General features: G+C 42.3%; 1 protein-coding gene across 3 annotated transcripts; it reads left to right on the forward strand.

The window, feature by feature from the left end:
* Positions 1-26,481: 26,481 nt before the first annotated feature.
* Positions 26,482-43,355, forward strand: MCHR2 (melanin concentrating hormone receptor 2). Of its 3 annotated transcripts, none has more exons than XM_077303478.1 (6): positions 26,482-26,827; positions 30,067-30,269; positions 38,117-38,326; positions 39,006-39,200; positions 39,833-39,952; positions 42,383-43,355. In XM_077303478.1, exons 2-6 carry the CDS (start codon positions 30,088-30,090, stop codon positions 42,696-42,698), a joined length of 1,023 nt encoding a protein of 340 aa, XP_077159593.1. In that variant the 5' UTR covers positions 26,482-26,827; positions 30,067-30,087; the 3' UTR covers positions 42,699-43,355. The 3 variants fall into 3 exon arrangements, with proteins under 3 accessions (XP_077159593.1, XP_077159586.1, XP_077159596.1); XM_077303471.1 differs by lacking the exon at positions 26,482-26,827 and adding an exon at positions 37,584-37,823 and having other exon boundaries at positions 30,155-30,269; XM_077303481.1 differs by lacking the exons at positions 26,482-26,827; positions 39,006-39,200 and adding an exon at positions 37,584-37,823 and having other exon boundaries at positions 30,155-30,269.
* Positions 43,356-72,089: the final 28,734 nt, after the last annotated feature.

Genomic DNA, 72,089 nt, shown 5'->3' on the forward strand with positions numbered 1-72,089 from the left:
CACCACAGGCATGATTTTTTTTATGTAGCTGCCTTTTCATGGAGGAGCTTAGAGGACTTGCTTCTTGGTTGTGGAAAAAAAATAGACACTTTGTACAGAGGCGTGTGAGACCTATGGTGCACAGACTTCAACGCAACTAGTATGAGAGAGGCAGCAGACATAAGAAAAATCCCCAAGATGATTGTTTTTGGAGAAATATGCTTTAATCAGGGTTACAGTTTGTGCCATGTTTAATTTTCAGTGTGCCAATGCTTCTCTTGAATTTTTTTGACCAGTTGCCTTCCAGTACATCAGTGTTTATGGCTACCATTGGTGCTTTAAATTTTTTTGCACTATAATTTTTGTAGTGCTTTTGGTTCTTCATCAGCACTTCAGCATCCCAAGTACTCTTTAGAATTGTATGATATGTAAATATGTGTAAATGTGTTGTGTTTCCCATATTTCATACCATTGAAATTACAGACATAATCTAGACAGAAAAGAACAATAGTGATACATTTACTGTGAAAATACCTTTTGCTTGGACCATAATAACTAGTTAGTACTAACAGAACTATCACAGTCACTATGACTTGCAGCACCTTCTGAAAATAATGTCATGTAATATACATTATAGTGAACCAATTTATTGTCCAGTCAGATTTGTCAGTATCAAACATCCCCCCAACAGTTGAAATTGCTTTTCAAGACTAATACAAATGAAAACAAAAAAATCGTAATGAGCTCCAACCTATTTTGAGAGCAAATTGTTGCCCAATTATGATATTGTAGTTGCTATACCATTTTAATAACTCAAACAATTAAATCTGCATATATTTGCATATAACAATAGTACTGTTGTAGGGAGGAAAGCTTGTTTTCTTTGGGTGGCTACTAACTTGATGCTGTAGATCTATCCTAACGTCCCATTCCCTCAACAAAAGCATTGACAAATAGATGGGATTTTACTTTGGTGAGCTTTTCAGCAGCATACTTTCTGTGAACTTTTTTTGTCTTGTTTCCCTGATGAAAAATAGTCTGTTCTAAATGATATCCAGAGAAAGAGATTGATAGAAGGCATCATCTAGATTTAGGGCTAAACATGTTCATATTTCAGATGGTTGGATAGAAATCTAGGGCATGATGGCTGTATTTACCTTGTCCTTGTCTTCCAGAAAATGTTGGTCACCATAAAAGTACTATAATTCATAACGTTTGTAAGACCTACAAGAGGAGGGCATATAATGAAATCATATAAATCTCTGCTCCCAAAATAGCATTGGTGCTAGTCTTCCTGAATGTCAATGCTATTAGTAAACCATAAAATTGTTGTAACTTGAAATAAATATTCCAGTAAGTAGCAGAAATATGAACTAAACGTGTCTCCATATAAATCTAATAGATCCACATTATTTAAAATCACAGTAATGAAATACTCTGATTTATCTGAATTCTTTGTCTTTTCACTATGTATCTGAGGAGCATGAATTTTGTGTGCAGTTCTGTTTACCAAATCTCAAAAAGGACAATGCAGAGCTGGAAAAAGTACAAAAGAGGACAACCAAGTTGATTAGGGGTTGGAGCATCATTCCTATGAGGAGTGTCTGGAACTTTCAATTTAGAAAATATTTATACCATTATACACAAGATAAAGATGACAGAAATGTTTTTTCTCCCTCTCCCAGAATACTATAAATTTAAAGCATCAGATAAATTTGTGAAGAAGAAGAATTGGTTCTTTTATACCACTTTTCTCTACCTGGAGGAATCTCAAAGCAGCTTACAATTGCCTTCCCTTCTTCTTCTTACAACAGGCACCCTGTGAGGTAGGTGGGGCTAAGAGAGCCCTGATATTACTGCTTTGTGAGAACAGAGGTCACGCAGTTGGCTGCATATGAAAACAAGGTCACCCAGCTGTATGTGGAGGAGCAGGGAATCAAACCCAGTTTGCCGGATTAGAATTTGCAGTTCTTAACCACAGCCCCTTGCTGGCTCTAAGCAGTAGATTTAGCAAATGCTTCTTTATACAAGTGAGTAAAATGTGGAGGTCACTGCTGGAGGATGTAGTGATGACCACAGTTATAGATGGTTTTAAAAGGTTTAGGCAAATTCATGGAGGATAGGTCTTGTAATGGCTAAAGGGAACCTCTACACTTAGTAGCAGTAAACCTATGAATATCAAATGCCAGGAGTGCTAGTTGTCAGGAAGCAACATCAGGGAAGGCCTCAGCCTCCATACCCTGCCATTGGACTTCCTGTGGATCTGATTGGCCATTGTGCGAAACAAGAAGCTGGACTAGATGGACCACTCGTCTGATCCAGCAGGGCTCTTCTTATGTTTATATGTAGTCATTTGCAGGCAGTGTTGCAGTTTATCTAACCTACCTATGACTTGAACTGACCAAGTGTCCCACTTATACAACAGATAAATGAGGCTGATCAGTAGCTGTCTATCAATTTATCCGTCAAGTAGTCTAGCTAGCTAGCTAGCTATTTGTAATAACTAGCACACTGTAGTATAGTTCATTTTAAGGCATTTATTTCTAATCATCATTTTATGTCTTCAAAAAGTATCCCATTTACTATATACCTGGATGCATTTCCCTAATCAAATATCTAACGTTTTTTCCTCATTTTAAAATGCAAACTAGGATACTACATGAGTTATTATTTCAGAATCTGTGGCTTCAAATGATCATTTTCACAGAGGCAGAAACTCTTATGGACTCATTTACTTTCAGCAAAGTTTAACTCTCTTTCATTATGCCTGCTTGTTTTTTGCATGCTTCATAAATGAGCAGCAGAGCACGGAATAATCCATTTCCTCCGGGCAGTGATGTAGGCAGCATTAAATAGGGCAAACTCCCCCTTTTCATCACCACAGCAAGGCACCATAGGTAGCTCTGGTGAATAGGTTCATCTGGAATTGAAGATGCCAAGGTAAGAAAATGAGCAGCCTATATCTCTCCTCCACCCTCCAAAATCATGCCCAGTTAACAGATGCCACTATAGGGAATGGTAGAATTTGAAGACAGTAGAATGGTATATAATACATTAGACTGAAGATGGGAGGGTCATATTTTTTACCATTCACCATGTCAAATTCCCTACAAGAAAACATATTAGATATGGTCATCATGTGGTGAGAAGCAGTCTTTTAAAAGCCTGGGATAAATATAGGGCTAGGATTAGCCCTAATATCTCTTCTTTGAAATCTTCGACAGAAGCTTTTTTTTCATGAATGGCTGCAAAAGAAGATAGACTTCATTAAATAATAAAACTGGTGGAAGTTATAACAAGGAGGTAAGAACTTAGATGGGTTCACCCACACACAAATTCTAGCATGGATGAAAGAGGATTTAAAAACAGGCAGTGGGAAACTTAGAGATCCCATAGAGTTTGAATCACAAGTAATGTGGAATAACTCCACCTGCTAGGAAGAGTATATAAATAATGATATAAGCAAAATGTCTGGTCAAGCTGATGGGAGGTGTTCGACATGTAAGGAGACTATTGGTTCCCTTTACCATATGTGGTAGCTATGTGGGAGGGTCAAAGGTTTCTGGATAAAAATACATGAGAAACTCAAGAGAATACTTGATATTAAGTTCCCATTGGGTCCCAGATGTATGTTGTTAAATGTTTTTCCTGAGAAGCTGCCTGTTTCTGCCAGAAATTTTCTCTTTTAGGTGATAACAACAGCCAGACCACTGATCACTACAAGATGGAATCAACAAGACTTACTCAAAATTGACTCCTGATTTGAAAAGTTAAGAGAGTATGCTGTGATGGCTAAAGTTACCAATTTGGTGACTAGAAGACCACCCAAAGAATTCTATGAGTGATTTCCTGAATTATGCTGAAATGTAGTTTATCATAGAATCATAGAGGCCATCTAATCCAACCACACAGGCCATCTAGTCCAACCCCCTGCTCAATGCAGGATCAGCCCAGAGCCTCAGTGGTATACTGTTATTTCATTTGTTCCTATCTTGAATGTCATTCTAGCTTTGTCAATCTGTTTCTTACCCCAAGCAATAAATGCATTGAATCAACTGAGCTCTAATTCATGTAGGAAATTTTTTTAATCTTTAAGATGCCACCAAAGACCTATTTTGTTTTGCTGCTGCAGACTATTCCAATCATTCATCTGGAATTATTTGCATGGATCTTCCTTGGCAGCGTTCAGTAGTCATCAGACACAGTCTCATGTACAGTTCTGAAAATACTATGTGAGTAAAAACAATTGTTATATGTCCACACTGACCACAATCTTATCCATTTCAAACATGGGTGCCAACCTTAATCCTCCAAAGACAGTGTGATCCCTAATTGGCACTAACAACACTGATCCATATATCCAGCCCAGATACAGGCCGGTTCTAAGCTGTGTCCTCCTCTCATGACTGAAGGCAAAGCATCAGTTACTCCAACTGCTATCTGTGCTGCTCACCTTGCATGGAGGCTTGTGAAACCTCCTTTAAGGCCTTCAACAGCAGTAATAAATATTTCCTGTGGCCTTCTACAAATACCTTTATCATAGCTAAGAAGTATGCAGTGATTTCATGGTACATTGGATGGGGGGGGGGAATACAAGCATTTGATAAAGGTACACTTGAAAGCTCTCTATAAATTACAAATTCTAAAATGCAAGCTTTTCAAGGGAGCCAAGGTTACTTTGTTTTCAATCATTTTGTGTGAAGTGGCTTGAAAATTTCTAGGGCTACCTAGTGGCTGCTGTAACCATGGAAACTAGAGCACAGGACTAATGTTCTCTAGAGAAAGGGGTTTTCCTTCTAATAATTCTTGTCACTATTCCTTTTGCTTTTGTTTTCTTGTTTTCATTTCACAGCTCAAATGGAAGACCTGCCAACTCGCCACCCCTTTTAACCCCAAGCTGCATTCTCACTATCTTCATCAGTCATGCCTTGCAATTTTCCAAACTTGGTGTTTTACTGCATTTATTTGGCAGTTCTCATTATCAGAGGAGAGGGGTTAGATGCTCCCATGCAACCTTCTCTACTCACTTACTACATTTATTACAGGTCACTTCTGTACCTGTCATGTAGCTACCATTCTTGATATGTACATTGAAAACATATAACCCTAATCCTCTGGGATATTGGTTTAATATTTTCTGCCATATTTTCGAGCTGACTCTCAGTTCTTAAGGTAGGGGGTAGCAGGAAATCTTCTGCTTCCATTAATCTCTCCTGAAGAGGTAATATTTACCTCTTTTCCTCCCCTACAATTTTGAAGCTCTTTATGTTCAGTTGTTTTTTTCTCTTAAAATTTCACTTAAAAATGCATTTGCATTGTTTAAAGCAAACCTTTTTTTTTTTAAGTCAAGTAATATTTAAAATGTACAACATGCCTGGGGAAGTGTTATTTCTGCCTTTTTGTTTTTGTTCCCTAGAGAAGGCCTTGATCTTTCCAATCCCTTTTCACTACTTGTGTAGTTCAATAAAGCAACAATGACATCCAGTGGTCATCATGCAGAGCAGCAGGTTCTCCTTCCAGTTTAGTTTGTTGTATTGGGAGGACAACTGATATATATCTGATATACTGAGAGCAGAGAAGGATTTCAAAGTAAAATGCAGAAATGCAGAAATGTTGTACCAATATACCATTTTAAATTGTCCCTGTAGTTCAGGAATATTTTATCATCCTGTTCCTGGCCAACAGACTAGCTGATAAAATTGATCAAATTCTCTGACTTCCACGCCACTCTGATCATACTAGTATGATCTAAAAATGGAGAGAGGGATAACATAATGATAAAGGTTGCATACATAAGGGGTTTCAATCATTCTCAGTTAAAATCTTATACTGAAGATGTCTAACACTTCGGAGAACAACAGATCTTTAACCAGTCCACAGGACCGGTATAAATAAAACATTAAGGGCCCTTCTCATTACCCACCTGCCCACCAACACACCAGGTAGGTGGCGGGACTCGGCCAGGAGGCAGGGGGGAAGCTTTGGGGCCGGGACACGGCGGCCCTGCCTCCTTCCCAGGCCCAAAGCTGGGGCCCCAGCTGGGAGTGGCCGGAAAAGAGCCTTCGGGCCCAGGAAAGAGGCAAGGCCGGCACGTTGGAGACGCGCCAGCTCTGCCTCTCTCCCGGCCTCGAGGCTGGGGTCTTGGGTGGGGGGGCAGGAAAAAGCCTTCAGCCCCAGGAAAGAGGCAGGGCCAGCACCTTGGGAATCTCTCCTTGCCTGTCTCCCAAGAACAGCTCCAGCTGCGGGGGGGGGGGGGCTTTGCAAAGCCCATTTATTATAAATGGGCTTTGCGGTGGGGTGGGGGTGGCCCTGGTGGGAGGGCTGCCTGGGGGCCACGGGGAAGGAGAGGGCATGCTGGCACCCATTGTATTTAGCAATACAATGGGCTTTAAATCTAGTCACTAAATAATGCTGGTTCTAACAGTGTTAGACACCTTTGCATGCTCATATATAACAATGACAAGCTATAGCTTCTGCTCATAGTGACTGATTGATAGTGAAATTTGTGAATAGATTCCATGGACATTTTTGATAGTAAAAAGGAGTTGTGGTTTGATTTAGATTGAGATTTCAGACTGATGCAGCCTCAACTGGATATTTTCTTTGCCCTTTTTTTTGGGCGGGGGAATTGTGTTTCCCCCTCTAATCAAGAAAGACAGTGGCTCCAGAGATTTGGAGAGAGGTTATAGCTGCTATTTACCAATAAGATGTTTGGGTAATCCAATTAAGACATGAAGCAGCCGTATACTGAATCCATCTACTGTGATTGGCAGCAATTCTCCAGGGTCTCAAGTAGCATTCTTTCACATAACCAGCTATCTGATCCTTCTGCACGCAAGCAATGCTGTACTCCTGAATAACAGCCCTTACCCATTCACAGATCTCTCAGCATTTTGTCTAGTTTGGCCCTTTAGTGACCTGTTATCCAAGAGTAGTGACCAAGTTTGCAGTTAAAATCATTCAAGATGATGGAAACTGAGACACACTTCAAAGAATTACAGGAAGATCTCTATAAAATGAGTGTGTGGAAAACAACATGGCAAATAATTGTAGGTAAGTGTAAGAAGATACACATTGCAACCAAAACCCCTAAAAATCCTAAAGTTAAATATAAATTGATGGGATCTGAACTGGCTGCCACTGATACAGAAAGATATCTGCGAGTTGTCGTGGAAAACTTGATGAAAATGTCATTATGGAAAAGAAAAACTCCATGCTGTGGATGATGAGGAAAGGAACTGGAAATAAAGTGGCCAGTATTGTAACCCCTTCTTTAGATATATGGTGCATCCTGATTTGGAGAATTAAGTAAAGATCTGATCACCATATTTCCAAAAGGAAATAGAGCTGGAAAAAGTAACAAAGATGGCAATCAAGAGAGTTAACAGGTTATACGAGGGGATTTTACATCTTAGAAAAAAAGACAACTAAAGTGGGATACAACAGAAGTTTATAAAATTATGTATATGGTATAGAAACCAAGTAGACAGAAGGTTTTCTACTTCTCCCATAATATTAGAACATGGGAGTATGCAATCAACTTGAGGAGCAACACACTATAGGCAGACCAAAAATACTTCTTTAATCATCAGGTGAATTGTGGCATTCACTGGAAATGACAACATGAGCATAGTGGCTTTACACGGGATTATACAGGTACATGGAATATAGGTCCATCAACAGCTACTAGCTATGGTGACTAAAGGGGAGCTTCACAGAAGAAAACCTCTGCGTATCAATGTTAGGAGGAAGCAACAGGGAAAAGGCCTCAAGCTTCATGCCCTGTTTGACCTCCAGAAGAACTAACTCGTTGGCCACTAGAAGGACTTCTGATCTGTTCAGAAGGAGTCTGCTTATGACATGCCACAATGAGCAAAGAAACAAAAGCATCCAATTACAATCAAAGCAGCTTTGATGGAATGCATGTCCCATGAATCCTAAAACTGTTGGAGAAAACTAATTAAAATTATTAATAAAAATACTCATTACTTCTAATGTCTGCAAATATTTATTCCATATTGAAAGGAATTGTGTACCTTGTCAGATTTGGTTGCTATGTATGCAACATTTTATTACCTTGATCTTTATTTTCTAAAATTAGAAATTGCTGATCTTAACAAAATTCAGCCACTGGAAATCTCAGCAGCATATAAGTCACACTTCGGTTTCAGTGCACCTAAAGTCAATCAAAGGGGGTCTCCATTCATCTTGGGACCACATGAGAGGGAGAAGTCTGTACATTCAGCTATGAGCCTGTCCCTCCTCCTCTTCAATAAATGTTGTTGCATTTAACACAAAGACCTCACATTAAGTTGAAAGAAAATATCCATTGTATAAATGAATGCATATATAAAACAGATGCATGTCTCCTAGCCTCATAATTGAATTGTATAAAGCAGCCCTTGGGACCCAAAAAAATGTAGTTTTGGATTTCCCAAAATATAATACCTGGCTCAATAGGGGAAAATTCAAGGAGCACAATGAATAACACAAAGAACAGTGCAGAGTAGCATATAGGGTAGACTAGCAGATAGGGGGGATGTGGAAGAAAATAGAAGAACGCAGAAGGCATTACCAATAAAGCGATGCAATGCTATTCCTCTGAAGAGACCTTTGATTGATTGAGCAGAACACATTGTAAGTGGATAGCAGAGAAAATCAAGACAGCTGACATCTCAGAAGGGTGCCATGTTATGCCATGTTCTTTCAAATTTATATAACCTTACCATTGTTTGGAGGGCCTTCCGGACCCAGTAAGAACTGTGGTGATGTGGGGAGGCTGCACTTTCCCAGCGGCCAGGAAGGCTCTCGCGGCCTCGTAGAGGCTGGGGAGGGACTTCCCGGCCCAGTAAGAAGTATGGTGGGGTGGGGAGGCTGCGCTCCCCCAGGGACCCGGAAGGTCCTTTGCAGCCTCACAAAGGCTGCAGAGGGCCTTCCCGGTGCAGTAAGAAGTGCAGGGGGCCAGGAGGGGGGAGGCTGCATTCCCCCCGGGGCTCAAACAGATGAGACGGGTCATGGTTGCCTTTCTGTTAAGGACAAACTGTAAGGTAGTGTAGCCTCAGTTTGCCTCAGAGTCATGCAGAAAGGAGAGAGGGGGTTAAGCCCTTCAACGTTAGTTTCACTAATATTATAAACCTAAAATCTGCCAAAAATAAATATTCATAATAGATTTTTGTTTAGTAGATTTTAAAAGATTATAACACCAAACCAAGACTATTAACTATTATATTACAGTGAATCTTTGTAGTATGTTATGCTGATATTCACATCTGAATGTTAACAGCCGCCTAAGAATTCTGTGAATGTGTAAAATCATAGATTTACTTCATGAACACACCACTTTCCTCCCCCATAAAGACGAAATAGGCTTGCAACATTTCCCCCTCATCCATTTTATACCTTTGGACAACTCTATATCTCTTTCAGGAATGTAGAAAATAAATCTACACTAGGTGGCACTGCAACTGTAGTCTACATGCAAACTCCAAAAGAGCTACTTAAGATTTTTAGAGCCCCTGGTTGCTGTGTTAATGAAACATGTATTTTAGAATCGTCATAGACAGAAAATAGAAGAAATCCCTAATTATCTTCCTTCTTAGCATGATATACCTTTTAATTGGACTGATTACATTTCATTAAAAAGCCTACCTTTTGATATAAGGAGCCCTTAGCTACTGCTGAGACAGTTACTATGCACGTAACTATACTAAAAAGTGGGGGTTGAACGCTGTTTCCATTCCAATAACAGTGGAGTCTCACTCTAGCACAAGAAGCCCTTCTGCAGCACAAGAAACGTTCAGTTGGTATCATATGCATTATCCACCAGACCAAAGCTCTTCGTTTTACCATTGTTCAAAACCCCAATGTTAAGAAAAAAGAGCATTTGGATCCAACCAAATAATTTATTTTCCTGGTGAAGAACATTGTTTATTAATTGTAACCTGGGAATAGGCCTTTTTTAACTTGTGGAATTTTTTTTTAGATCAGGAAAGGTTTTATCTGGATTCCCCTGGAGAGGAGGGGGTACCTGGCAAGGTGGGGGGGGGGAAATCTCACAGCACCACTAGTGGTCTAGGGAATGCCAGCCTCCTGGGGAGACCTGGAGATCCACCAAACATCATCACAGGCTCTCCCATCCTGCCTTCCCCCCAACAAATATAGAAAAGTCAAGAGGAAGACTAGCTGTTGGCTTTTGTAACCCGCTTTTCATTACCCGAAGTAGTCTCAAAGCAGCTTACAATCAACTTCCCTTCCTCTCCTCATTCTAGACACCCTGAGAGAGCTCTGTCAGAGCCAAACAGGCCACAAAAGCAGCAAACAGCAGCAGCAAACCAGAGCAGAGTGGTGGGCCATCCACTCAGGGAACCGCAGTACCCCCAACAGGCCACAACAGCAGCAAACTAGAACTGATGAGTGGGCCACCCACCCCAACACTCACCACAAAAAAACAAATCTGAATTAATTATTTTAAGAACTATAAAGACCAAGAGCACCCCAAGGAAAAAAAAACGAAGAAACAGTGCTGCCTCCCAGGCCACAATAGCATTCAGCCAGAGAAAAAAGAAGAAATTAACACAAAGAGAGAAAAAAGTGATCCCCAAGCACCCCAAGGCACCCCGGACAGAGGTGAAGTCAAGTAAACTGCAAGTAAAAATGAAAAGAGGAATAAAAGTGAGAAGGCAAGAGGGAAAAAAAATATCAGCAGAGTCCCTCTGTCAAACTGTTAGATGTCTTCTCCAGCGATCAAGATCTTCCAATGTTCAGTGCAGCAGCAGCAAGCCAATCAGCCACGCAGCCAAGCCCTGCAGATTATCTGGAAGTCAGATTCAAATAATCTACTCGGCCAGAGCATCACAGGTCAGGAGGCAGCAGCCAGCAACAGATGCAAGTAAGAAAATCCCCTAGCCTTATATACTGTCTTGGCCAAGCACAGAAGATTTTCAAAAAGGGAAAACCTTCTATGATTGGCCAAGAAATGTTTTTCCCCAAAAAAAACATGCCTCCCTATAGGCTAATCCCCCCCCCCAGCCACCTCCTTCCTTTGCAGAAAGCTAGATAAGCAAGCTGCAGGATCTCAGCAAGCATTGCAAATTATTTGCAAAGGCAAAATGCTTTGCAATGATTGGCTGGCCTCCTACAGGGAGCCCAGCCATTGATCTCTTGCCTTCCCTCCCCCCTCTCCTTTGTTCCAGGGCCTGGAGAAGATCAGACTAACGGCAGGAAGGAAAAGAGCCAATTAAGAGGATGTCTGTGTTTCCCTTTAAATTTTAAAAGGATGCTCCAAAGCACTTCAGAGCTCTCCAAAATGGTCTGAAGGACACTTTGGACTGTTACTGTCCACTTCAGATCTGTTTAACTTTGGGAATTAGAGCTTCAGAATGCTTCGTAGCGATCTGTCTCCGAAGCAGCCTGCTTCAGAGGTTATTCTTTTGATGCACTCTGAAGTCCACATGCCTAGTCTGTGTATTCCATGATCCGCATTTTTGAAGACCTATCTGCAAGAGAAGGACTACTTATTTCAATAGAACATCTGCTCAAGTCATATGTTCATGGCCACAGTTTTAATCTTATTGAATCATTGTACACTTCACTGTTATACTTGTTTCCTTATTTTTTAACTGACCACCCCTGACCACCCCCTCCTTCTTTCACTTCCCTCTGAGGCTTGGAGGCTACAGATCCCTTCTGCATGATTGTGACCCCTACTGGTGAGTTCCCTAAGAGCTGCCGGCAGTCTTTCCAGGTCCTGGGGGGAGGGGGAGGCCATCCGCAGAGTTCTTCCATTCTATCTCCCTAATCTAGCACCTATTGTATTCCTGAATGCAATGGGCTTGACCCCTAGTACCTTGCTTTAGGATGCTTTGGGCTGATTCTGCGTTGAGCAGGGGGTTGGACTAGATGGCCTATATGGCCCCTTCCAACTCTATGATTCTATGATAAACGCTTAACACATTTTAAAAATATATAAAGAATTAATTAAAACCCACCCATTCAGGAAACCCTTTCAGGATCTTAAAGAAACTCCAGGTTTTCACAAAACCCTAATTGAGAAAGCCTGATTAGATGTATTGATCTTAATTGTGTAGTCTAAGTGAGAAATATGGATTAAAAATAAAACAAAAAATTCTATTGACTTCTGTATTTCTTAATTTACTTACCCCATACATAGTCTGCCTTTCCCTCTGACACAATACATTAATTAATAAGTTTAAAATTAGAGATCTCCTACAGGTTTTCTCCTAGTGGTTTTGAAGCAGCTAGAGGGGAGTGAATTGAACTGTGGTCCACCAGTGTGCTAATACCCACAACTGAAATTGCCTCCAGAAGGTATCATGGGCAGCAGGAGGACTAAGAAAAATATTGTACTGTCTTTAATAACAGCTCCCAAGGGGATAGGTGATCTCTTAGAAAAAAATGTATAAAGGAAAAGGATGTGGTGGAAATCCAGTTTAGGCTGCCCAGAACTGCTTTGAAGCTTTTTTAAAAAGCATGTCAGGAAACCAGATGTTGAATCTTCCATGTCATTTCCCCTGATACTTAAGCAATACTTGACTATCACAAGTTTATCCCTTCCTCAAAGGAACTTAGCATGGCTATATTTCTATCCCTTCCTCTGTGTGATTTCTACAATAGCCCCACAAAGTAGATTAGACTAAGAGAGCACCACATTGATTGGGTATTTGAATCCAAGTCTCCGAAGCCCAATTCTGACTGTAAGTCAGTGGTTCCCAACCTCTTTATGCCTGCAGGTACCTTTGGAAAGGTGTACCAGGGTGCTGGGCACAACCACCAAATAGCTGCTGCATGAGACAGAATCAACTGCCAGCCACAAATATCAGGGAATGAGGTCACACACAGCTCTAACTAACTCTTCAGCATTTCAGGCAGAAGCTCTGTTTAACAGGAAACACATTAAAATGAACATAATGTTTCAAAATATTTTCTTGCACTCATGCAGCTTACCTTCAGTCAGACAATGAAATTCATAGGTTGTTGTGGCAGCTGCAGCTGTCCAGGACCAGGCTCAAAGCTATCCCCAGAACCTCTCCTCAGCTCATACCAGGTGCCTCTGAACCAGGAAGTTCCACAGCCACTCCTGAAACCAGGGTGTAAACTGCATGGAGCTTTTATTCCAACCCCAGATCGATTCAGTCCCTGCCCTCTACACAGAATGCGATTTCCGTTTGGATTTGGGGCGATTTAAATTTTCCTTCTGCAGCAAGAAGGGTTGATCTGGAGTGACCCTACCTTTATTGTGCGATATCTCAGACTGCTGTTAATCCTGAATATATTCAGAAAATCACATTGTTTTGAATCTGGGCTCTCCTCCGTGGTAGAGGACCCGTGATTGGCTACAGGTGACCATGTGACAAGCCTGCCTTAAAGGACAAGCCCCTAAGTTCTCTCAACTTCTGTCGGCCTTGGATTTTTTTTGTGCCTTCTTCGTTTCCCCCCCCCCCCTTCAAGAAAAGAAAGGATTTTTTTCCTCCCTCCTCTGACTTCTTGGATCCTCTCCCCCCCCTTCAAGAAAACAAAGAAAGAGTCTCCATTTGTCCCCCCCTCTTCTGAGCCTCCCTAACCACGTGCAGAAGACTTTCCTGTTTCAATGGAAATGGGGGGGGGGAGGAAGACCCGAGTTCAAAGCGATCTGAATTCAACAGGATTGACAATGGAATAAAAAAGTAAGTGCAGACTCTGCCCTGGACAACCAGTCCTACTGGAGGTGAAGCCACTCATGCCAACAGAGCCAGGGGTGGGGCAGGGGGGGAGCAAAGCCAACAGAGAATGTTGGAATGGCTGGAGAGAAGGAGAAAACCCCAGAGACATGGGCAGGATGAACAGTTGCACCTGGATGGGCTTCTGGGAGGCAGATGGCCCTGCTCACAATTCCCACCACGGTAAAAGACTCAAAAATGACTGGCTCAGGTTCATGGGGCTTAGAGGGCTTTGAACTAAGGAAACAACCCTGGGACCCATAGTTCCCAGGTGTCTCCCTCCTTGTAGCAAAGTCTCAGGCACACCCTGCCTTGGCCTCTACCAGAAGGTCACCTCCGGTGGTGGGATGGGCTCAGAGTTCTAGGCAGGGCCAAGGCCAGCAGGACCCAGTAGCAAGCATACTCTATGAATGGCAGCTGTCAGCCCCAAGGACTCCCTTGTCAGCAGATGCAGGCATTCAGCAGAGGGATGGAAGTTGGTTTTGGCAAGAGAGTGATGGGTTAAAAGGCAGCTATGATCAGCAAATTAGGAAAGAAGAAAGCCTTGAGGTCCTAATGGTGAAGAATGGAGTCACTCAGGCAGGAAGAGGGGGGAAAGGGTGAGCCAAACCCCCTCCACCTATTCTGAGGTTAAGTACCTGGGGCCAGGACTGGCAGGACAGCAGAAGGCACATCCTGAACATGGCAACTGCCAGTGCAACCTTTTAAAAGTCTGCATAGCTAATCAGAAATGCTGCTGAGCAAAAGCCCCTCTTGGCCTTGTTCACTGCCTAAAACCAGGGTACCAAATATAGTGTTGGCAAGCACCATGACATCCATGGGCACCATATTTAAGAACATAAGAGTAGCCATGTTGGATCAGGCCAATGGCCCATCCAACAGTGTCACATAGTGCCATCAGGAGGTCCACCAGCAGGGCTAGAACTCCAGAATCCTTCCCACTGTTTCCCCCCAAGCACCAGGAATACAGAGCATCACTGCCCTAGACCTACTGTGGTGTTCCATGTATACCTTTTGGCCAATAGCCACCAATCGACCTCTGCTCCACATGTTTATCCTATTAAAGTTGTCTATACTTGTAGTTGTCACCATTTTGTGCATCAGTGAATGCCATGTGTTAATTTTTTGGTGAAGAAGTACTACCTTTTATCTGTTCTAAGTCTACTGCTCATTAATTTCACTGAATTCTTCTATATTGTGAAAGAGAAAAGTACTCCTTTCTCTGCCTTTTCTATCCCATGCATAATCTTGTAAATCTCTCATGTCACCCCTCAATTGTCATTTTTCCAAGCTAAAGAGCCCTAACCTCTTCATAGGGAAGGTGATCCATTCTCTTAATCATTTTAGTTGCTCTTTTCTACTGTTTTTTGAATGCTATAATATCTTCTTTGGAGTGTAGACCAGAACTCTACACCAGGTGTAGTCAAACTGCAGCCCTCCAGATGTCCATGGTCTACAATTCCCATGAGCCCCGGCCAGCGAACACCTAATAATCCCTAGCATAGCATTTGTTTGTTTTTATTGTAGTTGCACACAGTTATCTACCATGACTCCAAGGTCTTTTTTCTGGTCAGTTACCACCAGTTTGGACCCCATTGATGCATATCTACAGTTAGAATTTTTTGCTCCAATATGCATTATTATGCACTTGCCCTTGTTGAACCTCAGTTGCCATGCTGACTTGCCCAGATCCCTCTGAAGCACCTCACAGTATTCCCTGGTTCTCACCACCCTGAACAACATAGTGGTATAGCCACTTCACTGCTTACTCCCAGCTCAAAATCATTAACAAAAAAGTTAAAATGCACTGGACCTATTATTGAGCCCTGTGGTACCTCACTACTTACCACCTTCTATTGTGAAAACTGTATTCACGCTCTGTTTCCTGTTAATTAATCAGTTTTAATCTATGAGGACTCATTCTCTTAACTACTGAGTTTACTTAGGCGCCTTTATTATTATTATTAGGGGCCTTTGATGATGAATTTGATCAAAAGCCTCCTGGAAGGCTAGGTAAACAACTCAGCTGGGTCACCCTTGTCCACATGTTTGTTTACCCCCATCCCCCAAGAACTTTAACAGGTTAGTGATACAAGTTCTTCCCTTACAAAATCCATGCTGTTTCTTTGGAGATCCTTGCTCTAACTACCACTGTATCAAACTGCACCTCATTGTTCTTTCTGCACATTGACAGCATAATCATATATAGCTTTTCCTCCATTGATTTCCTTCTAAATTACAAACCATTTTGGTTTTGCACTGGAGATTATGCCATACATGCATGGGGGGGGGGGAAACATTGTGGGGAGACAATACACAGAATTAATATTATCAGTACACCAAAGACATTTAAAAATGGTGGTAGTTTGAGCCACACTGGTATGGCAGAAGTTGTTGTTCAACTACTGTAATTGACAGCAGCTTCAGCCACTCCATCAGTATATATCAATAAAATGGTGGGTTATCTATGAAAAGACATCTTATCTCCAAGTAGAAAGAAACATAGTTATTATCTTCCTTCATCTGGACCTAGAGGAACGGGTGTGATGGGGGGGGGGGAGGTGCGAATAATGAAAAAGAATATGTTACATGCTAAATATGTAGTCAGCATACTAAAAATGTTGCAAATGAGCAACCTTTGTGAAAGCTCTGTGACAAAGAATGTCATAACCATTACTTTTTAAAAGACTAATTGGTGAAAGGTAAAGACTGGATTCTGATCTGCATATAGAAAGATACTTTCTTTCTCTGGAACAATTGAACAGAAAGCAGTATATAAATGACTACAGATAAAGAAAGAAGAAAATACATACATACATACATACATACATACATACATACATACATACATACAATGAAAGAAATTACTTATCCCTGAACAAGAGAGATGTGAGACAGCTGACCAAAATCACCAAATTGAGATCAGTTTATTTTAGGATGGGAGTATAATTACAACCATATTGTAGTTTTCAGATTTCAAATTCTGACATATAAATTTTGAATAAAATGGCCTGCTACCCATTTGCTATCTTGCTAGGCATAATGAGTCAATTTGGAACACAAAAATTGCAGGACAAGAGTAATCCAGTGCACACTAACAATGCTAAACACACATTTAGAAATCAAACAGGGATGTAAAGTATGAACTGTCATACACAAAAGCTGGTCCATGCTGAAATTCAGATCAATGTTGTCTTTTCAAATGACCCATGTAACTAGGGTTGCCATCTGTGGGTCAGGAAATTCCTGAAGATTTTGGGGCACAGTTGAGAGTGGGCAAGATTTGGGGAGGAGGAGGGGAAGGACCTCAGCTGGGTATGCCTTAGAGTGCAGTCTCCAAAGTTGCCATTTTCTCTGGGGAAACTTGTCTTTGTAGTTTTCATTCTGGGATATCTCCAGGGCCCACTGAGAGTTTGGCAACCCTAGGTTTAATTCATGGCACTACAACTCAAAATCAGTCAGGCTGAAAAAAACTCACCATTTGCTGGGGACTTTGGGCAATATGACCCATCCTTGATCAAATCCTCTTTGGGCCTTCTACATCCAGTATGAAACATGTGAAATTCACAGCTAGTCATAATATTAAAAAATGCGTAAGATTTAAAGCTTTCCATAGTAAGAGTGCACTTTTCAAAGAACATCACAACCACTGCTTTCCACTGAATAGAGATGAAAGCAGCTGCAACATGATTATTCTGCTAATAAAAATAATTTACGTCTGGACCATCTGCTGCTGAAAACATATGCTTAGCAGTGCTGTCAAGCCTAAGATTGCCCCAAGGCCAAGTTTGTCTCCCTTCAAACCAGCTGAGGCCCAGTCCCATTCACAGGGTAGTTAGAGCAAATTTCAAGAAGTCCTGTGTCATGCCTGACTGAACAGAGCACCAAAGCACCATTCAATATATTCAAGATAGTTTGGTGTTAACAGTTTATTATTAGTTCATTTTACAACAAAGATACAAGATCTTTCTTACCAACTTCTCTGGTTTATACAGTATGTATGCCTGTGGGGTGCTTCTTTTTTTTTGGGGGGGGGGGTTCAAAATTGTATACATGATACTATATAAGACAGGCATTGAGCTGGATCCAGTGGTCCCATTCCACTGAGAGAGGAGTGTGCTGCTGGAGAAGGGCTGCCAGGTCTGGATTGGGAAATACCTGTGAATTTGAGGGGTTGGGCCTGATTAGGGTGGAGGGTGGGGAGGGGAGGGACCTCAATTGGATATAATGCCATCAGTCTCCCCTCCAAAGCAGCCATTTTCTCTAGGCAAAGTGATCTATGTCGCCAGTAGATCAGTTGTAATAGTGAGAGATATCTGGCCACCTCAGAGTCTGGCAACCCTGTAAGGAGTCTTTCCTTGAGCAGAAGGATTTCTTCTTCTAACAAAGGAGTCATTTATCACCTAGAAAACTAGCTAATATTAAAGATGTTTTCAACAGTGATTTAGAATCGATCCAGCTGAGCGCAACAATAAATAGTTCTAATCCCTCACACACTTACTAGACATTTGACATTTTAAAAAATGCCAGTGATATAACTAGTTTAAATGGTAAAGCAAATAATTAGGTAACCTTTCATAGCCAGCCACAGTTTTGGGTTATTGATGTAGCTGGTGAGCTCTAGAGATGTCAGGATATACCCATGAACTCTACAAACATCAGTAAACTAACAGCCAGTCTATTGATCAGCCTTCCAGGGAAGGCATTAAAGGCACATATGGTGTGGAATGGGCCAAAGGAACATCAGAGCTTTAACAGTAAACATCAAGCATCTCAACAGTATAACCCAATTAACTTTAATAATGATAAGAGTCCATGTAGCATTCATTAGAGTTATTTGATTTAAAAAGGGATCTCTACAACCGCTCTCTACATGACATACAGCAATTACTTATTTATTATTTATCACATTTATTTGACTTCTGGAGAAAATGGTTTATTTGGAAGACAAGCTGCATGGCATTATATCTGACAGAGTTCTCTCCTCTCCCTAACCTCATTCTCCCAGACTCTGCCTTCAGATCTCCAGATATTTCTGAACCTGGATAGGGGAGCAGCCCTACACTTAAAGCAAATGCCCTTCTGTACACTCACTGCTCAAACAGGCCCCAAAGCCCTTGGTTTCCAAGTCATTTCAAGAGTTGCATTGAGCTCCAGGCATTCACAGAACAAAGAAGCAAGGAAAAGCTAAAAATTTACTCTTAGGAAGAAATCCTAAGGAGTAGTTCTACCAAAGTATGATTTTTTAAATTCAGTCTGGCATACTCTCTGGAAAGTGTTCTTAGGACTGCCCCCTCACTTGAGCAGGGGTTTGCAATATTATGCAATGCCCACTTCATACAGATTTTTAAAATGCTTCAGTCAGTTCCGTGACACCATGAAGCACTGCGGAGCTAACTGGGGCATTTTTTGTTCCTCCTAAGATGCTGTAAGATGGGGGGAGGAGCCGGGCCTGGAAGGCCCAACTCTTCTCCTTCTACATAGGCCTGCACTGGGATAGGCCCTGTTGGTACCTGCAGAGAAAAAGGGATCATGGAAATATCCATGTTCCTTTACTGAGGGGCAACAAAGGGCCTAAAGCGGACCAAGGATGGGACAGCGCTGACATCCTGTGTAAGCAGAGATTAGCCCTGCTGCCATATGAGCATCAGCCTGGCCTTTTCCCCTGGTTCAGAAAATGTCTCAATGTCATTCTGTGTAATCTACTCAGAAGAAGAGTTAGTTCTTATATGCCGCTGTTCTCTACCTGAAGGAGTCTCAACGCGGCTTACAGTCCTCTCCTCACAACAGATACCCTGTGAGGTGGGTGAGGCTGAGAGAGCCCTGATATCACTGCTCGCTCGGAACAGCCTCAACAGTGCTGTGGTGAGCCCAAGGTCACCCAGCTGACTGCATGTGGGGGAGTGCAGAATCGAACCTGGCATGCCAGATTAGAAGTCCGCACTCCTAACCACTACACCAAACTGGCTCAGCCCACCCCCATTAGAGATTTGAACACACAATCTGTTCTTTACTTGGAGATTTTTCTTCCTTTTTTCTCTGTAAAACATTCTTTCATCAACTTTTGCTCTTCTGGAACATTTAGCCTTTACTTCGCTGTCAGTCATGACTGAGCACAAAAGGAAAGCAATTCAAAAGGCACAAAACAGAGTGTGGCTTACTTGACAATCCTGTGTGTATAATGATTCAGATAAATTTTCTTCAGACACTGCATTGCTAAAGTGATGCATTATCAACACTTGCTGGGTTTTGTTATACAACTGGTAGAGGAAACATTGAAAATTGGAGAGGGGAAGAAAGCATGAAGAAGGGTAAGTCAGGTTTTGCAACAATTAAAATTACCTGTGTTTTCTGCTCTGGGTTACATAATGCACATATATAGTCCAGGGAGGCCATATGTTTTCCATTGTTTTGAAGCATCTGTTATTCTGGTCAACGTCAGACACATCAAGTCAATTTGGTGGGCCAACCAGCTAAATGGAATGGACAGCAGCAAAGTAATGTGAGGTAAATGGCAGTATTCAGTTCCCCTAACTCAGTTCATTTGTTCCATTTTTTTTTAAGACAACTGTTCCACTCTCTACTTCAGGATACTAGAACAGGTGGGACAAGCTCACTCACATGCTTAACTATGCCTGCTATAGGTTTAATGGCCTACATTTCTCCGGCCAACCTAAAATCCTGTTGGTGAGTGGGTATTTCCCCTCTTTGCATTATAGATGGAAATGTGTTTGCACTGAAACCAAGACTATAAAATTGACTTCCAAACATGGCTTTGAGATTTTAAAATAAAAACAATACAAATCTGACTCTTTGTTTTTACACAATTTTACTTAATAGTGAGTGACTGAAAACCTACACTGAAACGTTATTTTAACACACTTTAAAGGACTCCATGAAGATATAGAATGCAATGAAAGTCTGTTTAGAGACATTTTTATTATGCTTGCATGCTCCTAAAGTAGATCTCAGTCTGTTATTATGTTGCTACTAGGGAGGGGCCCCTCAAAAAGAGACTTGGGGGGGGGGTTAAGCTTCAGTCCCATTTTGCTTACACAAATCCATTTCATCATGGAGATATTCCATAACCCATAGTTTGGAGTTCCTTGTATATAGTTTTGACTTGACAAAATTGATCTGTCAACCATTTCTCTGAGCATCAACTAAATAAATACATAACTTTATTGAGAAATGGAGGAATTGAGAATACATGCAATGAAGTTAAGGTAACATGATCATAATATTGTATAAGGCCAGAGTCTAATAAGTTAAATTGTCATTTTTCTTTAATTAATTAATTAATTAATATAATGCAAAATTAATATAATCATAAAAAAATTTTTAAAGGATCTGAAGTCTGGCTTCTGAATTTGGCCCTTTAGTGAAAGAAAGAAAGAAAGAAAGAAAGAAAGAAAGAAAGAAAGAAAGAAAGAAAGAAAGAAAGAAAGAAAGAAAGAAAGGAGCACAGTTGAAATACAGAGTGTTTTTTTCAAAATAGTGTGGGATTTACATCTGTTCCCCCAGCTTAACTGCTGTTATCATTACCATGATTAAAACTTTGGCATCTTGAAAATTGAGCAGATGCAGTTCCCTAAAACGGAACCAAACTATTGGTATATAGACTGTTAAAAGATTTGTTCTCCAAGGTCTCAAGTTAGATTCCTCCCCCCCCCCACTATCAGAGATCCTTTATTTAGAGATGTCAGGATATGAACCTGAGGCTTTCTCATAGCTAATCCCCTGTGAGAGAATTAAAATATCATCACCAGTTTGCTAGCTCTAGTGGTTTTGCCAAGTGAGCGGAGTTTTCTGTGAAGGAACAAGCCCACCTTTCTTAGCATATCAAAGATAATGGATGAGTGCCTTGACAACTAGCATTTTACCTTTAGTATTTTACATGTCATTCTCTAACAATTGTGCATAATTAAGGAATATAACAATGCCTGGTTTCTTCTCCTATTTTACGCCATTTGTACACTTCTTGAATGCTGCTGTAATTGCAAGAGAGAGCACATTAACTATGGAACATTATGAAGGTTAATGACTTGTAAATTTCTCAACGATTTTCTTAACAAGCCATCAGAATGTTACTTGCCAAATAAAAGGGAAGGACACTTGAGTCACTAAGATTTGCTTCCTTGCTTTATGCTGTTCATAGCAGAAGGAAATTCCATGAGTGCATTTAGTGTAAGTGTACGAATACTGGCCTCACACTAGCAAGATACAATCTAGTCCGGTACAGTGTGCAGCATATTTGACAAGCCTGGAATATCTAGATGCGCATGCTGTCATGCAAAATTCTGACTAGTTTTGGATGTTAATGTGTTTCTGCCCAGTCCATGCAGAAGGTATCAGAAAAAGTTTACAAGGATAAAATACAATGAACATACCAATTGCCAAGTTACCCAAGTCTTTGGAAGTTCCTGGAGATTTGGGGCAATGGTTGAGAAAGCAAGGATTTGGGATACAAGGGAGCTCAACAGAGATGTCATGCCATAAAGTCCACCCCCTAATCTGCCATTTCTGCTGAAGATCATTTGTAACTCCAGCCCCCTCCCCACTCCAGAAGCTGGAAATGCTATTCCCCAAAGAGCCCCAAGACAATTTACATTTTTTAAAAATCAGCATTATGGCAATGAACTATAAACTACCTATTATGCAATCAGGCATTTTCTTTTAAATGTCAGTGCCCCAAATCTTGGTGCACTAGTATGAATTTGATGGTGGGTGTTGTTTTTAATCATTAGGATTGTCCCAATTAAGAAACCTGGTACACTATTTAAAGTGAATCCATCTCTCTAGCACATTGAAACTTCAATGGCAGGAGGAAGCTAGTTTCTTCAGTTCCATGTAAACCACCCTGAGTCTTTGGGGAGGGTGGTCTATAAATGTAATAAATAAACAAATAAATAAACAAATAAATAAATAAATAAATAAATAAAAGACTGAGCACAGTTTTACCTGCTCCACTGAGTTGGAAGGGGCCTCCTGGGCCATCTAGTCCAATCCCCTGCACTATGCCCTATCGCTCATCCACTCTAACCTGCCACCCTCTTGAACCTTCACAGAATCAGCCTCTCCATCAGATGGCTATCCAGCCTCTGTTTAAAAATTTCCAAAGATGGAGAACCCACCACCACCCAAAGAAGCCTGTTCCACTGAGAAACCGCTCTGTCAGGAACTTCTTCCGGATGTTTAGACAGAATTTCTTTTGAATTAATTTCCCATTGGTTCTGGTCCGTCCCTCTGGAGCAAGAGAGAACAATTCTGCTCCATCCTCTATATCAGTGGTCCCCAACCTTTTTGAGGCTGGGGACCGGCAGGGCAACTGCCCGCCCGTGCATGCGCGAAAGTGCCACACATTCGCGATTTCGGCCTCGCGTGGTGCATGTGCGCATGCGCGGCCCGGATGAGCATGCACAACGCGCGGACGTGGCCCTGATTCCCTCTCCCCCCCTCCCACAGTAAGAAGCTTCCCACGCCGCAAGGTTGCGGCATGGTAAGTTTTTAACTGTGGGGGGGCAGGGAGAGGGAGCCGTGGCCCGGCGCCAAGGCCTTCGCAGCCTGACACCGGGCTGCGGCCGGTGGGTTGGGGACCACTGCTCTATATGGCAGCCTTTTAAATACTTGAAGATGGTTATCAGGTCCCCTCTCAGTCATCTCCTCTCCAGGCTAAACAGACCAAGCTTTCCCAACCTTTCTTCATATGTCTTGGTCTCCAAACCCCTCACCATCTCTGTTGGCCTCCTCTGGACACGCTCCAATTTGTCTACATCCCTCTTCAGCTGTGGTTCCCAAAAGTGAACACAGTTCTCCAAGTGATGCCGAACCAGAGCAGAGTAAAGCAGTGATGACCTTCCATGATCTGGACACAATACTCCATTTGATACAGTCCAAACAGCACTCTTTTTTAATGATCATTCTGGCATGTCCCAGGTTATTCCGCCTGTCGGACGCTGCCACATATGAACATACACCTCTTTTCTGGTGTTTGCTGCAAATTCAAAACACTTCTTTTTCGGTTGTTATGCAGTAGCCTTATTTTAGTCTGGAAAAAAGGCACCTTTTGCAAAAGTCACCTTGGTTCCTCATTGGGGAAAAGACAGACAGGGAAAGAAAAAAGAGAGAGAAGCAAGCAATGGAAGATCCCACCTCTAGCATAAGGTGACCAGATTTTAACATTGGTAAAGCGGGACACCACTGACCGGGGGGGCGGGGTTCTTGATTTTAAATTTGGTCTATATGGAGCAACAAAAATTTGCATGAAACGCATAGAATGCAAAATAGTTTTGTAATACCGTATTTGCCGGTGTATAAGATGACTGGGCGTATAAGATGACCCCCCAACATTTCCACTCAAAATATAGAGTTTGTCACCATTGTACGGCCGGAACACAACCACAGCACCTCCGGCCTGCCCCTGCATCTCCCTGTGACCGGCACTAGTGCGCAAGTGTGCATGTGCGAGCTCTGCGTAGACAAGGGGCGGGCTGGAGCGCCACTGCTTCCCGCCGAGCAGAATGGGCCGGTCATGCCCAAAAGGCTAGCACCCCTGTCTCACTGCTGATGCTCGCCACAGCCACACTGATAACCCGCCGCAGCCTCGCTGGATATTGAGCGATACTGGATGGTATGTAGAATGAGGTGGGCAGGCATCAGGAGGCCACTATGGGCAGCTCTGTCTATCCCAACTGAAGTGCACCTGGCGTATAGGATGACCCCCCCACTTGGAGGCATGTTTTTCATGGGGGGGAAAGTAGTCTTATACGCCAGCAAATAGGGTATATATTTTTTTCAATTTCAACATAAGTGCAATTTGCAAAAGTGGGACAATCTGGTCACCTTACTCTAGGAGCAAGCAGGAGAAGGAGTTTTCGGCCTCCCAGAGATGGAGACTTTGGGGGAAGGGTTGCCAGCCCTGTGCTAAGAAATTCCTGGAGTTCTGGAGAGGAGCTTGGGAAGAACAGGGTCTGAGGAGGGAAAGAAGCTCAGCAGGAATATGATCCAATCCAGCCCACCTTCTGAAGCTGTTGTTTCCTCCAGGATGTTAGGCAGAATAATTGCTTTGGGAAGAGGGATTAAGCTAGCAATTAAAGAACAAGTCATAGGATAGGATTTATCTGCTCCTAGCTCTTCTTAGAAGAAAATGAAAGAAAGAAGAGTTGGTTTTTATATTACCCGAAGTAGTCTCAAAGTCGGGGTTGTTTCCCCATCCCTTCATATGCAACCAGCTGGATGGCCTTGAGTTACTCATGGTCCTGTTAGAGCTGTTATCACAGAACAGTTCAGTCAGAGCTCTTTCAGCCTCTCCTATCTCATAGGGTGCCTGTTGTGGGGAGAGGAAGGGAAGGCGATTGTAAGCCACTGAGACTTGTGTAGTGAAAAGTGGGGTATAAAAACCAACTCTTCTTCATCATTATCCAGGGCCCTGCATCTACTAATACTGCCTGGAGCCTTTTGTGCTTCTTGCTGTCATAAGAACATAGGAAAGCCATGTTGGGTCATGCCAGTGGCCCATCTAGTCCAGCTGCACTTTGTGCTACATGGTGGCCAAACCCAGATGCCACCAGAAGGTTCACCAGCCCTCCCACTTTTGCCCCCCAAGCCCCAAGAATACAGTGCATCACTGCCCCAGGCATAGCCACCTGTGCTCCATTTGTGTCTCCAGTTCCCTCTTGAAGCTGTCTGTACTTGTAAGCCACCATTCACACAGTGAATTCTATATGTTAATTACTCTTTGGGTGAAGTACTTCCTTTTATCTGTTCTAAATCTACTATCCATTCATTTCATTGAGTGTCACGAGTTCCTGTATTGTCAGAAAGGGATCAAAGTACTTATCTTCTTTATCCCATGGATAATTTTGCAAACCACTATCATGTCACCCCCTCAGTCATCATTTCTCCAAGCTAAAAACCCTAACCTCTTTAATATTTCCTTTTAGAGAAGGCGTTCTGTCCCCTTTATTATTTTAGTAGTCCTTTCCTCTACCTTTTCCAGTGCTATAGTATATTTTTGGAGGTGTTGTGACCAGAACTGTACACAGTATTCCAAATGAGGCTGCACCATAGATTTGTACAGGGGCATTATAATACTGGCTGATTTGGTTTCAGTCTTCTTCCTAATAATCCCCAGCACAGCATTTTCCTTTTATTGCAATTGTACACTGAATCAACATTTTTAGTGAGCTATCAACTACAACTACAGATGTTATTGAGTGTCTTTAATACGTCCCACTGTTTTTTTGTGGTACTATTATTTGTTTAATGCCTGTTCCAGTATGTTTCAGAGGCATTTTAGCCTGGAAAAAGTTAATAAAAACATGAGAGTTCCAGTTTTTCTTTTCTAAAACATTGTCTTTGAATGTCTGTAATGCATTCCCTTATTTTTTTTTTTTTTATGGTACTCTTGCTTGTTTAATGCCTGTTCTGGTGTTTTCCAGTGGCATTTTGGCCCGGAATGGGTTAATAATGGGGTGAGAGTTCTACTTTTTCATTTCTAAAATATTGTTCTTGAGTAATGCGTCCTGCTGTTTTTTTGTGGTACTCTTGTTTGTTTAATGCCTGTTCCGCCCCTGTCCTGTGTATTCCTGAGGCTTTGGGGCCTGGTAAAGGTTAATAAAGGTGCAAGATTTCTGCCTTTTCATTTCTAAAATATTGTTCCCAAGTGCCTGTGATGCATCCCACAGTTTTTGTGTGAGTCCTGTTTGTTTAGTGCATGTTCCAGGCCATTCCGGCTGTTCCTCAGTCCCATTTTTCAGCCTCCTCCTCCGGAGGCTGACGCCCAGTGACAACGCATGGTCTGTCGCCCATTTCTCCCTGCGGGCAGGAGCGCTGGGCTTGCTGGCAAGCCTGAAGAAAGGGAAGGAGCCCCGTCGGAGCCCGCCGTTCTGGAGGGCGTTTCGGAGCTGCCACCTGGAGCGTGGGGGCGGAGTCGCCGCCGCTGGCAGCGGGGAAGGGAGGCGCTCTGCCTCGCGGGGCCGCGGACTGGCTGCCTCGGGGAAACGAGCGACGAGAAGGGAAGCGGTCAGGCGATGCGGAGATGGGCAAAGTGTTGCAGTCCGCCCAGCCCCGCAGGAGAGTGACTCAGGCGGCATTGGCACAGCCTCTCTGACGCCCGCGTTCTTCGGACGAAGGTAGGAGAAGCATCCTGAGGAACGGCTGGGAGTGACTTTCGATGTCTGCGTAGAGCCGTAGCACAGAGTTTTTGAAGTTACCGGCGGGAAGGTTATTTTCAACATATTCCTTCCCTCCGAAAACTCAGCGGTTCCGCTCGGTAGAGACAATTCCCTTTGCTTTCTGATCTAATACTTGCACAACCCTCTGTTAGGGAAAGGGAGCATATCTAACAGGACTCTCATACTCTGTTATTATGGACCAATAAAATGAAGGTGGGTCGAGATGAGGCAATGGGGGGGGGGGGGTTGCACGATGTTAAGCTACCTGTTTCTCCAGCTGTGGGCCTGCTGTGTGTGTGTTCATGTGAACCTAGAACGTTCCATTTGAGTTGTCCGTTCCATTTGAGCTGCCTTCCCCCCAATTTTAGTAAATAAATATCCACATACCAATACTAATTTTATCAGGTTTTGGCTGTAACCCACAATCTAAAATATCAGAATAAGGGCAGCCACACAGTAGAAAGTGAGTATCAAATTGCAGCCACTAGTAAGTATGCAGATTTTAAAACTGATGCTTCATTTTAAGCTTCATCTCCATAAAGCGATTTTTTTCCTTTCATATTGCTGTAAAATTTACATGTGGCATACCTGATATGTGAAAGAAGCCAGGAGAACTTTCCTTAGCTTGTGTACAAACAGACTTTTTCCCCAAATGCCATTCCTTAAAATGAGTGTCAGGGTCACTTTGAAGGAACACACTCGCTTTTAAAGCACTGTTCAAGCACATACTGGTGTGTGTGTATGGGGGGTGGGTAGAAATGGGAATGTTTTCTGGACATTCTAGCCAATCCACAAGCCATTTCAGGCAGAAGAAGCATCCCTTGGTTGTTACCTAGTGGAAATCATAGCAAGGCTGAAGTTTTCATGTCCTGAAAAGCTTTCACTTTCTGGCATTCCAAGATGTTATGGCAACTTAAGGTTGTCCTACAGAGAAAAGTGGTCACAATGCTCTGTGGTAGACTGGATGTCTTATGCTTTCTGGTTAATTAATTTTCATATTCTGTAATCTGCCTGGAGTTTCTGTAAGAAGGGCAGCCTATAAACGGAGTACATAAAGAAATGAGGAGTGATGGAAAGCAGAGGGTCAAATCTTTCAATTACTGACAATGGAGCACAGGGCTGGAGGGAGCAGGTCCTAAGCTCTCTCTCCCTTAGCCCCCCTGTGTCCTATTTAAACATATTTCTTCCAGCACAGTTCACATCTAAATAAGGAGGAAATGAAATGGTGAAGAGAATTATCTCCTCCAGCTCCTGAGTAGGGCAGCATTGAGCAGCTGGCAGGTGACAGGAGGATGACAGTAGATTCCCTCAACGTTGATGTTGCCTGATGTTATTACAGTGGGCCATGTAGTCTTCCTGAAAGAAAATGGCTAGACATTGAAAACGTAAAAGCCCTGCTTGACTGCTTCCACGTTCCAGATGACTCTAAAAGAGTGATTTGTCCAAGGAGAACTAGCAAAGATGAATCAAGAAGAAGATGCTCCAACACCATCAATATTGAAATTGCCAATTGAAGCATATTTTGGTAAAGCTCAACAGAAAAGGCTGACTTGTCTCCAGTACAAAGACTTAATATCAAAGACCGGCAAGTTTAAGGATATGCAAACAATAAAGAAAGGAGTAGAAATTCAATGGTTAGAGTATAACCAATTATTATCTAGATTCAAAGCAGAGTTTCAGCAACCGTTAAATTTAGAGGCTCCAATACCAGAATTTGAGAACTGAAGATTCACTCCCGCAAGATGAACCTGACCTGGGGGATCAATTTGCGGAAAATCGCAGAGCTGATGCCGGGGGCTTCTGGTGCCGAGGTCAAGGGAGTATGCACGGAGGCAGGAATGTATGCCCTGCGGGAAAGGAGGGTACACGTCACACAAGAAGACTTTGAAATGGCCGTTGCAAAGGTGATGCAAAAGGACAGCGAGAAGAACATGTCCATCAAGAAACTCTGGAAGTAAAAGTTCATCTGGGTGGCATCTGCTCTTTCTCTCACGCATGGGGAGGGAGAGGGCATGTTTCGCTGTTCATTCTTCGCTCCGTTTTTTTTCCGATAATAAAAGATGAGCGTTAAAACAAAAAAGAAGAAGAGTTGGTTCTTATATGCCACTTTTCTCTACCCAAAGGAGTCTAAAAATGGCTTACAATCGCCTTCCCTTTCCTCTTCCCACAACAAACACCCTGTGGGGTAGGTGAGGCTGAGAGAGCCCTGATATTCCTGCTCAGAGGAGTTTTCTCAGTACTGTGGCGAGTCCAAGTCACCCAGCTGGTTGCATGTAGGGGAGTGCAGATTCAAACCCGGAACGCCAGATAAGAAGTCCGCATTCCTAATCACTACACCAAGCTGGCTCTCAAGCCAAAGGGTTCCTCTGCAATACCACTTGTCATTATAAAGCTACTGAAAAATCTATTTGAGATTTTTACCCACACACAGAATTATTTTTCCAAAGAAGTCACAGCTTCCAATCCAGAACTATTTTTCCCATGATTTCCTGGGAAAGGCAGATGAGGTATACTGTGTTAGATTTGCTCAAATTCTTCTAAATGAGATACTCAAAACTTGAAACAACTTTGGGATGAGATCCCTTGTCCATTGCTAGCTGTAATTGCAGGTTTTCAGTGCCTAGAAGCACTATCCTCCAATAATAGGGGTGACATTGCTGTTCTGAGTTAATATTGACAGATTTGAGACTGCTTTAGTTGTGTTCCCAATATCCTTTATTGAAACACAACTATTACTGACTAAATTACAAGAATCTATAATCACTTATGTTTTGGGGGAGGGAGCGAGCTCATCAGCGTATAATGCCATGCAGTCCACCTCCAAAAGGGCTGTTTTCTTCAGGGGAATTGATCTGTGATCTGAAAATCAGTTGCAACTCTAGGAAATCTCCAGACCTACCTGGAGGTTTGCAGCCCTATTTGGCATGTTTCATGGCCTTATCAGGCCAGCAGAAGCATCCTCCATAATCTTTTTAGTCAAGACTAGTAACTATTCCCCTATATTCCTGGTTTATGTCCATGATATCCATTTTTATAGCCTTAGATATTTCCCAGAAGAGAGTTTAAAGTCTGCTCATCCATAAACACACTTGTCTACGTGTTTTATTCTGAAATCATTCCTAATTAGTTTCTGATAATGTGCTTGATGAATACAGTATTGGAATAATCAATATATTTAGGGTTTTTTATTGTTCCAGATTGAAGAACCTTTGTGAAGAATGGAGCCAATCCAGTATTCTTGTTGGAATGGTACCTTTAACCCACCTAACATTTCTAGCAGTGGAGAACATTACTATCAAGCAGTGGGTGCAGCAGAGACCATCATCCTGCCTTCTCTAACGGGGGTTATCTGTTCAACAGGACTAGTAGGCAACATCATTGTTATGCTCACTATAATCAGGTATGGCAAAAAACAGGAGACCATCCCAGAATCACCTTGTGTGGTTGGAAACTTGGAATCCCTTAGTAAAAAGAAATCTCTTGGTACTGAAAGAAAAGTAGGAAGCAGTAATCCTCAAGGGACAGACATCTGTTTCACCGAAGGCTGCTCTGCCAGCGACAGGGATCCTTTAATGCAAGGGTAGTCAACCTGTGGTCCTCCAGATGTCCATGGACTACAATTCCCATGAGCCCCTGCCAGCATTTGCTGGCAGGGGGTCATGGAAATTGTAGTCCATGAACATCTGGAGGACCACAGGTTGACTACCCCTGCTCTAACGGATTTAGATGCTAATGAAAATGCATAGAGGCAGATACCTATTTTACATGAATGTGGCTGAATCAAAAACTGATAAGACTTGTGCATTTTGTTATTAATTAAAATAATTATGAAAAGGGGATACTACACAATAATTATAATGTATTATAATATGAATACAAAATAAATTCCCCATCTTTGCAGCCTATAACAAAAAAACAAACAAAACATTATTAGCTTTATTCTGGTTCCTTTCATTACTGCAGTCTTTGCCTCTATTTGGTTTCACTTTTACAAGATATACACAATTTTCTGGGAGATAGATTCAAGATTGGTAGGCATCTTTGATACAGAAATTACAGCTGGTCCAGAATGCAGTGGCTGGGGTCCTCACAGTGACACCATGGCGATCCCACATCTGGCCTATTTTCTAGCAATTGCACTAGTTACCAGTCGAATTCCAGATCATGGTTAAGGTTTTGGTAATTACCTTCAAGGCCATATGAGGTCCAGTGTACCCGAGGGACCACCTCTCTGCTTACAACCGTCAAAGAGCTTTGTGTTCTGCCATCTCCAACCAGCTAGTGATCCCTAGCCCGAAGGGAGTCAGCTTGACCTCAACCAGGGCCAGAGCATTCTCTGTCTTGACCTGACCTGGTGGAACAAGCTCCCAGAGGAGATCAGGGCCCTAACATAAATAAAACAGTTCCGCAGGGCCTATAAAAAGGAGCTCCTCCACCAGGCATTTTGTCGAGGTTGATCAAAGCTAAACAACACCTACTGGACTCCCAAACATCCCTCCCTTGAAACTATATGCTTGAACTGACTGACCATGGGCATGTTAATTTGCTAACTCAGTTAGAATGTTATTTCCTCTGTTTATTGTTAGTATTATTACTATTGCCCTTCATTTAGAATCATAGAATCATAGAGGTGGAAGGGGCCACACAGGCCATCTAGTCCAACCCCCTGCTCAACGCAGGATCAGCCCAAAGCATCCTAAAGCATCCAAGAAAAGTATGTATCCAGCCTTTGTTTGAAGACTGCCAGTGAGGGGGAGCTCACCACCTCCTTGGGCAGCCTATTCCACTGCTGAACTACTCTTGACTGTGAAATTTTTTTTCCTGATATCTAGCCTATATCTTTGTACTTGCAGTTTAAACCCATTACTGCGCGTCCTTTCCTCTGCAACCAACAGAAACAACATCCTGCCCTCCTCTAAGTGACAACCTTTTATATACTTAAAGAGGGCTATCATGTCAACTCTCAACCTCCTTTTCTCTAGGCTGAACATCCCCAAGTCCCTCAACCTATCTTCATAGGGCTTGGTCCCTTGGCCCCAGATCATCCTCATCGCTCTCCTCTGTACCCTTTCAATTTTATCCACGTCCTTCTTGAAGTGAGGCCTCCAGAACTGCACACAGTTCTCCAGGTGTAGTCACTGAATCACACAGTGACTCAGTCACTCAGTGACTGATATAGTCACTGAGTTTTGACGTATTGTTCTTATTTTTGCTCCATGTGAACTACCCTGAACCTTAGGGGAGGGCAGTATATAAATGGAATGGCTGAATGGATGGATGAATGAATGAATGGCCAGCTGGCCTATAGAAGTAAAAAAAAAAAAGTGCAAGAGTCTAGAAGCACAAATACTAACAGATTTCCTGGCAAGGTATCCTGCCACAAATTTTGTTAGTCTTTAGAGTCTTATAGGATTCCATTTTTCCAGTACGAACAGTGAGAACCTAATGTTCCTTAGGGGGAAAGGGCTTTGTGCTTTCTTGATTGACTGAAAGCTGTAGCCACTAGAATTATCTGCACCTGTGAGGTATTCTAGTCCTGAAGGTTATGGAGTTGGACTTTTCCTTCTTCACTTTTCCCAATACCTGCTCTACTGTACTAAGTTTCACTCTTGTAGTCTGGCCTCCTCTCCTTACCTGCTTTTCCAAACTTTATCCCTTACCCAAGCAGATTTCCTACCTGTCCCTGATGCTTTACCTTTCTTGTGCTATCAGATGCCCTTGCCTTATCAGTCTGCCTCTTCCTTGTGCTAATATTTTACAAATTAAGTGATTGCAGTGCTGTTTGTGTTACCTCTTCCTTCCTTATGCTCTCCTCAGCCTGTTAGGTGTGGCCTCCCAGGACAAATGATTCTCAATGACACCTGGCTGGGTCATGCTGTCTTGGGGTTAATGCTGGCACCTGGAGCTCTTAAACTTTCTTTCATTTAGTCCTTTAGTCCTTTATTGGAAAAATTGCACCAGTTCTTAATAGAGATTGGAAAGCTGCAAAGAGCAAGAAGAATCACCTGAATAGTACTGCAGTGACTATCTGTATTTTTATTAAGCATAATCTGCCCGAAACTGAATCACTCTTAGCTCTTCTCATTTTACTTCAGTGGGAAAATTAAGTATATCCCGAATCCTACTTTCTTCTACTAAAATAAGTGTGATATTAAAGTGCTTTTGTTCTGCTGATTCAAACCTTGTGGATGTAAGTCTTTGTCACCTGGGACATTTGTTCAATCCTGGTTCAACTGCTTTGAAATCAGTAACAACTGTTGATTAGATGTAGCATTCGTTTTCACAGGGATTTTGTTGCCTTTTAGAAGTCCTGCAATATATTCTACCTCATTCTGATCTTTCACAATACCTCAGAAGCTCATTGGGGAGTTGAGGAAAAAGTGAATGTCTTCTTTCCTGCAAGAGCTGTTGATCCAAAGCTTTTGGGAGGTTGTTAAATTGTGGCAGCTAAATCAGCCATTGGACAGGGATTTTCTGGAGATCTGCAGGGGTTTCCCTCCCAAAGTAAACAAGGCTACAGGCTATTTGTTTGCAAAACCCAAGAGGACAGAACAATTGCATGCGAAACCCTTTCTCCAAATGTTGCCATCATCAGTGCCAGCAAGATAATGGCTTTGTGTAGTGGGATTTTCAACAGATTTTCCATTCAGAAAGAGAGAAGAGAATTCATTATGTACAAGAAGTTCATAAAACAACTAGCTACTTCTGGTTATTTCCTCAAGCAATAATTTGTTTTTGCTAATACACTTGCTTTGTGACTATTGTTAGAAAGGGCTGAGGAGTGTGTCATAATGATACAGATGGTGTCTTCACACCGCAGGCTCTTCAGCCAAGCATATGCATGAGCTATCAATTATAAAAGCCTGTTTAGCTATAGCAATACACTGATTTTTTCATCTATATACCTAAAGCAGAATCCTAATTTTGGCACATACCAGTCTCCCGTTACTCACCTGCTATTGAAAATTGTGGGAACCCCTTTTTAAAAATATTTAAAGTATTTATATGATACTTCATCAGAAAAGTTACTTGAGGCAGCTTATGACACAATAGGCAAAACATTGATATTTTAAACATATTCAAAATACTTACCAACTTAGTAACCAAAACCATTACAAACCTGTAAATGCCAACAGCACAGACTTAATAAAGCAACGCAGAAAGTGTGCCAGACCAATATAAAAAAAGTGAGATGAGAGTTATGGATACCATATAAGAATTAAAATTGTTCAACTAGAAGGTGAGATAAAATATCAGCTTAAACTCTGTATTAAAAAATTTAGTGTGTTCCAACATAGGTTCTTCAAGGATCGCTGACTTGTTGTGGCAAGGGGGCTTGCGTAGCTCAGTGAAGCTATGAGCTATGCCGTGCAGGGCCACCCAAGACGGACATGTCATAGCTGAGAGTTCTAACAAAAGGTGATCCACTGGAGAAGGAAATGGCAAACCACTCCAGTATCTTTGCCATGAAAACCCAATGGACAAGTTCAAAAGGCAAAATGATATGACACCAGAAGATAAGCCCCTCAGGTTGGAAGGTGTCCAATATGCTACTGGGAATGAGCAGACAGCTAGTACGAGTAGCGCCAGAATGAATGAAGCGACTGGGCCAAAGCCGAAAGGACGCTCAGTTGTGGAAGTAACTGGTGGCAAAAAGACAGTCCGATGCTGTAAAGATTTTTATTCCATAGGAACCTGGAACGTCAGATCCATGAATCAGGGCAAGCTGGACGTGGTTAAACAAGAGATGACAAGACTGAACATCGACATTTTAGGAATCAGTGAACTAAAATGGACAGGAATGGGTGAATTTAATTCAGATGACCATCAGGTACACTACTGTGGACACGAATCTCGTAGAAGAAATGGAGTAGCCTTCATAATCAATAAGAGAGTAGGAAAAGCAGTCTTGGGATACAGTCCCGAAAATGACAGAATGATCTCAGTTCGAATCCAAGGCAAACCATTCAACATCACAGTAATCCAGGTCTATGCTCCAACCACTGCTGTTGAAGAGGATGAAGTTGACCAGTTCTATGACCAGAAGCCCTACAACGCCTTCTGGAAGCAACGCCAAAAAATGATGTGCTTATCATCATGGGGGATTGGAATGCTAAAGCAGGAAGCCAAAAAATAACCGGGATAACAGGCAAGTTTGGCCTTGGAGTACAAAATGAAGCAGGGGACAGGCTGGTAGAATTTTGTCAAGAGAATACAATGGTCATAGCAAACACTCTTTTTCAACAACCCAAGAGACAACTCTATACATGGACATCACCAGATGGTCAACACAGAAATCAGATTGACTATGTGCTCTGCAGCCAAAGATGAAGTTCTATACAGTCAGTAAAAACAAGACAAGGAGCTGATTGTGGTTCAGATCATCAGCTTTTTGTTGCAAAATTTAGGCTTAAATTGAAGAAAGTAGGGGAAAGCACTAGGCCACTCAGGTATGAACTAAATAATATCCCCAACGAATATACAGTAGAGGTGACAAATAGATTTAAGGAATTAGATCTGATAGAGTAACTGAAGCAGTAGGTGCAAACTTAAATGGACTCCGGGGAATGGTAGAGGACAGGAAGGCCTGGAGGATCATTCTCCATGGGGTCGCGATGGGTCGTACACGACTTTGCACCTAACAACAACAAGATAGGTTCTGGAAAAGTAGCACTGTTGATACACAGCAGAGAGATTGAACAGCTTTTCTTTTAGCTAAAATGATATCCTGTCATTTCTAGAAACACTACCCAAGATTCTCTTTGTTGCAAAAAAAAAGTCTTGAAAGATTATTCATAATGATTTATTATGCTTCATAAAAACTATAGCAATATTATCAGGGACGTGATTTTAAACGACATTTTCATAAGCAGTAGAATGGTGGACCTCTGGTATACATACCTGGCCCATAGGATCATTCAGTTGTTCATAACAAAACCTTAAATTACCGTAGTAAAATTACTGCCTCTGCCAGTTTGTCCCCCAGAGAACAATTTGTTCATCTAGTGGAAATTTATTGATAGTCCTTGGCCCTAAAGACATTATCCGGGCCTCAACTAGAGTCAGGGTCTTTTCAGCCCTGGCTCCAGCCTGTCGAAATGAGGTAGCAGCTGAAACCAGAGTCCTGATCAGACTATTACAGTTCCTCTGGACCTGTGAGACAGCACTCTTTCACCAGGCCTATGGTTGAGGACAGTGTGACTTAATAGGGGCCTGCCTCTGCTCCTATCAGGTCTTCCTCACCCCACCCCCTTTTTCCATGCCACTGATTCACATATCTGCCATAGTCAAAAGGCAGGAAATATTAATGATAGGGGATATAGGGAAGTAGCTAGTTAGTTAAATTAGTTAAATAATTGGTGTTTGAGAGTTTTTAAAATTAATTTTACCTTAATAAATTATGCTGTAAACCACCTCATGTCCATTTTTGGAGAAAGATGGCCAAATATCTAATAATAATAAGAGCAAATTTCATGAAGATCAGAATTGTTTTTAATAATTACCAGACAAGTGTCACTGAACTCTCACAAGTAGGACATTTAAGATAATGTTCCCTTGATCTTTCAGCATTTCTTCAGAGGTACACTGCCCTTTATCCCAGGGATATTTTATTTACCTGCAATGCCTAAATAGCTGTTGATTGACCTGTACCCTGTTTACTTATCTAATACCTTTTCAAAGCCATCTAAGCCAGGAACCATCATCATGTCTTGTGACAGGGAATTCTATAAATATGTCAGTCCAGAACCTATTGCTAAGCAGCTTAACTTCAGTAGTCATTCAGAATATAAAACCAACAATTTGACTTAAAATGTAGGTTTGGATCTAGGTCTGTGCATTTGGTTTGCCCATTTGGTTTGCCAAACACAGGTTAGATAATTTGTTTTGGCCATCTGTTTAGCTGACCCAAATAAAAACTAGACATTTCCAGCTTTTATTCAGTGATATTCAGCTATACGGATCAGCTGTCCATTTTGCCCCCTTCCTCCTTGCAGGAGGGAGCAAAAGGGATCACTGAAATGGCTGCCAGCCCTTTAAACTTTACAGCTTGACAGTTCTGCCTGACAGCTGTGAGGTTTAAAGCAGGGCAGTCAACCTTTTGCTGGCAGGTGCTCATGGGAATTGTAAATCCATGGACATCTGGAAGACCACAGGTTGACTACCCCTGGTTTAAAGGACTGGCAGCCATTTAAAACCTCTGTTTTGATTCCCCCCCTTCCAAATGGAAAGAGGTGAAACAGAGGGTTTTAAATGGCTGGCAGCCATTCAGTCTCACAGCAGAAATGTGTGTATGCCCCATTGTAAAGCTGTCATTGCTGTAAGCAATTTCAGCAGTCAAGTTCACTCCTTCCTGCTTTGGGTTGGGCTGCCTCCCTTTGCAGCTCTGTTTAAACTGAGCTGTAAGGGTGGCTCCCCTTACAGCCCAGGATAGGCCACAGAGGCAGGGACCTCTCAGCTCCTGAGCCGCAGCTGATCCTGGCTTTTTAAATTATATCTTTTTTTCCTTCTCATATCTATTAGACTTGTAAAATTCAGGATTTCCAAGAACTCCTGGATCTGAGTACCATATCTTGGGGTTTTCCAGGAATACCGATATTTTGGGGGGTCCAGTAGACCCTAACCAGAGATAATCAATTGGGGGGGTACACCCCTATTTGAATCCTATGAACCATTAATGCAGTGATATTTATGGACACATATTTTTCCTTCTTAGAGTAGTCCACTGAAATCTCAAAAAAATGGATGCCGGAAGACCTAGGAGCCTTATGAAAAAGTGCCACATGACAAGAGGGTCTGCATGTAAAGGAGAATTGACTCACTCTTCCTTGGCAATTTTGTTCAGTTCTCTCTTTTCATTGTATCATGAAACTCCTCTGATTCCTGCCCTACCACCATCAAATCCACATTTCAGAGATCTCAGGATGCTGGGGAAAGTTGGGAAAGATCCATATCTGTAAGTGTGTTCTCCCTATGGTTCATAGATCCAAATTATAGGTGCTCCTGAAGAATAAATATATGTGACCTAATGCAGTGCATGTGTATGTACATCAGAGTGGGTTTCATTTGTCAATTACATTAGCTTTCCCTTACATCTAGTTATGAGTATACTTAAATACCCTGATAAGAGTATAGACATGTTCTCCAGAATATTTTATGAGTTCAAAGTCAGTGCTATGTTAGAGTACTGATAGTGGAACTATTACCATTATTGATTGTTGGTTATTCTGTTTCTCCTGCTTATTTCAGATCAAGAAAGAAAACCATTCCAGATATTTATATCTGCAATCTGGCTGTGGCTGATCTAGTTCACATCATTGGCATGCCTTTCCTGATCCATCAGTGGGCACGAGGAGGAGAATGGGTGTTTGGCAATCCCCTCTGCACCATCATTACATCATTGGACACATGCAACCAGTTTGCATGCAGTGCAATTATGACAGTCATGAGTTTGGACAGGTACAGCAATAAATTTAAATATGTGACAACAGTAGACCATAGAATGAAAAGGAAGCATTGTGGGTCAATTGCCAGGGAGCCAGAGAATGTAAAGGAAAAAAAGAGCCCAAATTTAGGATAGCTGTAACAAAAGACAGGTACAGTTGGTCCCAGAGTATAAGACCATAAGGAATAGACCTTGTGCAGGAATAGAGAACTTTCCCTAAATGCTCAGTGCAGTTGCATTCATCAAAACATTTAGCTGCCACCATGTTGAGCAACCAAAGACAGCCTAATTTGTCAAACACGTAAAAATACAATGTTAGACTGACACCTTCTTACTCGTGCATGTTGTGGTAATAATTTTGAAAGAAATAGCCTTCTTTGTGTAAGATGTCATAAAAAACAATTTAATGTGTCCTGAAAAACAGCCTTAAGTTTAATGCTGGAATTCATTTTATCTGTTTTAAGATTGACTTGATAAAATGATAACTGCTTGCCAACTAATCATAACTTAGTTGAAATGGCACAGCACAAATCTTCAGCAATCCCCCCACCATATCTAAATTTCAAAATAGCACAAATTTTAAGGTTACTGTTGGAAGTGGTGACTGTCTGGACCATCTTAAAAGGGTGTGTTCTATAAACCTTGTGATTATAGTGACCAATAACATTACTGGTGTCTTGTCTGCTTTAACAGGTACTTAGCTCTTGTCCAGCCATTTCGCCTCACTAGTTTGAGAACTAGATCAAAGACAATTCAAATCAATTTATGCCTCTGGATAGTTTCACTCATTCTTGTGTTTCCTGTATGGACATACTCTAAAGTCATTTTATTCAAAGATGGTTTAGAGAGTTGTGCTTTTGACCTTACCTCACCTGAAGAGGTACTTTGGTAAGCCATTCTCCTTTCTCCTTTGATCTTTTGCATCAGTTGTCCTATAGATTGTCTGAGTATGACTCTAGATATTACAGTTTTTGATATGAATCTAAGAATCTAAACATGTAATATACAAATGGTACAAACATATTCTTAAAAACATAAGACCTATTTCCTCACAGGAATTTCCCCTGGGTACAGCATGCCCCCTGCCTCCGCTTCACTGGAGCTGTCCATACAATGCTGCCACTCAAATTCTAACCACTTTAGATTCAGGGTTATCAATACAATAGTTAGATGGACAGTTCACACGATCATGGCGCTGCCAGTTTGATGTACTGGTTGTGCATGTCCCTAGTGAACAAAAGCATAACAGCAACTAGTTGTCTTTTTGCATGTGCATACACTAAAGAGTTCTGGTCAGGGCCTTTTACCAGTGAGGTAATAACTCTGACTTACCCATTTCCTGCCACCTGATTTGAAGTCATATTTGCTATCCATATAATTATTCATGGACTCCGGGGAATGGTAGAAGACAGGAAGACCTCGAGGATCATTGTCCATGGAGTCACAATGGGTCGGACACAACTTTGCAACCAACAACAACAACAACTAATCATTCATGCTCCCTGCATTTTGTCTTACAGGTACACTCTTTATCTGACTATGGCAACTTTCTTTTTCCCATTGCCGCTGATACTGGTTTGCTACTTTTTGATTTTATGCTATACATGGGAACTATACCAACAAAATGAAAAATCAGGATGGTAAAGTATCCTTATTTCATAACTCAGATATGTTACTGAGGGAGGGGGGAGGGAAATTACTTCTTTGCAGTGAACTAAGTTTACCAGGTTCTGGAAGTCCATGTTTTTTGTTCGTTTTTGTGCCACATTTCTAGATACCAATTCATGATTATCTTGTCAATGGGCCTATTTGTGGTTCAGGTTTATAGTTTGAAATGTATCCTATGTAACTTTCATAGAGAACTGATATCTCCATACGTTGAAAAGGGGCATTCCCACAAAATTATTTGTCTGCACCCCAGGGATAAACTTATCAGTTCTATATTCTTATCATGAAACATCTATAACATTTTTACTTATCTTTTTTTGAGATTGGTTTATTTGAAAGGTAGCAGTCCACATATATTGTAGGTAACAGAATTTTAATTGTTTAAATACAGTGCATTAGTCTTTCAATAGAGATCAATGCAGAATCAGCAATAATTTATGCACCCAAAACTTTGCCTCAAGCTTTTCTTAGTTCCTTCTCCATAAGAAATGAAGTGACTAGGGACCAGAGAGTAGGCCATTTCAATTGTGGCACCATATATATGGATGCTATCTGTGGACTAATCATTGCTTTTAAACTTAAGTGCCATGACAACATGTTCCACTGCAATAGGTTTAAAGTTAGTTCTGCTGTAGCTGAGATTGGATTATTTTATTCCAAAATTATACATCTTTAACGGCTCCTGCGGAGCGGATAAAATAAAGGAGTAAGGGCTAAAGGGGAGGAGATAGGGAGGGCTCTGTCTGGGATAAAAACTCGGAGTGCCCAATCAGGAGCCGCAAAGCGGCTCCTGATTGGGCCCTCCGAGTGTCACTCAGGGCCAAGCAGCCAATGGGGAGCCGCGCAAAGCACGGCTCCCCATTGGCTGCTTGGCCTGGCCTCGCCTAGGCCAGCCGGGGAGTCGCCGGTCAGAGGAAGAAGCCTTCCCCAGCGGTAAGTCCTCTGGCCGGCTTCCCCTCACCCAGGGAGTCTTCTGCCGGGCCCTGGCCCAGCCTCGCCTGCCCCTGGGCCCGGCAGAAGGCCGCAAAGTCCCCTTTCAGTCCACCTACCTGACTCTGTTCCTGCCTTCCTCCCAGCATTCCCTTTATCCTTCCCTTCCTCCCAGCATTCTCTTTGTCCTTCCTTCCTTCCTTCCTTCCTTCCTTCCTTCCTTCCTTCCTTCCTTCCTTCCTTCCTTCCTTCCTCCCTCTCTCCCTCCCATCTGCCTCTTTCTCGCTACCTGTTTCTCTCCCTCTTCTTCTGTCTCTATCTTCCTCCCTTTCTTTCTGTCTTTCTCTCTGTCTCTCCTTCTCCCTTTCTTTCTCCCCATCCCTCCACCCACCCACCATGCTAGAGCCTGCTGGATTTTGCCCAAAGCGGGCTTAATATCTAGTTTTTTGATAATATAACTTCTATCCATATCTATCTATGGTATCTCTATGGTACCATATATCGATCTTTCAGTACGGGTAAATTTGAGGTAACAGTAATTTACTGGCTATTTTCAGACATAATCAAAATAAACATTCACCAAATGTGTGAAGTGATGAGCAACTCCTCCCCTAGGAATGGCCTAGAGAAGCTTAGGTATCATTGTTATCACCTGACATAACCAAAAATATAATGGAGTCTAAACACATCCAAAATCACCAGTGTGGAGATCCTTAGACCTGGGGTAACCTAGGAAAACTACATTTCTTGGCCTATGAATATTGCTGAAGCAGTGTTCTAAATGCAGGTAGCAGAAAGTGGGCAGAGAGACTTTCCTGCCATTGCTTCAGTCATCCCGGCCATCAAATATGTAGGTATGGGAGTTTTGTCTGGGCTCACAATACAATTTCTTGGTCCTAACATACAAATCATGTTGAAGGCAAGCATTTCAAATTCTAAATTTATTGATGATGCATGCTTTCCTTTTAGCTCATGGATATTTAGAATAGACAAATTATAATGCAATTCCCACATGTGCTTGAGAAATCACTTGTCACTGTGGAGCTGATCCAGCAATTGATTATTTATTAACCTCTATTTTTCAATTTCATCCTCCATCCTCCAACTTTCTATGTTAAAAGGCCTCTGGATAATACTTAATTACATGCGTCTTCGTACCTATAACATTCCTGATCCCTTAAGCAGCAGATATTCTCCTCCCCCCTACATTAACATGACATCAGCTAAAACATATTAGACTGAACATACTGTGCAGTAGCAAATATACCCCAATATATGATATCATTCCACAACTGCTTGTAAGACATATGTTCAATTCATAATCTGAATGAGAAGATTATGAACTTGGGTGTCATCACCAGTGCAGTGTATCATATAAACTCTGGGAAATGTTGACTGTTCATCCTGACAGCCTATACTTTTCTTTTTGCCTTTCTCCAGATGCCACATATGTATTTTTTTCTTTCTTGCAGTTATAATACGAACATTCCAAGGCAAAGGGTAATGAAATTAACCAAAATGGTGCTTGTGCTTGTCGGGGTGTTTGTCCTAAGTGCTGCTCCATACCATGTGATACAACTTGTGAATCTTCAGATAGCTCAGCCAACACCAACCTTCTATATCAGCTACTACTTCACCATTTGCCTTAGCTATGCCAGTGGCAGCATTAACCCTTTCCTGTACATAATGCTTAGTGGGAACTTTCAGAAGCGTCTAAGGCAATGCATACATATCAGGACAAAGACGGTAGATCGTGAATTTAACAATATTGAAAATACCCTGACCTGAAATAAAGTTTTTGAAAGGATGGTCATTTTTCCTTTAAATAAATGCGCATCTGTTTTATTGACTCAATTTGCCTCGCTAAAGGCACAGATATTTCCCATGTTGTGATAAGTAAGTTTTATCCAATCTCTACTAGGTTTAATTGATTGGTTTTACTTGTAATTTTAAACTGTGATTTCTGTTGTATTTTCATTTTATTACTGTAAACTACTTTGACAAATAAAGGAGGAAGAAAGGAGATGTTGTCAAATATGCTGGAAAGACAATAATGGCCTTATATACTTTGCAGCCTTGATACCTACTTTGGCAGGTAGAGAAAGCAGGTAAGAGGGAGTGCTTATTAAATTTGCAGACAATACTAAACTGGGAGGGGTAGTAAACACAGCTGAAGACAGAATCAGAATACAGGATGATCCTGACAGGCTGGAAAACTGGGACCAATTCCGCATGAGGAATTTGCCCCTGGACAGCCTTTCATGGCTCATGGGTTTTAGTACTACTTCCACATGATTTCGGCAGCAAGCCGCGGTTGTGCAAGGGCTGACACAGGTTTTCATCAGATTTGCTTCATGATGAATGAAATCACCCAAAAACTTTTTGCCGCTTCTTGTCGCACTTCAAATTAGGGTGCAAACAGGGGCAACCCTGTCTGGAGGGAGAAACACATGACAGTCTTGGTAGCATTCTGCCCTTCCCTCCCCATTTCTGGATTGAAATGTTTTTTTTGATGGCTCAGTCTGCATTTGTGTGGGACTACAAAGCTATATGCCTTCAGTATAAATAAGAATAATCTCTTCATTGTGCATGGTAACTTTGTGCATGGTAACTCTAGGCAGCTAAAACACATTCATGTTTGTGTATTCTGATTGAGAGGTATGAACAGGGAAAGAGGTGGGGCGTGTAATACAGCAGTCCTCTCCCTACTGGCTTGATGTCCATGCTCCTTGTTTTAAATATTTATCATGAACACCCAACACCAGTTACCACAGCCAGCCTATAAAAAATCTACCCAAACGTAAAGAGAGACCATTACACAAAGAATCCTGAAAATAGAGCTAAGGAAATGTTTTATTGTTGTGGCATTTCCCCATAGCAATGTGAATCATAGAATCATAGAATAATAGAGTTGGAAGGTACCTCATGGGTTATCTGGTCCACCACCACCCCCCGCACTATGCAGGACACTCACATCCCTATCACTCATCCATTGTAACCTGCCACCCCCTTAAGCCTTCACAGAATCAGCCTCTCTGTCATATGGTTATCCAGTCTCTGTTTAAAAATTTTCAAAGATAGAGAACCTACCACCTGCTGAGGAAGCCTGTTCCACTGAAAAACTGCTCTAACTGTCAGGAACTTCTTCCAGATGTTGAGACGGAACTTCTTTTGAATCAATTTCATCCCATTGGTTCTGGTCCGTCCCTTTGGGGCAAGAGAGAACAACTCTGCTCCATCTTCAATATGGCAGCCTTTTAAATACTTGGAGATTATTATCAAATCCCCTCTCAGTTGTCTTCTCTCCAGGCTAAATAGACCAAGCTCCCCCAACCTTTCTTCATATGTTTTGGTCTCCAAACCCCCCACCATTTTTGTTGCCCTCCTCTGGACAGGCTCCAGTTTGTCTACATCCCTCTTCAACTGGGGTGCCCAAAGCTGAACACAGTACTCCAAGTGAGGCTGAACCAGAGCTTGAAGTGTATTATTATTTTTTTGAAAAAAATAATTTGGGAACTCAGAGTCATTCTCAGGTATTTTCCCAGCAAAACCAAAATATTTCTTATCACTGCTCTGTTATAGGGAAGAACAGAGCCTCGTAGCCCTTAGCACTTACTAGGGGTTGGTAAGTATCAATCCAATTATTTGTGTTGTGCTTCAACAAATTCTTGGTCGTTTGTTGGCTCTCAGCCTCCCCTCAAGGAATAAGAAGAAGAACAAGTTGCTTCTTGTCTCTGGAAATCTCTGTGCTTCCTAGGCTAGCACTTATTCTGCCAGGGGCCTGTGTTCAGGCAATCTCGTGCCACTAGCTGTTATTACCAGAGCTGTTCGTTGAAAGCTGAGTTGTGCCTTTGCTGGAAGAACAAAACACGGTGTGTTATAGAGCTGCTAGGAAAGAGAGAGGGTAAGATGGATGCTTGGCCACAGCCAAAGTGATGGGTGGGGAAGAAGGAAAGGAATTCTTATGGGTTTGCTAAATGCCATAGCCGAGAACAGAAATCTAAGAAAAGTAATGACATCTGAGGAAGAGAGAAAGGATTAGTGCACAACAGAGGTAAAATTTCTTGTACTTTTAAAATCCTATTTCTGTGTCTGGAAGCTTTGGTTTGCTTTAAAATACAGTCGTTAGTTAGGTCTTTCTCTCCTCTTCCTATACAAAGTTTGTTTCTCTTCTTAATAAAACTATTTTATTCTTTGAAGCAGCTTGGACTTTTGCTCTGTTTGCATATTTGAATTCTGCCAACAGGGTTCTGGGCCCTGTATGAATATTCAGGCTGGGAAATACAAAATAGAAGAAGAAAATGGCAGCTTTCTGCAACACCTACTGGATAGGTGTTATAATAAATACCTACTGAATAAATACCTACTGGATAGGCTTACTGAAGGCAACTACCTGAGCTGGAAGGAAAGAACGAAAGCCACTTGCTAGAGATGGGACTATGGCATGCCATCAGGGACCACTAACACAGAGATGGCAGCAGAAACAAAAGTTCAATTCTGGGTATAAGCTTTTGTGTGCATGCACACTTCATCAGATATTTGATCACTGAAATACAACAGCATTCAAATAATTGGGAGGAAAGATTTTAGAAATGACAACTATTCTGAGGACGCACTTTTTTGTTTTACCTGTTGCACAAGGCTAAGAAAGGGAAACTAAAGGAAGAAAAAAGGGAGGAAGCTAATGATCTAACTGAGAAGGGCAACTTCAGTTAGAAGAGCTAGTAGATGTTCCTGCAAACCACCAGAAATAGGCATTTCTGTGCAGAGTCACACACTTCTTACCTGCCAATAAATTGTCACCACTTGGGAGGTGGATTTATTGATTCTCTTTGATTGCTATTCTATTGTATTCTCCCTTCATCAGGGTGTTGCTTGTTTTCTCTGGAAGGCAGACCGGCAGATTTCTACGGAGTGAATAGGAGGGTGCTAGCACACACTGACTTTCTCCAGTAAAAGGCACTGTCAACCCGGATAAATGCAAGAGATCTGTGAGGTGATCTCCTGCCTTTTGAATATGAAATATATTTACGTATTAAATCCTTACCATTTCCTGGTATCTTTAATGTCTTAGAAAAGCAGTCGCTTGATTTGCTTGGTATAAATTCCCTTCCCTCCTTTTGTATTCACCAGAGTACAAAGCCTCCTGTTCAAACAGAAAAAAACAGCCTATGGTTAAACAAAACAGAAGTGTGCAGGCAAGGAGATCTAAGCCCTGCCTCCTGACTTATTCGGGTGCTTTAAACACTTTCTTCAAGTATTTGGAGCCTAGCAGACAATGCTTGAAGAGCTAGAGTACAGTGAGGCATAGCGCAGGACAAGGCCGTGGTTTGCCTCCCTTTCTTTAGATGTGAACAGACTAACTCATGCACGAGGGTCTCATTATAGTTTCACATTATTTGTGGATTGTGTCCACCTGCGTTCTCAGTTTAAAAAGCTGATTTGTCTTATAAAAGCACAACTGAATCTCCCTTCTATTGGTTTTGTCTGGGAAGGCTTTCTGTCTTTTATTTAATTCACTCACCAACAAATATTTCAGGCCAGGCATTTTGGCCAAATCATGCAATACTAATGCTGCATTTGATGTACAGCCAATGCTACCAGTCCCTTGCCAGTTTAATGCCTCTTCCACTGACTTGCTCCTTTCAAAAATTATTACGCTTCAAGTGAGCATACTAAAGATTTCTGTCACAAGATGACTTAGTATGTTATTTTCCATTCAAAGTCCTGTAGACATTTGACCTTTCAGATAATGCTTTAAATATATCTAAGTGGAAATGGGAAAAGAGACTTTCATGATTAATCCCAGCTAAGAGTCAAAATGGATCATGGGCTTTCCATTGGGATTCAGTGAAGTTTGAATGGTTTCATTCTTCAGCTGCCAGAGATTTTAATAGCTCATTTTATATTCCAACTTGAAATATTCAACATTGTTTTCTGTGATTAACCTGAATTGGTTGTTTAACAAAAAAAGAATTCTGTACTAGTTATTTCAGTTATGCTTATAAATAGACACAACTCTATCATCTGAACTTTGAATTCATAACCTACAAAAAGCCTTATATAAGGACATATTGATATCTAGTCATAATCTAATCAATGTTAGCAGTGTGAAAGTATGTACTTAGGTCTCTCACTAAAATCAATGAGTAAAGCAAATACTTAACTTCCCTTGAATTTGCCTATTGTTTAAGATAATTTAGTGAAGCTGAAGCTGCCAAGAACAAAAGTAACTAGAAGACCCAATTTCACTTTATCAAGAGAAGGACGTTCCCATGAACTTTAAAGATATGGAGTTCTTCATTCAAAGGCTATTCTTTAGTAGACTGATCCTAGTTTGTTACACTCCCATTTCGGCTTGTAAGGTAAAGAAATGATGAAGGCCTATGAAAATCAAAATGTATTCCATTGATGGTTAAAATACATTTAGAAGAATGTGTGATTTGGCATGTAGTTCTTATAACCATAATACTACAAGGAGCATGATGCATCGTGCTTTAACTTGCACATTGGGACCCAACACTTGGTTACCATAATCACAAGCACTATTTTCTTTTTTCTTGTTTAAGACCTTTTATTTAGAATCATAGAGCTGGAAGGGGCCACACAGGCCATCTAGTCCAACCCCCTGCTCAACGCAGGATTTATTTACTTTATCGTTAGCCCACCTGAGAGTTAGGTTGAATGACAGTGCAAAACAAAGCAACTTTGTCAAATAGCATGAGACATCTAACAAACCATTCAATAGGACTCGGGAAAATAAGGACTTTTTTCGAAGTAGGGAAAAGAAAGGGAAATAGGGGGGGGAAGTGGTATTAAAAGAGTTGACAAGAAAGGAACAAAGAGAGAGATGGCAAAGTAGAAAGTCAATCCTGTGTTTAAGATGGGTTCCAGGTGTACCCCCCCCCTCCCGAAAAGACTATTGATCGTCCATCTTCCTACTCAAAGTCAAAACCATTTACTCACCAGTTTGACACAGGTCAGTCCATTCTAAGACAGATTTCAAGAGTGGCTGAGGGAGAGCACTTCAGTTTAAATCTATCACTGAGAAGTAGATTCATCAGTCTATATCTAAAACCAAACCAAGTTCCAAATGAGAGACAGTCACTCAAAATAGCCACCAACTGAGAAATGATTGGCAATTGGATTATTTAGCTGGATTTCTCATTCACTGGGTCAGCAGAAGCTGGAAGCTTTGCTCAAGGGGAAGATCCCTTTAGGCAATGCACAATTACATAACAATCATCCTTGACATTTAATCTCATTTTTCCAGGCCCCAAAAAAGTTGTTGGTGATAGACTATTTCAAAGAAAATTTAAAAAATGTTCAAAGACTTCTTTTGGGGTATTAGTTCCTAGGATATCACATATTTCTTGCTTTTCCCCTAAAAGATTATCAAGATGAAGAATGGGATGTCATGCAGAGAAACTCATGTTTGCATATAAAACTGGAATGAGAGTTGGGCTGCCCACCCCATTTTTATTGATTCTTCTCTGAAAAGCCCCCACCTTCAATATTTAACTGTTCACCTGAATATCTTCCAATTTAGGAACCTAGTTTTGTAAAAACAGCAGGCAAAATTTCAAAGAGTTAATTGTTGAGCATAGTTACACTGACCGTAAGTCCACACTAACATTTTGGGTTGCCCACTTGAATCTATTTTGGCTTGGGAATGCTGTTTTGTTCATAAAGTATATCTCCACCCAGTTCATCTTCAAGCCATATTATGGCTTTGTTCAGTAACATACTTGATTTAATATTTGTGGTGATTAGTAATTGTTTCAGAAATAGACAGCTTTCATACATGCTCATGAACCAGCAACCTGTATTTAAATCTGTTCTATGCATTACACTGCAATAACTCTGGGTTGTCACTGGAAACCATCACATCCTGAAGTGCCCTGACCTTGGGTGAGAAAAGAAGGTCTTCCATACCCTTGAGCACCCTAACCTCAAAAAAGAAGCAGGACACCGGGGGGGGGGGGCAGTTCTAAGGAAGGCAGTGGCACAGATGCAAGGCAGAGGAAAGAACAATATGGGCCTGCAGGGCCTTTACTCCACTAGTTCCCTGTGGAGTAAATGCCTTGCTGGTGTAGTCTCCTTGAGAGAAATAGTATCCTCAGGCATAAGCCAAGGGATGCAGAAATTCAGAGTGGTAAGGAAGCAGCTGACCATTTCAGGTAGGAACTAAGAAGGAGACTAGCCAGTAAGGCTGGAGTCCCTGCATTGGAGAAACTACATCCTCACTCTACAAGCTAGGCTCCAGCAATATGTGGACTGTGAACTTCCAGAAGTACAGGCAGGATTTCAAAGAGGCAGAGGAACTAGAGATCCAATTGCCAACATACGCTGGATCATGGAGAAAGCTAGGGAGTTCCAGAAGAACATCTACTTCTGCTTCATTGACTATGCTAAAGCCTTTGATTGTGTGGAGCACAACAAATTGTGGCAAGTTCTTAAAGAGATGGGAATACCAGAGCATCTTATTTGTCTTTTGAGAAACTTAAATGCAGGTCAAGAAGCAACAGTGAGAACTGAACATGGAATCACTGATTGGTTCAAAATCGAGAAAGGAGTTTGGCAAGGCTGTATACTGTTGCCTTGCCTATTTAACTTGTCTGCGAAGCACATCATGAGAAAGGCGGGATTTTCCTGGCCTCCAAGATCACTGCAGATGGGGACTGGAGCAAAGAAATTAAGACGCTTGCTCCTGAGGAGGAAAGCTATGGCAAATCTAGACAGCGTCCTAAAAAGCAGAGACATCACCCTGCCAACAAAAGTGCGTTTAGTCAAAGCTATGGTATTCCCAGTTGCAATGTATGGCTGCGAAAGTTGGACCATAAGGAAGGCTGAGCGACAAAGAATTGAGGCTTTTGAACTCTGGTGCTGGAGAAGACTCTTGCAAGTCCCTTGGACTGCAAGGCGAACAAGCCGGTCAGTCCTAGAGGAGATCAGCCCTGACTGCTCCTTAGAAGGCCAGATCCTGAAGATGAAACTCAAATACTTTGGCCACCTCATGAGAAGGAAGGACTCCCTGGAGAAGAGCCTAATGCTGGGAGCGATGGAGGGCAAAAGAAGAAGGGGACGACAGAGAATGAGGTGGCTGGATGGAGTCACTGAAGCAGTAGGTGCAAACTTAAATGGACTCCGGGGAATGGTAGAGGACAGGAAGGCCTGGAGGATCATTGTCCATGGGGCCGCGATGGGTCGGACATGACTTCGCACCTAAGAACAACAACACATCCTCAGTAGTACCTAGCGGTAGTATCCCTCCCCAGGAGCACAGCATGCAGCATCTCCTGGCACTCATAGGCCAGCCACCAAATGCTTAACCCTGCAGAAAGGGTGCTGTAGTGAAAAGCTGTGAGTAAATGAACTAGGGAAGAATCCATTGCCTGAAGCCAGCCAAATTACCCACCAGGGCAGGTGCTGATAAATGGGAAATTGCCCTCCTGGCTGAAGATGATGATGTCTTTGTCAACTCAAGGCAGATTACAACATTCTTAAATTACATAAAAACTTAAAATGCAATCTAAAACCTGAGATAGTTAAAATTCAGAATACTAATTTCTAATATTGCCCATAAATCCTGTCCTATGATGTCATTTCCCTAGGAGATCCAATTGGTGGATGGCAATGTAGGCATGGAGGTCTCAGAGATGGTCGTTCTTATTGGGTCTCAATCATAGGCCCAGTGGAATAGCTGTGCCTTGCAAGCCCTTAGGAACTGTTGTCCACAGGGCTCTAATCTCATTTGGCAGAGTGTTCCAATGGGCCAGGGCTGAAAAGGCTCTGGCTCTGGTTGAGGTCCATTTGATCTCTTTAGGGCCATGGATCCTAAGTAGATTTTGGTCACTAATAGCATGAATTGGCTATTAGACATCAATAAACAACTATAACTCTGTAATTTCCTGTAATTCCCTGTTGTTGGTTTGTCTGTGCCGAAGAAGCAATGGGATACTCCTTTGCCAGGATCTTTATGGAGTCATGGCTAATATGATTAATCCAGAAGCCATAGTGTGACTGATTTGGCATATTATAAGCTTTATGGGTCTTTCAGACCCTAGTCTGACACTTTTCTACATGGCAATATGACTAATACAGGGTGGTAAAAAGCAGGTGGTGTTACCCAAATCAGTGGAAAAGCTCAGTTAAAAAGGCAAATAAAATCACCTTTAGCAGACACCGAGAAAATATCAAGTAAACTTCCTTGAGGGGAGTGCTCTGTAAATAGGACACCAGCACTGAAAAAGAGCTCTCTCTGGTTGCTACCCAGTACATGAAGCAGAATTTGAGAATTTAATCTTAGATGGTTGGCACATTGCTATGAAAGGAGATGGTCCTTCATGTACCCTGATAATTATTTAAGGCTTTAAATGTAAGAACCAGTGCATTGCATTGTGCTTGGAAACAAACAGATAGCCAGTGCAGATCTTTCATTACAGCGGTGATATGTCTTCTCAGTTCTCAACAAAGCCTAGTTTCATTTTGTACCAAATGAAGTTTTCAAACAATTTTACAGGCAGCCCAATCTGGACCACATTATAGTAATCTGATCTGGATGTATCCTTGTCTCTTTCACACACATATATAAACACACAATTTTAGACTTTCCAGCCATGTAATAAATTGAGATAAATGCTTTGAAGTCATATTTCCAATTCATGAATGTCTAGACATACCTACAACACAATATTCAATGGTAACAAAAAACATTAAAATGTATAAGATACTTGCCATTTTTTTCTAACCTGGGCAAATTAACAATGAGCTAATGCTAAATGATATAAATCTAGAGGACCTTAAAAATTAAATCCAGATTTTTTCTGTCTACATTGGTAATATGCCCAGAAAACTGAGTACAGAATAAACCCAGAGATTCGAGATGACTTTGTTTCCCACGGTGATATAATTTTTAAAGAAAGAAATATTAACATGGAAGAATTTTCCATATGTTTGACTTCTTTAGCTAATGGAGTAATTCTCTTTATAACTGGCCAAGTGTTTTTTCCCATGTTCTATGGATGGCTCTCTTGGCATCAAAAAACCTTGTAACTTCTTGTCCATTTAGTTGAAAATGGCTGCCTGATGGCTGTTCTTTCAAAACTGGAACTTTATCAGATTCTGAGATGAATCAATTTCTGTTTGAGCTGCCAAGTTTTGGAAAGACTGGTAACCATTATCACCACTGCAGCGCTCAGGAAATCTGAAACAAATGGTGGCTGAGATACAATGACCATTGCATAACTAAGGTTGCCAGGTCCCTCACAGCTGCTGGCAGGGGATGGGAGCACACATTCTGAGACGGGGGAGAACCACTGCAAATTAAGACGACATGCTGACATCACCTGGAAGTGACATTGGGGGAAGACTCTCTGACTTTTGTGCAAAAACTCTATGGTAGAATTAGCTTCTAGCCATAGTGTTTTGCCCCAAAAGCAAAGCATCACCCTTTGACATCACATTAATTTGCTGTAATCTTATGGATTGGAAGGTATTTGGGAGGTTTGAGGCTGTAGAGGTACTCCGCCATCTGGACAAGAAGACCTGGCAATCGTAGGCCTCACCTTATGGATAGGGTCTTCTTTCCAAAAGGCTAAAGAATTAAGAGTTAAAAATAACAGTTCAGTTAAATGGAAGTACAGAACAGAAGCCTTTTGTACTACTAGCCAACTGTGAGCAGGAAACATATTGGGGGAAAGAACACAAAAGGCCCAGCTGGTCTACACATTACATTGATCATATGGAATGGGTGCATACATTGGTTGATTAAATCTCAAGAACTTTCCTCCTCTGGCTGCCTTTAGGAAAGGAAAGGCTGAACATAGATGAAGTTCTGGCTTCACCCCTTCAGTACATGCAATCTATGCATCAAAACAGATTCCAGTGTGCTAGTTTCACCTGTAGAAATCAGGCTTGGCTTTAACTAGCTTCCTCCTTCCATACGGGCTCACTGGAAAAGCCATGCAGTGGGTGCAAAATCAATAGTTATCTGTGATGTAGTGACGTAGCCCTCAGTCTCTGTGTAAACAAGAACACTTCCCTGTAAAATAATTATTAGCAATCATTAAAGAATGAGAAGGAAAATTTATGCGGATACAAAAATAAGAACAGTGCAATCCAGTGCTGTATAATCTAGCTTTATATAACCTATTAAATTTATTTGCTCACTTCTGAATTCAAATGGCTTTGTTGTCACACACACACACATCTATACCCTTTCATCTGCACACACACCCCTCCAAGCCTGAATGTATATACTGTGTGTGTACCACTGTGAGCAATCCCATAACATGACTGCCAACAGGATGAAAGCAACTAAACCACGATGGAGAAATTTCTATATTATTTAATTGCCTTGCAAGGGGATATTGACCGCCTAATGAGGACACTGACAACCATAATTTGGCGTAAAATATTTGGCCACAGCCTTTATTCAACATTGAGCATGGCAAGCATGGGAAGAGAAATTTGCCCTCTTGTGGTCAGCTGAAATTTGCCCTCTTGTGGCCACAGCCTGCCCCTCAACAGGTTGCATTGGCTATCCAGCCCAGAATCCTGGACACAATGGCAGGCTGAAAAGGAGGGGGGGCAACATGGAGTGACCCCTCCGGGCATCAGCCTCTGTTGGGTTCTCCTGCCTCCCAGAAATTCAAACCTTCAACCAGGTTCTGCATCCACACAGCGCCTTAAGGGGGCCCCCAAATCTAGAGGAGGGCAGCGCGCAAGCTTGGCCGTCCCAAAATTGATCCTTCCCATGCTACACTTCCGCCGGCTGTGACAATTAAATAACAATACAATCCAACATCTAACAAATAGTCCAACAATTCATAAATAGGGAGGGAGGGTGGGTTTCGCGTCTTTGGGTGTCCTGATGGGGAAAAAGAGGCAGAGCAATGTCAGGCCATCCGTTTAACTGACGCCTAGCTCAGCCACGCCCCCTGTTGCCATGCCAACACACACCCTGCCCAGAGAATGCCAGGTCCCTGTCAGTGTTCCTTCTCCACAGCGGCAATGGCCCCCTTTAGATGAGACTTGGGGGCTTTTTATTGTTCCTAGTATTGCCAGAGGCAAGGGCAGGAAGTCAGATACCTGGGTGCCACACAATGTTAGAAGTTTGCCCTTGGATAATTTAGTGTTCTATGCGTTCTATGAAACTTTTTGTCTGTTCCCTTACCACTCTGCACCTTACCACTCTGCGCCACAAGAGGCTATATATATAGTCTAGTCACCTCTTACGCCAAACTGGAGTAACTCTGGTTGATTTTTGGTGGTTGTTCCATTGTTGGTTTGGATAAGGAATGTGCTATTTGTTTATGATTTGATTTAATAGATTCTAATATTTGCTTTGGGTACACACATCCCCTTCTGTGCCAAACCCCTCAATAAACTCCATATATTCCTTTTTAAATAGTTATATCAGTTGCTGCTATCCCTTTCCTATTGAAAACTTGCTATTCTCACAGCACCTTTTTTAGTAAAAGATCTTGGTTTTCTGCTCCCCACAAAAACATGCAAGCGTTTTAGACTGAACACATGTTCACGTCTTTGTGGTGGTGTGATAACAGCTTCTGTCTGCAAAACCAGGTTCTAAAGAAAACAGAAGTTCTTCATATGCAGAAGGGCATGCGAAGAAGATAAATCAGCACTCAGCTGATATAGCAGGAGAATTAGGGGATGCTGAAAAATATGGAAAATATCAGTTCTTTAATATATCAAACATCTGCTAGTATATTAGCTGCAAAAATATTCTTTATGTGGCTTTTATAGTGCTATAAAGCTTCAGAACTGCATTGAAGGCATTCCTTTCCTGCCATTTTTATCAGTGGTTTCTGGAAGCAAATCCCAGATTAGCGGATGAGTAATATCGGATCCTGGAAATGCTGGTTATCTGTACTCCACATGTGCCCTGCTTAATTTGTTCACTTTTATTCTTTTTATTTTTAGTATCTATTACTTTCCATTTAATAGACTTCGAATGTATGGTTGGCACTTCACAAAAGATGTAAAAACCTACGATCGGTTACACAAATATCAGAGTCTAGATTTTTATAGACCACGTACATGAAAAAGTAACTGTTAGAAGGAAATGAGGTATGAATGGATGCATGTTAGCATCTATTTTAGATCTCTATATATTGATACACATGCATACAACACACTGGATAATGTACAGTGACTGTGTCAAGTACGCCATAAAAATGGCATTTTAGGGGCCCCAGAGAAACACACTTTGCCCACTCACTGCTGCCAGTTTAGACAACCACCCTCCATTTGTATGGCTATTCCCCCTCCCAGACCAGACTCTTTTTTAAAAAAATGTGTTGCATAACCACCCATATTGAAAATTGTTATACTCTAAAACTCATGCAGGGGTAAGTTCACTGCTTTCTGTCTTATAAGAACATCAGAAGACCACTGCTGGATCAGACCAGTCATTCATCAAGCCCAGCACACTATTTCACACAGTAAGCAACCAAGTGACTTGGGGGATCAGCAACAGGATATAGAGGCTAGGGACTTACCCTGATGCTGCCTCCCAGCACTGGTGTCCAGAGTTTTGCTGCTTCTTTATATGAAGGGGCCCTTATCTCTCCATACCTAGTAGATATCCTGCCTTCCATGAATCTGTCTAACCCCTTTTAAAAGCCATCTACATTTATGGCAATTACTACATACAGCTGCCAAGGTTCTGGTTTCGCCTGCTGCTGCTCTGAGCAAAAACTACAAGTGACATAAGATAACTCTAGAATTTGCCATAAATTGATAGGGTAAAACCATAGAGTTTCCAGAGATTCCTAGACCTATTTATGCCTCTTCCATTTTGTTTTTTTCCCCAGGAAATGATGCAACATCACAGCCTACATCCTGCCCCCTCAACTCACCCACAATTCTCCTGCCAATTGCCAGGCATTATCCAGTAATCCTATTACTAAGTTCATTGACAAATAGCGGTGAAGACTAACTTTCAGCCACCATTGATGAAGCGGAGGAGCCAGGCAGTGAAGAGGATTCTCTGCAAGAGGGAGGACAGCATCTCGCAGGATGGGCGTGGTGCTGGCACATTCTGGCAGTGACGTGGGGCAAGGAGGTGTGGGCTCAGAGTGCCTTAAAAGGCGCCACATGCGGGGAGCCCAGCTTCATGCACCAGAACATGACTGGAACAGCTTCCCTCCCACTCACACTGGTATCTTGGATTTATATTTGTTGGATTGGGATGGCCACTATTATTTTTATATTTATATTTATATTTATATTTATATTTATATTTATATTTATATTTATATTTATATTTATATTTATATTTATATTTATATTTATATTTATATTTATATTTATATTTATATTTATATTTATATTTATATTTATTTCCCGTCTCTCCCGACAGGCTCGAGGTGGGTCACAACAACTAACCCCATTAAAATTCCCATTAAAACATCAATCTACTAACATGATGGCTAAAAATCCCATCCCTCCCCCAATTATTAAAGAGGTGAAGAGGAAAGGATAGGGGAGTAGCGTACACTCCAACTCCTGGGGGGGAGCGATGTCCCTGATTCACTGACCCGAGCCTCAACCATAGACCTGGTGGAAGAGCTCCGTTTTACAGGCCCTGCAGAAAGCTGACAAATCTCGCAGGGCCCACAGATCACCCGGGAGCTCATTTCACCAGGTAGGGGCTAGGACTGAAAAAACCCTGGCCCTGGTCGAGGCTAGGCGCGCTTCCTTCGGGCCAGGGATGACCAACAGGTTCTCACCCACAGAGCGTAAGGCCCTGCGGGGGGCATAGAGCGGTAGGCGGTCCCTCAGGTATGTGGGTCGCAACCCGCGTATGGCCTTGAAGGTTAAAACCAAAACCTTGAACCGGATCCGGGAAGCAATTGGCAGCCAATGCAGCTGCCTCAGCACCGGCTGGATTTGGGCCCTCCAAGATGTTCCAGTTAGGACCCTGGCAGCTGCATTTTGCACCAGCTGTAGTTTCTGGGTCAGGGACAAGGTTAGGCCTGCGTAGAGGGAGTTACAGAAATCTATTCTGGAGGTGACTGTCACATGGATCACTGTGGCCAAGTGGTCAGGGGACAGGTAGGACGCTAGTAGCCGGGCCTGGCGAAGATAGAAAAATGCCTGGCCCGCTACTCTTTTGACCTGAGCCTCCATAGTCAGGGAGGCATCAATGGTCACACCCAAATTCCTAGCTTGGGGCACGATGGTAAGTTGCACCCCTGCTAGGGGTTGCACCCCTTCCCCCCAGCCACAGGACCACCATCTTAGAGGGGTTGAGTTTCAGGCGACTCTGCTCAAACCATTCAGACACTGCTTCCAAACATCTGGTAAATGGTTCCGGGGGGGAGTTCGGGTGACCGTCCATTAGGAGATAGAGCTGGGTGTCATCAGCGTACTGATGGCAACCCAGCCCAAAGCTCTGTACCAGCTGGGCCAGATGGCGCATAAAGATGTTAAACAATGTGGGGGAGAGGGCCGCACCCTGAGGGACCCCGCAAAGGAGTCTATAGGGCCGCGAGAGCTCTTCCCCCACAGCAACCCTCTGGGACCGGTTCTGGAGGAAGGAGTGTATCCAGCACAAGGCTGTGCCCCATATCCCCGTACCGGCCAGGCGATGGACCAACAGTTCGTGGTCCACGATGTCAAAGGCCGCCGATAGGCCACTGATATCTTTGCATTGTATTTTGTCACAGCTAGCAGTTCAGCATGGAATGGAGCCTGTTTTTTTTTTGGGGGGGGGGTTCGGTCTGTACATCGGACTCCTCAGGTATGGGACCTCCTTATGAGGTGGCAGGTCTTCAAGTGGGGCCAACCCATCAGGGAGGCGTGGTGCTTGCAGTGCCACATAGCTTGGGGTGGGACCAGGGGAGGTGTACTCCAGGGTTTAATATGCCGGGTAGCCTGGGGTGGGTCACAGGGAACTCTGCACTTCCTCTTGGCACCTCAGGTAGGACACTTCCCTGTGGTGGGAATCCAGTGGCAAGGGGTTCCACATTCCTGATCGGAGGACTGAGTGGGCACAGGGCACTGCTGGATGCTTCCTTTGGATGGGATCCCAATGGCAAATGTACCCATGTTCCCAGCAGGATAAACGGGTGGGCCCCAAGGCACCGTTGGGCTATGGGTTCTTGTGGTCCAGCAACTACAAATCAGGCCCAACATGGCTAACTGCCTGAGGCCCTATCTAACTTTATCTCTTACCTTCAAAATCATGAAGAAAGAGCATTGACATCATCCCAATAGCATCCTTTTCCAAGAAGAGGTGTAAATGCATTCTGGGACTAATCATGTCATATTAAATTCAGCACACTCTGCCTTGAAATCCTCTACCTAGATTCCAGATATCTCCAAATTAAACAAAAGTAATGTCAGAGAATCTTGTGATGTGAGAGAGCTATGGAAAAGGGTCTCTCATGAATTCTCTGCCATGGATCCAATAAGTGGACTTGGGCACATCATTTATATTATTGTTCCTCATCTATAGTTTGTGACCAATGTCTTCTGTTGTTGTTGTTTGATTTATTGCTCACCACTCTCAGACAAGCCAGCTCATGGCGGGTTACATACAAAATTCAGTACAATAATACAATCTCCAATTAACACCCCCCTCTGTTAAAACCCCATAAAATTACAAAATACAAAACCGTATGGTGGAAACAATAACAAACCATTTTAACAATCCTCACTAACAGCCAGTGTGACAACCAGCTACACCAATAGATGGACCAGTGTGGGAGCATATCTTCCAAGGTCGAGCCCCATCTGATCTTCTACCAGCACTGGCCTCAACTATAGACATGATGGTTGTCCTCTAATGCCCTTGGGGTGAGGCTGTGGCTCAGTGATGATTGACTGCCACTCAGACAATACTGATTCATTATAAGCCACGTATGTTAAAACAGACTAAGGCTTCATTTAGCAACAAGTTCATATTTGTGCTGCCTTTAACTAACCCTGTGGTGTGAGTGTTGGGCTAAAGAAAAGAGGAAAGACATGAATCCTGAGTTTGGTTCATATTGAAGAGAACAAAATTGTTCCTGGATACAGCACACGCAGAGAGACTACCACCATACTGCATACATGGAGTATTAGCTAGGCGGTAATGTACAATGAAAGCATGGTAATGTACCTGCTCACTTCGGTCTTTTTTTGAAGCTCTGCTTTGGTTGCCTCTGTCATCTGAGGCTAGATAGTGGCAACTGAGAAAGGACTTTCTTGATTGAGACACCAAATCTTTTGAACTCCCTTCCTAAGGGGATCTATTTGCATCTACTGGTGTCTTCAGCCAGCAGGTGACGACTGTTTTGTTCTGTCTGGCATACCCTCAGTAATGGCTACTGGCCCTTCTTCCTTGTTCTGGTGTTGTTTTTGTGTGGGAAAGCAGCATTAGTATGTTTCAAAATAGATTTTTTTTAAAGATCCTGGATTGGCCAAAAGTTGAGGTAGTGCATGATCAGACAACTCAGATGTTGGTTGTGGGTTTTCTGGGCCGTGTGGCCATGATCTGATAGTTTTCATCCCTAGACGTCAACAAGTAAGTCTGGCTGGCATCTTCTGAGGTAGGACATGGCAAGATGGGAATCTCACTTGGCACAGAGGATGCCAGCCACAGTTACTGAAGAAACATAAGGAACTAAAACTATCAGGCCATGGCCATGCAGCCTAGAAAATCTATAACAACCAGTTGACTCCAGTCAACTTGGATGATTCAGTGGTTGTTATTCCAGGAAAACTTTAAGAGTTAAAGCTTCATGGGCTTTAAGCCACAATCCACCGCTGTCCTCCCAGATCTACTTTTATAAAATGTATATTTGATTGCAGTCTGAACAAAAACTTCATGTAGGTTTAGCATATGCCTCTGCTGGAAGGAGCTCCTTGTGTGACAACTGGAATTATAGGTCTGAAATAGCTTTGAAAAGGAAATGCGAATACTTTTTTTCACATCAACAACTGGAAAATTACATGAGTTTTGTAATAGTTTGTGTAATTGTTTTCCTAAACAAATCTGACCTGCTTCATTTCATTGACAGAAGAACCTACAAATTTGTCATTTCAGATACATCTGCAGAGATTTTTCTGCTGTTTTTTTTCCTGGAATTTCATTTTGATCAGCAGAAACAAGCCAAGGTCTTAATAGTTTAGACATGGCATGAAATAACTGAATATGCAATTTACACAAACCTCTCTCAATTAGGACTAAGTGGTCCCTAATGAGGTTTCCCATCTGTCATGTTTTTAATTACTATTCCCTTTCAAGTGATAAATGAGGAGATTTATTGGGTGACAAGCACAAGCTGCTTTAGGATGCAAGGGGAGGCTTGTTCTTTATGGCTAGTCACTCTTCCATTTCCTCCAGTTTGGCAGTAATCATATTAAATGTTCTGAGTGTTCCTGGAAGTTTGGAGGAGAGGACATATGTTCATCCACAAAAAGCCCTTGGTATTTAGAAAATTACTAAATCCCCCCTCCCATATTTAAGATATCCAATTATTACATAGTCTAACTGTGGGTTTAGATAGTGGATCTGCTACAGTTAGGAGGATCTGATATTTGCCAGAAGGGCAGTAGGTGGCACTGGAGTTGGGGCAGCATTTGTAGCACTGGCTGAGAAGTGGGACATCTCTCTCTCTCTCTCTCTCTCTCTCTCTGACCAACAGTGCAGAATTGCAGCTGAGATGTTTAGGTGTGCCCTAGGAACCAACTGAGCCTTGGTTTTTGTCCCCTGCCTGCCATGCAGAGTAGAAGGATTGTTCTTATGGAAGCATGGACTAGTTAGGGGAAAGAGTAATGTGCACAAGGTTTGGACCTACAATATTTCCAGAAATATGTTTTTCCATATGCTGATATAGGGTATGGCTTGTGAAATTCCTTGAGATTTGAGGTAGTACCTGGGGAGTGCAGAGTCTGTGGAGGGGCTCAGGGAGAATGTGATGTCACTGTAGGATTTCCAATTCTCCTAGTCTTATAATATACCATAGATTCCACCCTCTGAAATGGCCATTTCCTACAGGGGAGCTGATCTCCATAGTCTGAAGATCAATTGTAATTCCGAGAGAATTCCACACCCCACTTGGAATATGACAACTCCACAAATGTAGATGAGAGCCCTTTTAAACTTATGAAACTATTTATTTTAATTTTTAATGCATGGCATCTAACACTTTGACCTAAATCTACTGAACTTTCTACTCAGTTCCATATAATTTGCCATCACTTGCTAACCATGTGTGTGTGTGTTATTTCCAATTTAAGGATAACATCCCTTGTTGAATGGATGCTTTTAAAATTAATTTTGGATCAATCATGCTACAATTACCTTTGTTACAAAAACCCATTTTGAGTTTTTAAATATGTACACTTGTAAAATGAATGAGAAAAGATAAAATAAAGGGAAGGACAGAGAAAGGGCGGTGGAATGACGCTATGTTTTGGTAATAACTACTAATGAGAAAACCAGACAGAAAGACCAAGATTAAGGATTTTTCTTTGCCAAGCCATTTAGAGGTGACAAGGTTGGATTATTTCTTGATATTTGGAGATGGAGTCTTAGTAGCATGTAAATTTACCAGTAACTGCTACATTTCCCACTCTCGGCTTATATGCAAATCAATAAATCGGTCCAGATTTTGTGGTAAAATTAGGTGCCTCGGCTTATATCCGGGTCGGCTTATATGCGAATATATACGGTAATTGATTGTAACTAGTATACTTGCTTTGCATTGCTTGCTCATTTGTATAGTCTAATTGCCAATGTTCTTGGGAAGATGGGAGTGTGGGAGAGGGGAACTTGGATGTTATCCAGGAGTCTGGCCTTGAATCAGCCTTGCATGAATGATGTCATGTGCACCTGGGTACAAGACTGGTTTGCATGCTCTTACTGGGGACAGGAGGAAGCCCACCTGTTGGTTATATTGTTACCCAAACTGTGTGTACGCATGTCCTAGAACATGTGTATTTGAGCTTGTGGGGAAGTTTGCCAAATTATGTGAGGGGGGAGGTAACTAGCGTTATAGGATCTTTGCCTATGTATACGAGAGCAATTACACCCATAGGAACTCAAGGTGGATACCAATGTAAATGGTAAAACAGTAAATATAAGCTTTATTGAAAGAAAATAACAAAAAGCACAAAAATAACTAACACACCTATAAAAAGTCGTATAGAGAAAGGGAAGAAGGGTGGAAGAGAAGGTTTGGTATAATTACCTGTCTGAAGAATGGAGAGTCAGAAGAAGCGACATGAACCATGGGAGGTTTCAGTGGGTCCCAAGTTGGAAAGCACTCAGGGTGGCTGTCTGAAGCCATGGTTTATATGGGGTTTTTGGGGAGGGAACAAATGTTCCAGCGGGTGACAGGGGGCTACGTAACAAGACTCAGATGATCACATGATGGAAGTTTCCATGGGTCAGGATGTTGGACAATGTCCTGGCCAAGTCCAGAGATGGCCAGAGATGGGCTTAAACAAAAGTGTTAATGTGTCTGAGGAAGATACCCATTATGACTCAATGGGACTAGCTGCTAGGATTTGGGGAAGAGATTCCCCTGGTAGAGGGGCCAAGTGTGAATATGTTGCAAGACAAAGACGTTTGCCTAGGAGCTAGTCCACTCTATCAGTAATACAGTGGGTGGGAGGTAAGCTGGAGAGCAAGCTTGGAGCAAGATTTGAGCCAGGAAACACCTGGATCAAGCAGAGGCTGTACTTCAGAACCTAAGGCAGAGAGCAAGATTTCTAAGATGGTGTCTGGCCTGGGTTGGCAGACTTTAGCAGTGTCATGGCATTATCTTAAGCCTAGACTATTGAGGGGTGTCATTGGTTGTAGAAGACAGTGTGCCTGGCTGTGGGGCAGGGGGTCCTGCCATACTTAACAATAATGATCAGTGATTGCCTATCAAATCAGTTTCAGCAAGAATAATGTGATGTCGGTATCGCTACCTCAGTAAACTGCTTTTGCTGCTAATGCCAATGGTGTTCATTGAGAAAGTCAATGGGGATCTGACAGCTAGAAGAGTCAGCAACAGCAAAGATGAGCTGTGATAAAAAGCAATTTATTACCTGGATAGACAAAGAAAATGTGATCAAATGTCATCTTTACCCAGACTTTTAATTGTTCTTTTTTTAAATGCTATTTTTTTTACCTGTGTGTCTTGTACTGTTTTCTGTTTCTTTTAAAAGAGCTTTAGTGCTGTTTTGACTGCTGTTTAATATTGCTCCCTAATGCTTTACTACTTTCTTTAATTGTTTTTTGTTATATTCATAAGTTATTGTTGTTGAATTTTTTTATTCTGTTTGCCCCCGGAGCAGGTCTCTGGAGAAGTATCTGATTAATTTTCTAAATAAATAACATAATGATATTCTTGGTGACAGATGAAATCTAAATTGAATAAGTTGCAAAAGCCTACAATTTTGCATTCTGTCTGAATTCACCAAGAGAAGAAAAAGTATTAATAACTTCTGCTGCTGTGAATATAGACAGAAGCTTCAGCTATTATAACTGTAAGTGAACAGAAAATATTCACCTTATTCAGTGACTTTTTCACCTTTTCTTGTTGGCTGTTGACAATTTCACAGGTATTCAAGCATAACCTATCACTGAATGGTATTTTTCAGTGATTTTATGGCACTCTTTTGCTACTTACAATAGGTTAGTGAAATACTCCACCTGGTGGCTGAATCTACAGTCATAACAGAATTGTTTCTTTGAAACTACTTTTGTTTTCGTTGGTATTAATAAAACATATTAGATTGTTATTTTGGATGGGCTAATGTTAACTCACTACGATCTTTGTTTTAGGAAATACTTCAATTGGGCATCCTAGAGAAATATTTTAACAGGAAGACTACTCTGTAACAATAAGTAGAATAAAGTGCTAGGAAGGTGTTTCTGTGGCAGATGTCGTTGTTGCTCTGGTGTTCTATGAGCCTCAACCATAGGCCTGTTAGAACAACTCCATCTTGCAGACCCTGCAGAACTGTTTTAGGTCCAACAGAGCCCTGATATCACTCACTAAGTAAAGTGTTCCACCAGGCTGGAGCCAAGGTTGAGGAGGTCTGGGTTCTGGTTAAGGTGAACTTTATCTCTTAGGGGCTGGGGACCTTCAGCAGGTTTTGTGTGCTAGAGCAGTGGTCCCCAACCTTTTTATCACCGGGGCCCACTCAACGCTGGGGACCACTCACCAGGGACCACTCAACACCTTTTACTGAGGCCCGGTGGGGGGGTAATTTACTCCTCTACTCTCAACCGCTGCCCTAGCGCTCTCTGATTGCTATGGTAATGTTTAAACATCCCTTCAAAATAAGATACAGACACGCCACAACAATGAAGTGTGTTGTAAAGGGGGATGAAGTAAAGGGCGGGGGGGAGAAGGCGTCCTTCGGGGCCCACCTCCAATTAGTCGAAGAACCACATGTGGTCTGGGGCCCACAGGTAGGGGATCGCTATGCTAGAGCATAAGCTCCTTTGAGGGGCATATGGGAGAAGGCAATCCCAAAGGTACAAAGGTCCCAGACAACTTAGGGTTTTGAAGGTAAGTGTCAGTATCTTGAACCTGATTCAGTCCTCAATTTGGAGCCAATACAGCTGGGAAAGCACTGGTCTAACGAGTTCTCTCCATCCAATTCCAATAAGGAGTCAGGCCACTGCATTTTCGACCAGTTGAAACTTCTGGATCAAATACAGGGGTAGCCCTGCAGAGAGTGAACTACAGTAGTCTAGTCTAGAGGTGACTGTTGCATGGATCACAGTGTCCAGGTCAGATGCCAACAGATAGGGTGCTAGCTGCTGTACCTGGAATAGATGATAGAACACCAGGTGGGAAGTGTTTGTGACCTGGGCTGCCATAGATAGTCTAAGGTTCTGGATCATGCCCAGGCTCTTGACAGTAGTTAAAGTTGTTTATTGAACCCCATCAAGGGCTGGGAGTTGTATTGCCTTATCTGGGGCATGCTGACCTATCCAGAGAACCTCTATCTTAGCTAGATGCAGCTTCAGTCAAATCCACATGAATCAATCTGTCACCACCTTGAATCAGCTAGTCAATACACTTGGGAGTATAGATGGATGGTCATCCATTAACAGGTACAGCTGGGTATCATCCACATATGGGTGACACCCTCACCTGAAGGTCCATTTTAGCTGGGCGAGAGGATGAATGTAGATGTTGAATAACATCAAGGATAAAATCATAGAGTTGGAAGGGGCCATACAGGCCATCTAGTCCAACCCCCTGCTCAACGCAGGATCAGCCCAAAGCATCCTAAGGCATCCAAGAAAAGTGTGTATCCAACCTTTGCTTGAAGACTGCCAGTGAGGGGGAGCTCACCACCTCCTTAGGCAGCCTATTCCACTGCTAAACTACTCTGACTGTAAAAAATTTTTTCCTGATATCTAGCCTATATCGTTGTACTTGTAGTTTAAACCCATTACTGCATGTCCTCTCCTCTGCAGCCAACGGAAACAGCATCCTGCCCTCCTCTAAGTGACAACCTTTCAAATACTTAAAGAGGGCTTTCATGTCCCCTCTCAACCTCCTTTTCTCCAGGCTGAACATTCCCAAGTCCCTCAACCTATCTTCACAGGGCTTGGTCCCTTGGCCCCAGATCATCCTCGTCGCTCTCCTCTGTACCCTTTCAATTTTATCTACGTCCTTCTTGAAGTGAGGCCTCCAGAACTGCACACAGTACTCCAGGTGTGGTCTGACCAGTGCTGTATACAATGGGACTATGACATCGTGTGATTTTGATGTGATGTCCCTGTTGATACAGCCCAAAATGGCATTCACCTTTTTTACCACTGCATCACACTGCCTGCTCATGTTTAGTTGACAATCCACAAGTACCCCAGGGTCTCGTTCACACACAGTGTTACCTAGAAGCGTATCCCCCATCCAGTAGGCATGCTTTTCATTTTTCTGACCCAGATGCAGAACTTTACACTTATCTTTATTAAATTGCATCTTGTTCTCATTTGCCCATTTTTCCATTGTGTTCAGATCTCATTGAACTCTGTCTCTATCTTCCGGAGTATTTGCCAGTCCTCCCAATTTGGTGTCATCTGCAAACTTGATGAGTAGTCCCTCCACCCCCTCATCTAGATCATTAATAAATATGTTAAACAGTACTGGGCTGAGCACCCAGCCCTGAGGTACCCCACTACTCACCTCCCTCCAGTCTGATGAGACACCATTGACAACAACTCTTTGAGTGCAGTTCTCTAACCAATTCCCTATCCACCTAATGATCTGAAAATCCAGATTGCAGTCCTTCAATTTATCCATCAGAACATCATGGGGAACCTTATCAAAAGCTTTACTAAAATCCAAGTAAACGACATCAACCAAATTTCCACGATCCAGCAAACCTGTTACTTGGTCATAAAAGGAAACCAGGTTGGTCTGGCAGGACCTGTTGGAGACAAATCCATGCTGACTTCCTTGGTTCACCAAATTGTCCTCCAGATGTTTGCAGATCGCTCCCTTTAATATCTGCTCCATTATCTTCCCCACAACAGAGGTCAGACTCACTGGTCTGTAGTTTCCTGGGTCATCCTTCCTCCCTTTTCTGAAGATAGGAATAACTTTTGCTCTCTTCCGGTCCTCTGGGACGTCTCCAGTCCTTAAAGAGGTCCCAAAGATGATGGACAAGGGTTCTGCAAGTTCTCTGGAAATTTCTTTGAGCACTCTCGGGTGCATTTCATCCAGCCCAGGGGATTTGAACTCATCTAGTGCAGCTAAATGCCTCTCGACAACCTCTCTGTCCATATCAGCCTGCCACCCAGACACTATCTTGGCTACTGCCATCTCTAGATGTGCCTAAACCCTTTGACCTGTGGGAAAAAACAGATGTAAAATAGGCGCTGAGCCTTTCTGCTTTCTCTGCATCCTCCGTTAGAGTTTGTCCATCTGCACCCAACAGTGGGCCTATTGCCTCCTTCACTTTACGTTTGTTCCTCACATAACTGAAAAATCTTTTCTAGTTACAATGGGCTTCCCTGGCTAATCTTAGCTCACTCTCAGTTCTGGCCTTTCTGATGATTGATCTACAGTGCCTAGTAACCTGTAGGTACTCTTCTTTAGAGCTCTGTCCTTCCCTCCATTTCCTGAACATTTCCCTTTTCTTTCTTAGTTCCTCTTGAAGTTTTCTGTTCATCCAGATAGGCTTCTTAGAGCTCCTGCAGTGTTTTAGTCTTTCTGGGATAGTCATGGATTGAGCACGCAATAGCTCTTGTTTGAGTAGCGCCCACCCTTCACATGCTCCCTTCCCTTCAAGCATTCTCATCCATGGTATGACACTCATCATGTCTCTGAGTTTATTAAAGTTTGCCCTATGAAAATCCAACATCCGCATCTGTCTACAAGCTTCCTTGGCTCCCCATCTCGAAAGGAATTCTATGAGGACATGGTCACTTCCCCCTAGGGAAAAAGTTGTTCCCTGTGGGACCCCACAAGTTAAGGCATATCACTGGGAGGTACTCTTCCCTACCACTTCTATCTGTCCCTAACCTTGGAGAAAAGACTGTAGTCACTTCAAAGTGGTGCCCCATATCCCCATGTCAGCAAGGTTTTGGGCAAGTAACCCATGATCTGCCATGATGAATGCTGCTGTAAGATCTAAAAGAATCAGCAGCTGACATGCCTGGATCCAATTTCCTCCAGAGATTGTCTATCAGGACAACCAGAGCCATCTCCAATCAATGACCAGACCTGAAGCTGAATTGGAAAGGATCAAGGGCTAATGTTTCCTCCAGGAAGCCATTAATTTGTTCCACAACTGCTTGCCCAACTAACTTTCCCAGTGAATGGAGATGCAAAACCAGGCAATAGTTCTCTGGGTCAGTTTTATGCAGTGTTGTTCTTTTCAAAAGCAGCTTCACCACTGCATCCTTTAGTTTCTCAAGGAAGATCCCTGATGCCATAGATGAGTTGATAATATCCTGGAGTGGGGGGGGGGAGCAAAACCTTTCACCAGCCAAAAAAGGCAAGGATCCAGAAGGCATATGGTAGACCAAATCCTTTCCACATATGCTAAGAAGAGTAAATGGAAGCAGTCCAAAGTAGAACCTTGAGATGGGCAAGAAGCCTCCAGTTTACTGACTGAAACAGGCTCAGGAAATCCTGGCAGAGCGATGAGATTTTCTCTGCAATAAAGCTTGCAAATGCCTCAAAACTAACAGCCAATTTAGGAATTGCTGGGACATCAATGACTAATGGTGTGCTGGGCAAATCTAGTGGAGGCAATAGAGCAGGGGTAGTCAAACTGCGGCCCTCCAGATGTCCATGGACTACAATTCCCAGAAGCCCCTGCCAGCATTCGCTGGCAGGGGCTTCTGGGAATTGTAGTCCATGGACATCTGGAGGGCCGCAGTTTGACTACCCCTGCAATAGAGGCTGCAAAGTACTCCTTATTTGTTTGTTTGTTATTTTATTTATATTCTGCCGCTCTCATAACAGAGTCATAGAATCATAGAATCATAGAGTTGGAAGGGACCTCCTGGGTCATCTAGTCCAACCCCCTGCACTATGGAGGACACTCACAACCCTATTGCTCATCCACTCTAACCTGCCACCCCCTTGAACCTTCACAGAATCAGCCTCTCTGTCAGATGACTATCCAGCCTCTGTTTAAAAATTTCCAAAAATGGAGAACCCACCACCTCCCAAGGAAGCCTGTTCCACTGATAAAACGCCCTGACTGTCAGAAACATCTTCCAAATGTTTAGAGGGAATTTCTTTTGAAATAATTTCACCCCATTGGTTCTGGTTCGTCCCTCCGGAGCAAGAGAGAACAACTCTGCTCCATCCTCTATATGGCACCCTATAAATACTTGAAGATGGTTATCAGATCCCCCCCTCAGTCATTTCTTCTCCAGGCTAAACAGACCCAGCTCCCCAAACCTTTCCTCATATGTCTTGGTCTCCAAACCCCTCACCATCTTTGTTGCACTTCTCTGGACATGCTCCACTTTGTCTACATCCCTCTTCAACTGAGGTGCCCAAAACTGAACACAGCGCTCCAAGTGAGGCCGAACCAGAGCAGAGTAAAGCGGTACCATCACTTCCCGTGATCTGGATACAATTCTCCATTTGATACAGCCCATTTGTCCCTATTGAATTTCATTTTATTCAGTTTAGACCAGTTCTCGAGCCTATCAAGATCATCCTGTATTCTGTTGCTGCCTTCAGTTGTGTTTGCTACCCCTCCCAGTTTAGTATCATCTGCAAATGTAATAAGTATTCCCTCTAAACCCTCATACAAATCATCTTTAAACCGCTCCTGAGGAGCGGATTAAATAATCGGTTAAGGGCACCTAAGGAGGGCCCTGTCCATGATGAGGAAGGGTGCTGATAGGCCCCTTCCTCATGACTGACAATTGTCACTCTGGCGGGAAGGGACCAATTGCGAGCCATGCACAGTGCGGCTCACGATTGGTCCCTTCCTGCCGGACAGATGAATTGGGAGGCGCTGTGCGCCTCCCGATCCGCCCCCTCTCGACTGCGCTCACAGCCGCCTCGCCGCCACCATTGGTCTGACATGACATGTTCTTGTGAAACTTGTGCTGAGTCTTAGAAATCACAGCTCTCAGTTCCAGCTGCTCAAAGACCGAGCGTTTGATGATTTGTTCCAAAATTTTGCCAGCTACAGATGTCAAACTGACAGGTTGATAGTTACCCGGATCCTCATGGGAGGTTAAAATAATAAATATACATTAAAACCCCCCTAAAAAAATAATAAAATCCCTATAAAAATCCACACCCCCAATATAACAGACCCTATGATGGAACAGTGCCTTGGGGACAATTTCAGGGGTTCCTGATGACCTGGCTAGCCAGTGAGGGGCCCAGATCTAACCCACCCAACCAAAAACCTGGCAGAAGAGCTCCATCTTGCAGGAACTGTGAAACTGAGAAAGCTCCATCAGGGCCTCCAGCCATCCCGGGAACTTATTCCCCCAGATTGGGGCCAGGACCGAAAAGGCCCTGCACCTGGTCAAGGTCAGGCAAACCTCTGCTGCTTTTGTATTTTTAAAACATTCATGATAAACCCACATTTGCCATGAATTAATATAAGTAATGTAGCAATCCGTACCAGCTACTTTATGGCATACACCTGAAATTAGTACATACAATGCAATCCTAAGTACATTTTCCAGTTGAATTGAACTCAGTGGAATTCTCAACAGCTCAGTTTTGAGAAGACCTCAAAATATACCAGAACAAAACCAGGTCATCTTAGAGAGAGGAGATAACCCATGTTATATTCTCCAAGATACTTCTTGCACGCTAGTTCCTGTCTTGGTGTTTTGGAGCATCGTTTTATATGTAGAGATGATTCTTTGTGCCCCAGAGCATAGGAAATATTTCAACGTTTGTTTATAAATATGTCAAGTATTCCCTTCTGTCATTGTGTTCTTGTACAGCTGTTAGGTTGAGACAGTCTCAGCAAGATGCACTACAGGGTGAAGCTGACTGTTGTCAGGCTCTATCAACCATCTGGAGTTGCAAGCTGCTCTGAGTCTCTACCATCTGAATATATTTTTGTCACAATGCATATCAATGACTGTCGATACAAAAGTAGGGTAGCTTAATCCAGCCTTGAAAAAATCAGTCCCCAAAAGTCACCTGCCCACAAAATGTTTTACTAGACTTACTCTCCACACATACCTCTGATAGAAATTTGAGACACATCCACAGTCTGGGAAGAAACTCCAGCCTCTTTGCTCCAGCAAAGTTTGCTGGTCATCTGGAAGAAAATTCTAGTCTCCACAAGTGACCAAGCAAAATGCTGTTTATTATGGCTATGTTGAAATGTTCTGGAGCAATGTTTTTTCAGACTGAAAGATTTTCAGGCAATTCAAGATACGGCTGCCTCCCCAAATCCTTCACTGTATCTTGTTTACTGATGATGATGATTGTGCCATTTTATTTCTCCACCAGTTACCCTACTTCCTTAAGTAGGGTATCAGCCACTCTCATGCTCATCCCTATCTAATGACCTTTGTAAAATGTGGTCATACAAGAGTCATGGGCCCCTGCCAGGTGGTGCCTAGAATAAATAGTGACCTGCCCTCTGCCATTCTTCAAGTATGACAGTGATGGTTAGGAACAGAGTGTTATTTTGGCTGTCACAGAGAAGGCTTGTTTCAATTAGGAAGTGGTGGCATTTTCAACTCCAAGCTTCCATCATTCATGATTTTGAGTCAGATGGACTTTTGAATCAGTTAAAACCCTCCTTTTTGTTTCATGTTTTTAGATTTCTTTTTAAAATATGCTATCTCTCCAGAAGCCTGCCATGGGTGGCTTTTTTTTTTTTTTTTGGCTAACATGCAAAAGCTGACTTATGGTGCCCCATATGGTTTTCAAGCTGAGAGATGTTCAGAACTGGTTTGCCATTGCCTACCTCTGTATAGTGACCCTTTGAACTTCTTTGGTGGTCTCCTATCCCAATACTAATCAGGGCCAGCACTGCTTTAACTTCTGAGATCAGGCTACCCAGATCTGGTTGAGGTGGCCTACAAAATAAAAATAATAAAACAACATAGTAGATATTAATTAAAACCCAGCATTAAAACCCCAGCCCAGAAACAAAAAGCAATAGAACAGATCTTTGCAGATCATAAAGTTGACACCCGGTTTTGGACTTCTGTGATCAAACAAGTACTCTGGATCAGCTAGACTCAAAGCAGATAACACATGGAATGTTTGGTAGTTGGTTCATTGTGAGATAAAGCAATTTCTAATTGTAAGCAAATATGAAAAACTAAGAAATTAAGCTAACCCAGTAAAAATGGTCAGAACTGTCCACTTATTAGCACATATAAGCAACAGCAGAACTATAGGGTCTTAAATGCAAAGAGCATTGGTTCAGATTCTGCTGGAAGCATAGCCTTGATGGTTAAATCAATGCTGTTGAAGCATTGGCTTTCAAGGTGATTAAGATATATTTCCACCTTGAGCATTAAACTCGGCATGTTTTACACTCACTGTATTGACCAGGGTTTCTATGTCCTTGGACTCTAAACTCAGGTGTTCCAGTGGCCTGTTGAACAGAGAAACTGCATTGAACAGAGTAGGACTGCCAGCCCTGGGTTGAGAAATCCTTGGTGATATGGGGGTAGAGCTTGAGAGGGTATGGTTTGGAGATGAGAGGGACCTCAGTGGGGTATAATGCTACAGAGTTCAC

The sequence above is a fragment of the Paroedura picta genome, chromosome 1, assembly GCF_049243985.1.
Source record: "Paroedura picta isolate Pp20150507F chromosome 1, Ppicta_v3.0, whole genome shotgun sequence".
Taxonomy (NCBI): Eukaryota; Metazoa; Chordata; class Lepidosauria; order Squamata; family Gekkonidae; genus Paroedura; species Paroedura picta.

What these genes read in the sequence shown, in the direction of transcription:
- MCHR2 (XM_077303471.1), top strand. Translation starts at nt 37,609, where the DNA reads ATGGATGCCGGAAGACCTAGGAGCCTTATGAAAAAGTGCCACATGACA. An exon ending in GTTGGGAAAGATCCATATCT is followed by an intron (nt 37,824 to 38,116) that starts GTAAGTGTGTTC and finishes TGCTTATTTCAG; the next exon opens with ATCAAGAAAGAAAACCATTC. An exon ending in ACAGTCATGAGTTTGGACAG is followed by an intron (nt 38,327 to 39,005) that starts GTACAGCAATAA and finishes CTGCTTTAACAG; the next exon opens with GTACTTAGCTCTTGTCCAGC.